This window comes from Amia ocellicauda, chromosome 22 (assembly GCF_036373705.1).
Source record: "Amia ocellicauda isolate fAmiCal2 chromosome 22, fAmiCal2.hap1, whole genome shotgun sequence".
NCBI classification, from domain to species: domain Eukaryota; kingdom Metazoa; phylum Chordata; class Actinopteri; order Amiiformes; family Amiidae; genus Amia; species Amia ocellicauda.
In genome coordinates, this window is record NC_089871.1 from 8101356 (window position 1) to 8172655 (window position 71300).

The 71300-nt window shown below is 41.4% G+C and overlaps 7 protein-coding genes and 1 pseudogene across 7 annotated transcripts; 6 read left to right on the plus strand and 2 right to left on the minus strand.

The window, feature by feature from the left end:
- Positions 1-3774: 3774 nt before the first annotated feature.
- LOC136717886 (claudin-4-like) lies at positions 3775-41895 on the plus strand. The gene is made up of 2 exons (XM_066695441.1): positions 3775-3899; positions 40672-41895. The coding sequence occupies exon 2, from the start codon at positions 40690-40692 to the stop codon at positions 41323-41325; it is 636 nt and encodes a 211-aa protein (XP_066551538.1). The 5' UTR covers positions 3775-3899; positions 40672-40689; the 3' UTR covers positions 41326-41895.
- Positions 7445-13663, plus strand: LOC136717670 (claudin-4). Its single transcript, XM_066695108.1, has 2 exons — positions 7445-8024; positions 12760-13663. The coding sequence occupies exons 1-2, from the start codon at positions 7534-7536 to the stop codon at positions 13388-13390; spliced, it is 1122 nt and encodes a 373-aa protein (XP_066551205.1). The 5' UTR covers positions 7445-7533; the 3' UTR covers positions 13391-13663.
- Positions 15798-16703, plus strand: LOC136717669 (claudin-like protein ZF-A89). Its single transcript, XM_066695107.1, has one exon. The coding sequence runs from the start codon at positions 15836-15838 to the stop codon at positions 16466-16468; it is 633 nt and encodes a 210-aa protein (XP_066551204.1). The 5' UTR covers positions 15798-15835; the 3' UTR covers positions 16469-16703.
- LOC136717889 (claudin-4) lies at positions 18795-23785 on the plus strand. Its single transcript, XM_066695444.1, has 2 exons — positions 18795-19409; positions 21570-23785. The coding sequence occupies exons 1-2, from the start codon at positions 18934-18936 to the stop codon at positions 22225-22227; spliced, it is 1134 nt and encodes a 377-aa protein (XP_066551541.1). The 5' UTR covers positions 18795-18933; the 3' UTR covers positions 22228-23785.
- Positions 24149-34460, plus strand: LOC136717888 (claudin-4). The gene is made up of 2 exons (XM_066695443.1): positions 24149-24743; positions 32973-34460. The coding sequence occupies exons 1-2, from the start codon at positions 24253-24255 to the stop codon at positions 33616-33618; spliced, it is 1137 nt and encodes a 378-aa protein (XP_066551540.1). The 5' UTR covers positions 24149-24252; the 3' UTR covers positions 33619-34460.
- A 54-nt stretch (positions 41896-41949) lies between the features above and the next one.
- Positions 41950-43568, plus strand: LOC136717887 (claudin-like protein ZF-A89). The gene has a single exon (XM_066695442.1). It carries the CDS (start codon positions 42164-42166, stop codon positions 42773-42775), a length of 612 nt encoding a protein of 203 aa, XP_066551539.1. The 5' UTR covers positions 41950-42163; the 3' UTR covers positions 42776-43568.
- Positions 43569-43650: 82 nt separating this feature from the next.
- LOC136718523 (methyltransferase-like protein 27) lies at positions 43651-45529 on the minus strand (annotated as a pseudogene).
- LOC136717885 (methyltransferase-like protein 27) lies at positions 45417-47908 on the minus strand. The gene is made up of 6 exons (XM_066695440.1): positions 47703-47908; positions 47200-47337; positions 46827-46955; positions 46493-46628; positions 46112-46204; positions 45417-45858 (listed from the first exon to the last, which is right to left on the minus strand). Exons 2-6 carry the CDS (start codon positions 47317-47319, stop codon positions 45650-45652), a joined length of 687 nt encoding a protein of 228 aa, XP_066551537.1. The 5' UTR covers positions 47320-47337; positions 47703-47908; the 3' UTR covers positions 45417-45649.
- Positions 47909-71300: the final 23392 nt, after the last annotated feature.

The window sequence follows — 71300 nt, forward strand, 5'->3', positions numbered from 1 at the left end:
TTGTTAAGCCCTCAGCTCCTGCAGGGACTTGCAGAGAAGGACTGGTTACCTTGGGAATTCAGCCCATAATCGCTCCTTATTACAGGTGCAGTGGTGCTCTGTGTCAGGTGTTACTGAGATGTCATCTGTTTTAAGGTTTCTATTTGGTTTTATTCTGGGGAGTCATAAAAAGCACGGAGACTAAGACAGCTCAGATGTCCTGTTCGTGCAGAAGGAATTCTCGAGGAAAACGGAGGGCATGTTTTGTAACTAAATTGGAAAAGGCTACTCTGATTGGGTAGTTATGTAGTGCTGTTACTGTTGCAACATTTGTCCTTTCTTTCACTCACTATTCAATGTCCAGGACAGCACAAGAGTTACTTCTCTGTTTCTATAAAACCAAACAGAACAACAGCAACTTGTATTCCCTTCAGGCGCTGATAAATGAACATAATATCACCTGTTTGAGCGGTCACGTACTAAAGCACAGGGTTGTGCTCTCGTGTGATGAATTTTCCATCCCAAACCCTAAACATTGCCCCCGGCTCCTCGCCTGCCATTGTAAATTGTGTGGTTGTGAGGAGGCTAACTCCTCCTCTCTCTACTGCCATTTGTTTAAACTCTGAAGCCCTCTTTCAGGGCTTCTACTTCTAAAAAACAGGTATTTCTACACAAAGTGTAAAAGTACTGTCTAATGAAGATAAGTTATTTATTCAAGTCTCCAGGGGAGAAATTAATCTTTGAGAAACATCAAACTACAGACACTGGGTTTCATTTTTCCACAGTAAAGTCACATATTTAAATTATATGCACTCTGCAGGATACCTGTAAGAGTATACAGGGAGAAAAACAATTACAAAATAAAACCCTCCCCCACCACTCCTTGCTCAGGGCCGAGAGCTTCAAAGCTGTAATCAGGGGAGGGTTGCCGCATGTTTCCTGGACAGATTCATGTGCCAGAACATCTCTGTGTGGACATTTCTGTGCAGACCAGACAGATCTGGATATTTTGTGTGCTTGTGGCACCTTGTTCAAATGCGTCACACTGTGTCACAATCCGCTCAAATTGAATCTCATTATTTTAAGAAACGTTTTTTGTTGTTGAATATTAATTCACATAAATACATATATAAAATAATGATAGATGTCCAGATTTTGTCTATTTGGTATTGATGGTTACCATCACGAAAACACATTTGGTGTTGGGGGATGTAACCCATGCTTAGATGGTGAGCGTACAGAGAATTGCAACCTAAAATAAATCGATTAAAGTACATTTTCAATCCTCAAGTGATAAAGTTATTTTCCTTATTACATTGCACTCAGGGAAGCCATTTGTACTAGTACTTTTAATCAGAGAAACCATTAAACCTTATTTGGGTTCCAGTGCAGCAGTTTTCTCACTTGTTTAACATGCAGCTATACTGGCTAATTATTTTCATGAGTGGATGTCAGATCTGTCACAAGCTTCAGATTAGCACTGAAACCAGCAGCAGAACAGGTTTGTACTCAGGGGTTTCAGAGCCCCGAGCCAAAGAGAATAAAGTAATTCCGGCCAAGACCCAAGCTTCTAATCTGGTTTAATTTACAGTCACATTTTAAAGAGATCTAATCAGCATTACCCCCTGGTCAGCAAAAAGAACCTCCTTCCTCTTCACTCTTGATATTTCTGATATTATAAAGTAAACAGAAGATGTTTATGAAGCATTGCAATTCCATAGATGCCCCCTGTTGAATTAATGATCAGAATTTGCAAAGAAAATTTAACATACTCATAAAAACACACTATTTAGAACCGTTTCTTTATTATCCAGTCTGGAAAGTAACCCTTCAAATTGAAAAGTTTAAACCAGGGGTGCTAAGGAGTCACGTGTGTTTGTTTTTGTACTCCAACTAAGCTTTCAATTATTGTTCTTAATTAGTCCATATTTTCTTAGTTTTTTCATAATATATTTTCTTCATCCAATACGTAAAGACTCCCCAATGCCTGGAAAATGGGGGCTCTGTGGAACCAGAGTTGGAGACCATTGGCATAGATGGGTCCTTTGATTGTGTGGATTTCACAGTGGCATCAATGTTATTGGGGCACTAGGAATCGCAATTAGAGAGGACCAAATAAAGAGAATTAAAACAGTTATTGTGTTACTCCTTAATAAAGTATACATACATGAGTTTACCGTGATGTTTAAATGCCTATTGGAAAGGCTGTAGCCATCAGACGTGTGAGTTTTTGTCTGACGCACCTGCCAGGCTGTGAGAGTCAGGTGTGGCCGATTCATGGGAACGCTGCGTATCTGGAATGTGCCTGAACATACTGGTTAAAGGCTTTTACCACAAAACACAAGCTGGGGCTAACTTTGTCAGCCTGCTGTGACATGTCCATAACCTTTGGTGCAAGATGTTCCCAAACTGACACAAGCAAAGAAATACGCTCAGCCCTGTGCCACAGTGGGGAGAACCTGTGGCACCTTCAGACAGAGTACACAGTGGCTCCTACACAACTACCCCATCTCTGCTACTCGTCTGTCACATTGTCTGCAGACATCATTTCAGTTTCTGTCTGTTAGAGAATCAACTGGAAAATGGATACGCAAGTCGAGGCAAACGAGTGCAGGAGTGGCAGGTGCGCGCTGCACTTGAAATATGACAAGGTGTGTTTCCTGGAACATGCCGCTACAGGTGCACAACTGTCACTCTTGTTCCCAGTCTGCTTCTGAGGATAGGTGTGTTGCGCTGTTGCTCAACGTTCTTCAGTCTGAGTCGCCCAAATCCCCCAAGAGCCCAGTGTCCTCCCATACCATGGCCGGGGAATAATTAGTTGCGTTCGGCACCCCAGTCCCGTTCCTTCACCGGCCGCCCCAGACCTCCCTGCGACTCCCGGAGAACCTATGTGAGGGACAGTGCCGTGACGGGATATTAGAGAATAACGTGTGTCCGACTGGAACACTAAATGTCTTTCGTTCGGTTGTCTTGCTGAGCCTTTTTTAGCTGGTGAAATGTATGGAAAGCAAGAGAAGAAGAATGCCATCATGTCTAGGACTCAACAGCACATGCAACGTTTGTAACTGACAACAGTTGTGTGGGCATGAACACCCAGTCTGAGTGCACAAATAGCATATGTCTTGCACACAATAGAAAATAAACATTGCCCTGCAGATGAAAGCACTGATTTTTACTGAACTCTGTGATCTCCACTGTAGTGTTGTTTATCTCTGTGTTTATATACAGTATGAGTTTATATTCCATCCCTATCCTACCTGTAACCAATATCATCTATTCAGTAAGGGGTCAGGGAAGTATTTACTCCTTGAAAGAGGTGCATCATGTGTTAATCACACGCATGTTTCTGGGGGTATTGGCTGACAACAACGTGGACTCGTCTGCTGGCATTTTTCCCCTTCTCTAATCTCCTGACGTAGCACCACAAATGTTAGAGTTAATCTCTGTGGACTCTAAAATGCCTGTGGACATTCCCCCAATTGATTGTGTTACAAGAAAAGGGAAGAAATCCTTCAAAGTATCCCTCCTTGTTTGGAAACTAAATTCCTCTCTCCATATCTGTGTCTGAAATATAATAGTCACTGGGAAGGAGTTTATTATTAGCTGGCCCAGAAAAATAGACTCTCCATTGTCCCTCCTGCAGGTTTGCTTTTCAAAATGAGTGCTGCCTTTCATTTGGGGAACAATCACCTTTTTTTTCCCATTACGCTCCCCCCCCACCCCATGCCCCCCCCACCAGTCTCTCTCTCAAGAATACATGTACTCGGTCATTTTCTACGTTTATTTACCCTCCACTATCCTTTTCTCATATCCCTCTTCTTCAGACATCTTCGTGGAGAATTCTTTGAACGTCTGGAGAATTGAAATTTAAAAACCGCACTTGGGATCATCTCCGCGGACCTCCTGACATCTAGAGCAAGGTAGGCATGCACAGGAGTTTGTTTATTTACTTCAAAAGTCTTTTATTCAGTTTTTAAAAGTATATATAATGACTTTTTAATTAAAGTTGTAGTTATTTCCTCAAACCTGTTGATTGTACTTCCTGCAGATGTGAAGTGTCCTTGTTAGGAAACCTGTGGAGGAATTATCAAAAGGTGTCTTATCTCAAAGTGTATGCAGTAAGAGACATCCTCTAAGATTTACTCAACAGGAATGTATCTTGTTATAATGCATGTGAAGTTCAGCATTCATCTCTTTGCCTGTGTTGTCCATATATGATCTCTCCTTGGGGGTTGCAGAGTCAGTGATCTTGAGAAAACAAAATCTATAATTTGTGTGTCAACCGAACGGAGAGGGAATGAGTCTCGATTTATATAACTGGAAAATAAATGGTAATGAATGCAAATTCAACAAGCATAGCCGGTTTAAGTCATGTTGTGGAGACTACCCGGTGCCAAGGGTCACAAACTGTTTATAGCCTCATGCGTACTGTCCTGAAATCCTGACTAATCAATGAATTGTTGGTTGTATTGTCCATTAAAGTCAAAGAACAATAAAGGCCTGTTGAGATTAAGACAGAAAGGGCTTCGGTTTATAATGGGTCATAGGGAGTCTGGTTTCCAAACAACTTTCTATATAGGTACATTATTTTGTTCTTAGAATACAGAAGGAAACATTTCCACCATAAAATAAAGTGGGTGGCTTTACCAGGGCACTGTTATTCATAACACATGTGAAACTGTTAGAAAGTACAGCATGCTATGCAGGGTTTTTGTTGTAATATCCCACAAAAAGCACAAAAACTTAGACAACCCCTTTTGTCAGATGTAATGAAGGACTTTACAATCCACTTCTTCCTGGTAAACAGAAGGTTTTGTGTAATCTCGAATTCCTTTCCCATGGCGCAGGCACACAGCCATATAGTAAATGGATCTCGTGAGGTGAAATGATTGAAAACGAGCTCTGAAACATTTTTCTTTGCTGCCTTCTTTCGAAGGCAAGACCTGTTGTACACGTTTATATCTCACGGGGTCCAGACTCTTCTCTCGTGCTCTCGCTGCTGTGTGCTGCCTTCCACCTGTGACTAGGCAGTGCATGGGATTTGCATGTTGTTGGTTTCCTATCTTCTTTCCCAATAGCATAACCTAGGTGTGACGTTTGATATTCGTGTACAAAACACAGTCAAAATACTGAGGCCCAAGCGCTCTGTGTCTGTTGCTGAAAAGCTGATCCTTACTTTTTTCACGCATTGGTTTTTGTAAAGCTTTATTTACCGGTGTTCCCAAAACTGTCTCACACAGACTCTCGCACGTCCTGAACCCACATGGACCAGGTCTGGCACCACATGACCTTGGGTTTTTGAGTCATTGCACTGGCTTCCAGTTAGTTCCCAAATTGATTTGAAATCCCTTCTTCTTACTTACAAGTTCTTAAACAGTCTGGACAGTCTGCAGTATCTAACTGAACGTGTGTCTCCTTATGCACCCTCACGTGCTTGTCATTCCTCTGACTCCAGTGCCCAGTTAGGACCAGGTAAGACCAATTGGAAACGGGACACTTCACTGCTGTCCCTAAACTATTGCTCTCTCTTCCTAAACACAATAGGAACTCTTATACACTGAGCAATTTTACATCTGGTCTCAAAACACACAGCTTTTAAATAAGCTTGCTTTGTCTTGTTTTGTGAATCTTATGTGATCTTTTATCTGTCTGTAGAGTGCTGGGAGAACTTGTTTTAAAGGCGCTATATAGGATAAAGTTGTATTATTATTATTATTATTATTATGATTATTAACATTATTATGTACAGTTATCAGGTGAATCAATAAGGTGACACAGGGTCTTGTGATTCCTGGTTTTGGTGAAAGTCACTGAAGAATATTTTTGTTTATTTTCAAGTCGAGGGTGTGCTCAACTCCGCCCCCCTGCCCCGCTCATGAGTCATCAAAGCCAGCTCTGTCCCAGAGTTGTGTGTATCTCTAGCATAAACCATCCCCTGGGCTGGTTTGCTTGAGTAGCCACCAAAATCCTCCTCCCCCTCCGCCCACAGAGGTGCCCCAGCCTTGTGCGTAATAAGGCGTCACCTGACCTCCTACTGCTGCTCTTAGGTGGACAATGACCACTGTGTGAAATCACTGGGGGGGAAAGGAAATGTTTATTTTTCCCATAAGGCACAATGGGGGCTTACTTTTTACCTGGGGGCGAATGGGCCACCTGAGAAAACTCCTACAGCGTGTGGAGATAGCTGTACTGTCTGTTATGCTGTGGATTACCCATTTGACTCGGGTGTCTTGTGTCACACACCAGAGCCTAGTCTTCCTCGCTTTTCACATTTCTGTGTCGACTGGCTCAATGAGAGGCGCAAACAAATCCTCTCAGTCTTGTTCAGGTTGTGTCTCTCAGAATGGGAGCTGTTGTGTCCTGTTTACTGTGACTCCTGCCTGCCTGCCTGCCTGTCTGTCTGTGTGCCTGCGGGGCTTTTGCGTGACCACACCCACCCCCACCTGAATCTCTGAACCATGCCACGTTCTCTTCAGACTCTCAGGTATTCTGTATATTCAAACCCACAGACAAAATCTGTTTCTATTTTAGGAAGGGGTTGGTAATTTTCTTGCGATCGTGCTGTTTGCCTTTAGTTTCTTGACTGTGTTCTTGAGTCTCCCTCCCCCACTTCAGGCTACTAGAAAAGCTCCAGTCAGACTGATTGAAAAGACATGTGTTTTAAAACTAGATCTTACTAGCGAGAATGACCTGAGAACACAGTAGGGGGATTCCTGACCATTTGAAAAACACAAGCAACCAAGAAACAAACACACGAAGAAAAACACCTCCTAATTTTACCAATAATTAAGACCAATAATAAACTACCTAGGCACATTCATAAGGAAGAACTGTTACTTCTAAACTGGTGTGTGAAAATAAAAAGTCTCCATTCAGCTCCAGACAGCTCCAGCCCAATCTATACTTATAACCGACAAGATACCATAGAAAACAAATTAAAACTAACTTCCATAACAATATACATTTTTAATAAACTCATAATTAAAGCTGCTATGGTCTGATTGTCAGTCTGTGTTTAATTAACAGAATCAATATGAGTATACACAGAAACCCATAATGCAGTTTTTTTGGGAGATACCTTTATGTTTTCGTGAGAAACAGTAAACATTTATATGTGTAGTGTGGACAGGATTTTTAAAGTTTTTATTCTCATGGATATTTTGAACACAGAAACCGACTGGGATGGTGATGTCATAGATGATTGGGAAACTCATCTGTTGCTCTCCTCTTTCAGTCCCACACCATGGGAACTGGGGTGAGAGTTTTGGGGGAAGTTGCCATATTTGGACATTGTAAGGAGATGCATTATCCAATAGCTGTGATGACTCAGTGGCTTCTGGTGGCAGGCAGGTCTCCTGTCAGAGCCGGCGCGAAACAAAACACAAGAACCAGATAGGCAAGTACGAGGCAAGTTGTGACGACAAAAGCACACAGAGAGCCCCACCCTCTTGAGCAGTATATATCTCTGTGAGCTCCCCATTTTGACAGAACACTTTGGAGCAAGACTCAAGGCAGACTTACACCTTCAAAGCAGGAGATCAAAGAAGACTTCAAATGGCGGCTTCTGGCTTACAGATGTTGGGCATTGCCCTGTGCATCATCGGATGGATTGGGGCCATCCTCACATGCGCCCTGCCCATGTGGAAGGTCACGGCATTTGTGGGGGAGAACATTGTGACGGCGCAGATCACCTGGGAGGGCATCTGGATGTCCTGCGTGGTCCAGAGCACGGGGCAGATGCAGTGCAAGGTATACGACTCCATGCTGGCGCTCAGCTCGGACCTACAGGCGGCCCGCGCCCTCATAGTGATTGGCATCGTGATTGGCATCCTGGGCATCCTGCTGGGCATCGCCGGCGGCAAGTGCACCAACTGCGTGGAGGACGAGTCATCGAAAGCCAAGGTGGGCATCACAGCGGGCGTGGTCTTCATCATCTCCGGAGTCCTCTGTCTGATCCCTGTCTGCTGGACGGCCAACACCATCATCCGGAACTTCTACAACCCCCTGCTGCTGAGCTCCCAGAAGAGGGAGATCGGGGCGGCGCTGTACATCGGGTGGGGGGCCGCCGCGCTCATGATCATCGGAGGGGCCCTGCTCTGCACCGGCTGCCCGCCCAAGAACCAGCCCTACGCCGCCAAGTACTCTGCCGCCCGCTCAGCCACTTCTGCAACCAAGGACTATGTATAAGAAGAACCAAAGAGTGAGAAATAAGGACTTTTTGTAATCTGGACTTGTTGCCACGTGCTGTGTGTCTCAGAGGGACGCGGTTGTCTGTTAAATTGCATATCTCTGAGGTGTTGTGTTCACTCCACGACTGTGTTTTTCTGATAGTGGACTCAAGGCTAACAGCATTTCATGAGGTAAATGCTTGAAGATAAGGGAACAGATATCTGAAATGTCATGAGGTAAAATGAAGATTAGGGAATGATATCTGAAAAGTATATCTGAGAAATAAGACTGTTAGCATTTGTTCAAATACATGTTTGTCCTACCAGTGAATTCTGAAGCAGAAATGTGTACAATATAGAAAAAAGAAAACTGTAATGAAAAAAAATAAAACTGTTGTAAATACGCAGTAAAGAAGTGTTTCGTGTTTGCTGAAAAAACATTATCTACAACCAGTTATTTTGTGAACTTGATATCGTTATTCAGTATTCACACTTCATAATCATGTGATATTCTATCAAGCATACATTGTTTAGTTTTTTTAAGAATGATTAAGGCCTTGCATATGTTAAAATGTTGGATAACAAAAATAATTGTAAATAAATATCTTTTTGTACTTTATGATTGTGTTACTGTGGTTTTACTTTATCAAAACATGATACACACACACACACTGTCTCTCTCTCTCTCACACACACACACACCCACAAACACACACTCACACACACTGTGTAATATTTCTTCTCTAATACTTGACAGGAGGAATGTGTTTCCACAGACACTATAGAAACCCAAAATCTGACTAGATGTGTATGTAGTACCACCATCAGCCTACAGGGGCAGCACTACATAGAAAATGCTTCCGTAAATGAAGAGACTTTTGGCGTTTTGTTTTCCCACAAAAGCAGTATATATATATATATATAAGGTTTGTTAAAAAAAATAAGAAGCAAGCAATAGTTCATGTAAGATAGATGGGAACTTTGAAACACAGATCTTTTCTAATATATAAATATTTACAATCATGTGCTACAGGTGTGTGTAATTTGCAGACTTTAACCCTTTAACTCCCATGCTGAACAGGGGCGTCGTTAGGCAGTGAAACGGGATAACCCCCCGCCCTCCGTGGACTGGATTTAAACTCACAATATAAGGCATGTTTTGACAAACCAAATGTTGTGTTTTGTTACGGGAATCTAACATGTCATTTCCAACCCAGTCATGCCAAAAAGAGAGTTTTTTTAACTCAATTGCTCATAATTGTTAAGAAAATACATCTGATATACATTCCCTACAGCACAGGAAAACATAGTGATCTTTTTCAACATGATAGCGGTTATATATCAGTATCCTCGCAGAGCCACATGAACAGTGCTGTGGATCAGTCAGATTTCAGCTTTGCTCTATGCGCTTATGTTCCTAAATGGAATATGTTTTTTTTAGGACCATGGGGAAACCTATTGGGAGCCACCATTGTGGCTCTGGCTCCGGTATTATCTCATCTTTCTGGTGGAACCAAAATGGCTGCTGCTACCAGGTTTCCTCCAGGTCCCAGGGTCTTGATCCCACATTGCATTTCCCCCTCTGCTGTTGTGCACTGTATACTGGAATATAGTTATAGGACCACCCAAATGACACATATTGCTTTATTTTGTTCTGTACTATGACATAGTTGATAGGCCACCAATAATTGCTGCTTGTGAATATATTATTATTATTATTATTATTATTATTATTATTATTATTATTATTATTATTATTATTATTATTATTATTTTCAGTTGTGATTCAAGATGACCTGTTCCTCAATGTAAGAAATCCACATGACCACAGTGAATCAATAAGATGTTTATTAGAGAATGGTAATAAAATAATATACAGAAACTGGTGACTCAGCGCTGAGCCCCGAATTAAATTAGTCATTTATAGGATGAGACCTCGAAACAGAACACAGAAAAGTCTATAAATGGGGGATACTTTGGAAGAATCAATTATATGCATTAAATACTGATTCATATGCAAGGCTTACAGATTATATTGCCTCAGCACTTCTATGAGCTTGGAAAACAGAAGGACTGCCTATATTTCCAAATCCCACACAGGAATCCTAAATTCCTGAATATACTTTCTTTAAAATAACCTCATACAGTGAGGGAAAAAAGTATTTGATCCCCTGCTGATTTTGTACGTTTGCCCACTGACAAAGAAATGATCAGTCTATAATTTTAATGGTAGGTGTATTTTAACAGTGAGAGACAGAATAACAGCAAAAAAATCCAGAAAAACGCATTTAAAAAAAGTTATAAATTGATTTGCATGTTAATGAGGGAAATAAGTATTTGATCCCCTATCAATCAGCAAGATTTCTGGCTCCCAGGTGTCTTTTATACAGGTAATGAGCTGAGATTAGGAGCACTCTCTTAAAGGGAGTGCTCCTAATCTCAGCTCGTTACCTGTATAAAAGACACCTGTCCACAGAAGGAATCAAACAATCAGATTCCAAACTCTCCACAATGGCCAAGACCAAAGAGCTGTCCAAGGATGTCAGGGACAAGATTGTAGACCTACACAAGGCTGGAATGGGCTACAAGACCATCGCCAAGCAGCTTGGTGAGAAGGTGACAACAGTTGGTGCGATTATTCGCAAATGGAAGAAACACAAAATAACTGTCCGTCTCCCTCGGTCTGGGGCTCCATACAAGATCTCACCTCGTGGAGTTTCAATGATCATGAGAACGGTGAGGAATCAGCCCAGAACTACACGGGAGGATCTTGTTAATGATCTCAAGGCAGCTGGGACCATAACAATTGGTAACACACTATGCTGTGAAGGACTGAAATCCTGCAGCACCCGCAAGGTCCCCCTGCTCAAAAAAGCACATGTACAGGCCCATCTGAAGTTTGCCAACATCTGAATGATTCAGAGGAGAACTGGGTGAAAGTGATGTGGTCAAAATCGAGCTCTTTGGCATCAACTCAACTCGCCGTGTTTGGAGGAGGAGGAATGACCCCAAGAACACCATCCCCACCGTCAAACATGGAGGTGGAAACATTCTGCTTTGGGGGTGTTTTTCTGCTAAGGGGACAGGACAACTGCACCGCATCAAAGGGACGATGGACGGGGCCATGTATCGTCAAATCTTGGGTGAGAACCTCCTTCCCTCAACCAGGGCATTGAAAATGGGTCGTGGATGGGTATTCCAGCATGACAATGACCCAAAACACACAGCCAAGGCAACAAAGGAGTGGCTCAAGAAGAAGCACATTAAGGTCCTGGAGTGGCCTAGCCAGTCTCCAGACCATAATCCCATAGAAAATCTGTGGAGGGAGCTGAAGGTTCGAGTTGCCAAACGTCAGCCTCGAAACCTTAATGACTTGGAGAGGATCTGCAAAGAGGAGTGGGACAAAATCCCTCCTGAGATGTGTGCAAACCTGGTGGCCAACTACAAGAAACGTCTGACCTCTGTGATTGCCAACAAGGGTTTTGCCACCAAGTACTAAGTCGAAGGGGTCAAATACTTATTTCCCTCATTAACATGCAAATCAATTTATAACTTTTTTGAAATGCATTTTTCTGGATTTTTTTGTTGTTATTCTGTCTCTCACTGTTAAAATACACCTACCATAAAAATTACAGACTGATCATTTCTTTGTCAGTGGGCAAACGTACAAAATCAGCAGGGGATCAAATACTTTTTTCCCCCACTGTATATATATATATATATATATATATATATATATATATCATGCTGTACACCTGTTTGGAGGCATCTGCATTCGTTATGTTCCTCCACTAATTTATTCAGGTTTCTCGTTTAAATTGTCACCCACCTGTGTGTGTGTGTGTATATATGTGTGTTGGCGTTTGCTTAGAGATCATGTGACAATGCTTTGTTAAAATTAACTATGTAATTTGTACTCTGAGTACTTTTTAAATGAGCTACTTTTTACTTTTAGTTGAGTAGTTTTTTAAACCAGTACTTTTACTTCTACTTGAGTAAAATTTCATCAAAGTAACAGTACTTCTACTTGAATAGGATTTTTACTCTTTCCACCTCTGGTTATATGTGAAATGGCAGTGTAGCTCAGCGGACAGCAGTTGTAAATACAGTCAGCATGGGGGGGTTCTTCTTACACAGATATGTTTAAGTACAACTGGAAGAAATAAATGAGAAATCCAGCTACCGAACCAGTATTTAAAAATGTAAATATTTGATATATGTATATTGGATGATTTTTAATTAGTAGTTTGAAAGATCATTAATTTAGTTGTACTCAAATCCTAATATGTTGCAACTGTATTATGAGAGATGAACACAAACAAAACCTGCTGACTTTGGGAGGAAATTATCTCTGTGCGTCAGCAGCGTTTGAGGTAATTTATCCCCAACTCAGTATACAGAAAACAATATTTAACAAAATAAGAAAAGGGACACTGAGGTCTCATATAACAGCTATTCTTTCCTTGTGAGAAATGACACCACACCCTTTCAGAGGGACTATAAAGACAAGCTCACATCCCTTCACTGCACATTTTCAGTGGAATGCGGTTCGGGACAAACACGGATACAGACTCTTTTGTCCGTTCAACTGAAGCCAAAGAAGGTCGATCAGGGTGATGGCATCCACTGGCCTCCAGATCCTGGGCATGATGCTCTCGTTGTTTGGCTGGACCGCCGCGATCATGACGTGCGCCCTGCCCATGTGGAGGGTGACGGCTTTCATCGGTACCAACATCGTGGTGGCACAGGTTATCTGGGAGGGACTGTGGATGAGCTGCGTGGTCCAGAGCACCGGGCAGATGCAGTGCAAGATCTACGACTCCCTGCTGTCTCTGCCCCAGGACCTGCAGGCGGCCCGCGCCCTCACCGTGATGTCCGTCCTGGCCGGCCTCGCTGGCATCATGCTCTCCATCATCGGAGGCAAGTGCACCAACTGCGTGGAGGATGAAGCAGCAAAGGCCAAGCTGGGCATTGTGGCTGGCGTCTTCATAATCATCGCCGGAGTCCTGTGTCTGGTCCCCGTGTCCTGGAGCGCCAATACCATTGTCATGGACTTCTACAACCCCCTGGTCACTGAAGCCCAGAGAAGGGAGTTTGGGCCGGCTATGTACATCGGCTGGGGCGCGTCCATTCTCCTCGTCCTCGGTGGAGCCCTGCTGTGCTGTAACTGCCCACCCAAGGAGAATCGATCTCATTCGGCCAACTATTCCCATAGCCGAGCATTGTCCAAGGATTATGTGTAAGAGGGATGGAGAGTTTAGCATCTGAGACTTCATCAAGTCGGCTTCTCAATCCAGGTATCTGAGGCTGATGTTTGGGAGTGCTCCCTCTCTCGCATACATTTGAATTGAATTGTCAGTTCTTACAGCTATATAACAACATGTCACACAAAGAGCAATTTGATTGTAACACTGAATTTATATGTATCAACCATATATAATTTCTGGAGATTTTGAAATGTTATACTTTCCTGGATATTGTTAACAATAATAAATAATAATAAAAATACTATCATATTTTCTTGTACACAAATAAGAATGTAATTTGTAAATCTTGATTATGTTTTGTTTCTATTTTACATTTTACTATGACTTTTTTTAAATCAACATTTAGTTTTTTTAAGAAACACCAGATTCATTATTATTATTATCTTTTAATAATTTGAACATAAAATAAGTGATTGATGATAACAATAAAAAAATAATAAATGTTACAAATACACTGTTGCTCTGTTTCAACTTCTCAGTTTTCCCTAATTGGACACTTTGGCTATACTCATGTAACAATGTGTGAATGTTACAAAGTGGCATTATTATCTTTCAGTGCTGGCACGGAAACAACTCATCTTTGTTGCCTTGAAATTAAATGCAGCATTCCTGTTTGTTTTCCTTCCCTGTGACATTTCGGGAAATGGGCTACTAATCATCCTCCTACCTTGTTATTGTCAGAACTTACCTTGCAGAACTATTAACATTTAATCTGCGTATAGGGGCTTCTTTATTTAGAAAATCTGAATTAATGGGACTATTGAGAAATCCATCAGGTTCTTTTCTTAATGGAGAAGAAACAGGTCACACCTAGAATGAGAGTCAATGATTGAAGAATCCCCTTTTTAATTACTTTCAGAAGATCAGACTGTAGAGTAGATAGAATCAAACAGAGGCTTTTAATCAAGCCGCTTGGAGAAAAGTAATACACACAGACATGCAGGTCTCTGTCCTTACTTCCCTAAAATCATAGAGCTTACATGATGTTATATACATACTGCGATATCCTGGACAGGGTGAGTTTGAACCAATAAGGGGGTGACAACTCCCTATCTTATGATATCCTCACTATCTTCCTGATTAAGCTTAAACACAATGTTTTCTATTTTATGCCCAAATATAGAGACATATGTAGCCATTTTGTTATTTATATTCCACACGTATCTAATGCATGTCTAGATAGGCAAAGGGGGCTTGTGTGCCCACTTCCCCATCTTCTTGTGGTTTTACTAGAACGTACGTTCTGTACTAAATTGTGTGTCTGCAGAGAGATGCATCTGGTACAAACCGGAAGAAGCTGGTGTCATTATATGCTCGTTGGTAACCACATGTACGGGTGAGAAATTTGGGGCCTCTTCAATGATTTATCAGTACGGCCCTTTGTGTCTGTCTGGTCACTCCGCTTTCTTCCAAAATGTGTGGCAAAGAAGAAATGCTTTGCTTAAAAAATGGGGTTACACTTCCTCGAAAGCCTTGGTGAAGAATACTCTAATCGCCTAAACTAATCTGTAGAAATTGCACACACATGAATAGAGATTTCTGTGTGGCCATCAGTGAAGGATGCTGTATCTCTCATAACATCCCAGCACAGTCTCTGAAAATGAACACCAGTATGTTCCAAATCGAAGTATTTTTTAATATATAGTGATCCAAATGGGAGTAGACGTTACTCTGGGACTCTAATCTATTCACCTGTAGTTCACCACCAGCCTCTGTTGCAAAGGTAGCTGTAGTCTGTTCTCTGTGGATGGCAGGAAGATTTGGTCTCTCAGGAATAAAGGAATGAAACGGAATACTTAATCTGATGGTCGATACCAAAACTCAAGCCCAGTTTCTCCTCCTGAATAGCCCCTTTTGTGTGTGCAGGCTGGGGGCAGGGTGAGTCGTCTTTACTTTCAGTATCTGTTGGATAATGCCCTGCTGGGATTGTTTTCCAATACATATGAGAACAAGTCTGTTTTGACTTGTACGTTGGAGCAAGATAATAATAATAATAATAATAATAATAATAATAATAATAATAATAATAATAATAATATGAGCTATTGTGAGGTGTTAAATGTTTGAAGAGACCTCTGGTCTCAAGCAAAATAATTGTCTCGTTTTAAGGGAATGTGAACAAAGCATAATTAATTTAAAGGCAGTCTGTCTTTTTCAATGTGTAACATAGTGATGGTTTGCAAACGCAGTGGGTCTCGATGAAGATTTATTTGTTGAGAGGCTTCCCAATGTCGCCCCGCTGTATTTGCACTGCGCAGTGGCCGAACGGAATAGATGAGCCATTGTATGCGTTAATTGCGTTAGTTGTTGAATGCCTCAGTGTAAAAAAAATCCCACTCTTGGGGAGGGGGGCACAGGCGTATATATTACGTTACATTGCTAGTTTTGGAAGACATTCCCAAAACCCTCTTTGCGCAGGAGATGGCTTCCGCAGGCCTGCAGATATTGGGCATTGCGCTGGCAGTGATCGGGTGGGTGGGAGGCATCATCATCTGCGCCCTCCCCATGTGGAAAGTGACGGCTTTCATCGGGAGCAACATCGTCACGGCTCAGATCATCTGGGAAGGTCTGTGGATGAGCTGCGTGGTCCAGAGCACCGGGCAGATGCAGTGCAAGATCTACGACTCCATGCTGGCTCTTCCCCAGGACCTGCAGGCGGCCCGCGCCCTGGTGGTCATCTCCGTCCTGGTGGCCCTCTGCGGCATCCTGCTGTCGGTCGCCGGGGGGAAGTGCACCAACTGCGTGGAGGATGAAGACGCTAAAGCCAAGGTGGCCATCGCCTCGGGGGTGGTGTTCATCGTGGCTGGGCTCCTGTGCCTGATCCCCGTGTGCTGGTCGGCCAACACCATCATCAGGGACTTCTACAACCCCATGCTGACTGACGCCCAGAGACGGGAGCTGGGCGCCTCTCTGTACATCGGCTGGGGCGCCGGGGGTCTGCTGCTCCTGGGAGGGGGTCTGCTGTGCTGCCAGTGCCCCCCCAGAGAGGATCGTCCATACACTGGCAATTTTAACGCTACTAGGGCTATTCCCACGATAAAGAATTATGTGTGACGTTTTGACTTTAAAATACTGTTCTGAGAGCTTCCTTACATTCGCTGTCAAAGCCTATATACACACTTTTTGGTGAGTAAATGTAACAGAGATCAGGTTGGAAGTGTAACTGTTGCCTGTGAAGTTTGTCACGATGTCTTCCCCTTTCTGTTGAAGGAGAGGTATGTCTATGTACCCTAGGTGAACTCTTAAGGCTTTCCCTTATACCTGTGTTCAATAAAACATTCTGCAAATATCTTAAAGCATCATCTATTGATTTCAATGAAATGTTTAAACGTTAACCTTATTCGATAGATTATACACAAAATATGTATTAGCAAACAATGGTTGGTGCGTAAAAAAGGAGGACACGTTAGGATGCTCATTCTGGTCGGTGTTACAGGGGTTCCCATTGGAGTTGTGCAGATACGGGCGTAATGTGAGAATTGTTTAAACATTTCTGATAATTCTATGTCTAAGATCATCTAAAGATAAAATGTGTCGGAACGGTGTAAAGGACGGAGATGGGGCCATCAAAACAACTGCACTTTGTGAAAATAAACTTTGCTTGGTACTTTTGCGTGTTTAGTGTCTGCGGGGATTCACTGACCGGAGAGCACCATGTAATCCAGTAAAAACGCGTCGTTGGTTGGCGCTCTGGTGTTGTATGGGGTCACTGGCGATGCTGTGTACTCTAAGCCCAGCGAAGAGCAGATTTGTTTGAATACTCCCAGTGATTTTTTTGTAATGGCAAACAAATATTTCGCACAAAATAATAAAATACCACATTACCTAGCGTATAAATAAATTAAGTACGAAGTAGCATATGCGTGCTCGAAAAGGGGTCGGAAAAAGTACTGTAACAATTGTACATCGCCCTGGATAGGGGCATCTGCTAAGAAATATAATAATAATACTACTACTAATAATAATAATACTACTACTACTACTAATACTACTACTACTACTACTACTAATAATAATAATAATAATAATAATAATAATAATAATAATAATAATAATAATATGTACAGTCACCCTGCCCCCAATCGAACCTTCATAGAACACTTCACCCAATTATTCCGTCTTTTCCCTTCACTTGATATAAACTGTGAAAAAACGACCCTTGGACATTTCTTAATCGTAAATATGCCAGTGCATTCCCAGGACTCACCCCACACACTACACTTTACAAATGGAAGGTTCGTCAGCGGTTCTGTTTAGAGCCTTTGGGTTTTTCGTGAGTTTAATGTCTTTAAAGGGTTGGTTTAAGAACCGCGAGGTCTGTCGTAAACACAAGGGATCATTTAAGAAACCTTTTCATCATGATCGCGGTTGATTTAAGATTTTAAGGTTCTTTAAGGATCCTTGTTTGCAAGCACCCTGGGTAAAGGGTAGGTTCTAATAATAACCTTTCAGGGTTCCTGCACAGTGTCAACCCCGGGAACCCTGAAAGCTTCTTCTGAGAATCTTTACTTCTTTTAGTGAAATACTCACAGCCATGTAGTAGTATGTACACATTTGTTTTTCTTAATTCATAATCATCATCGCTTGATATATATATATATATATAAAACAAATGGTCTGGAATAATCCATGTTCAGCTTAATACATAATCGTTGCAGTTTTCAGTTCAATTAACTCCTTAAATTTAAGAGCCTGTCCATTCATAAATAATGTATTGGTATGTTGTTGTAAGTTGTAGTGCATCCCCCAGTAACACACACACACACACACACACACACATATATATATATATATATATATATATATATATATATATATATATATATATCACAGCTTTTGAACAATAATTTAAAGATAAATACATAAGTGAAAAATACAAAATGTACAATGATTGCGGATATATTTAGATTTACTCATATTTGTAAGATAAATATATGTTTAAATATAATTTAAATGGGATCACACACAAATGAATGTACATTAACAGCTGGTCTCACAGACCTTGACCTGCACTAGTCTAGACACATTCCACATTATTTACAAAAGTGGGCAAATTAAGTGATCTTTAAATCAATCACCTTTCTTTCTCAGAATGCAACCCTTTAAATTGGTCCATCAAGTAACCGCAATGAGGTTTTAGACAATTATTTATAATCTTATTTTATTCTGCCAATTTTTATGAACTTATAGATGACCAAATCAACCCAAATCACACACACATGGTCAGTCAATGTTATTGATTTATTTTTAAAATCTGGTGTGTTGCAGCTGGATTCGATTGGCTGCTTGTAAAGGTTAAATTAATGTTAATTGATCAAGGGCAGGTCAGGATGATCAACTCCCAATCGCATTGAGGAGAACAAAGGGGTCACCTAAGTGCTCAACTTTCTCATTGTAATGACTGACCACCCCTCCCTCTCAGGGCTATATCTGGCCCCGCCGAGCGCACTAGGTCAGTGAACTCGTCCAAGATTTCAAAACGTCTACTTTGGGTAAAGGTGCCGTTTAGACACTTCACGATGGTTTCCGCAGGTTTGCAGATTTTGGGCATTGCGCTGGCAGTGATCGGGTGGATTGGAGACATCATCATCTGCGCCCTCCCCATGTGGAAAGTGACGGCTTTCATCGGGAGCAACATCGTCACGGCTCAGATCATCTGGGAAGGTCTGTGGATGAGCTGCGTGGTCCAGAGCACCGGGCAGATGCAGTGCAAGATCTACGACTCCATGCTGGCTCTTCCCCAGGACCTGCAGGCGGCCCGCGCCCTGGTGGTCATCTCCGTCCTGGTGGCCCTCTGCGGCATCCTGCTGTCGGTCGCCGGGGGGAAGTGCACCAACTGCGTGGAGGATGAAGACGCTAAAGCCAAGGTGGCCATCGCCTCGGGGGTGGTGTTCATCGTGGCTGGGCTCCTGTGCCTGATCCCCGTGTGCTGGTCGGCCAACACCATCATCAGGGACTTCTACAACCCCATGCTGACTGACGCCCAGAGACGGGAGCTGGGCGCCTCTCTGTACATCGGCTGGGGCGCCGGGGGTCTGCTGCTCCTGGGAGGGGGTCTGCTGTGCTGCCAGTGCCCCCGCAAGGACAACCGGCCCTACACCGCCAAATACTCTGCTGCCAGATCTAACGCCAGTGCAGGTGCTTATGTGTAAGGATGGACGACTTCTTGCTTTGGGTTTGAGGCTGGCATCTCTTCCTTAGACAAGAGCTGGTAGGCTTCGTTGGCCGAATCTTTCTGGACAGACCACGTAGTTTTCTAGCTTCTTGCCCAACTTCTCCACCCGCTTTTTCAGGTTTATTTTGGGAGCCCCTGGACTGATCAAGGACTGAAGTTCCCATGGTTCTAGTGCACAGGTGGCTTTAAAATGTATTCTCAATGACTAGCCTTAATGTACATAAACTTGTAACTTTTTAACTTGTCTGAACGTTTTATACTCAATAAACTTAAAACTTGTCTACGTGTCTCCTGGAAAGTTTGCTATGTGACGTCAGAAGTCTACCTCTAGGTTGTCTGTTTGAAACCCACATTCTTGATGAATTCGTATTTTCGCTCCACTTACTTGTCTTCAGTGTAGTGGAAGGTGTTAATCTATGAACCGCAGCGCTGTTTGCCGACCCCAATCGTGTGATCATGTAGGGACCATGCCGTCCAAGAAGCAGCTGGAGGTACGTGTAATAAGAGCACTGTACTCCAGGGGGCGATAGTTTTAATTGGACAAGCAACCTGTGCGGAGTTAAAACTTAACTAATACTTCTCTATTCTCTCTTCCTGTCGCCATAATGAACCCTGTGACCACGTCTACAATTTAAGTAACTTCTCTAAACTATTTTTGTGAATCCACCAATGGATTTTTTCCCCTTTTAACTTCAAACTTAAGTTTGGAAAATTTGTAGTCGAGATGGGGAGGAGAAACTACAGTGGGTATCCAATAGTCTTGTTCTCCAGGCCTCTAAAGGAATAGCTGACCCAAAAAGTCATAAACTCCCTGAACTGGTTTTGTTTGTGGTCAGTGTGCTGAAATGGGTTGTGTCTCTTGACAATGGCTCAGGTTCTGTTATTTGTCCTTGTTGGCTGGAGTGCATTTATTCTATATTACAGGGATGCCTGCTTACCGATCTGCAATGTTTAATATATAATGATACAGAATTTTTCGTTCTGGTAATTGGTCAAATTTAGATTGAATTGCTGTGCTTTGGAGTGATTCTGTGGAAAGGAACCCGGTGTTTTAAAACCTTGCTTTTGTAGTGCACTGAAATACTTTTGAAGTGTTTCTTGCTAAAGTATATAAATCCATTAATAATGGTCTAAGGAAGTCCTTGTACAATTACTATTTTACTACTAATACTGGGAGTAGCTTGCAGAATAAACCAAAACTGAGCACTTAATGATTTTAAGAGTTTAGGACTGTATAATCCAAATGGAGAATAAGAGTTAACATCAAGTCTGATCTTATCACATCTCTGCATATTTATTAGTAGAGAGATTGGGTTTGTGTTGTACTTTCAGGTGATTTATTCCTGTTTATGCCTCTGGTTTTCTTTTGTGACTTTTACATCATGCTCTGGCATGAAAGCTGTAAAGGGTAAATTAAATTAAACCTGTTTCTAAGATGTCTGAACAGCTTTGTATTGATGATTTGATTTCTGTATCTTGGCACCCGACTGGACAGATTCTGTTACTTACTGACTGACTTAAAGATTTACTGTCTATTACATGGAAAAACAAAATGGTGTTTATTCTGCAGGCAGCACTAACAGATGCCAAATAAAGACAAACCGTTCAGATCTCTGGGTGGAAAGAAAGCACTTGTTTCCTTTCTTCAGGGCGCATTTGATTTTTGGTTTTACTGTTGAGCTGGTGTAAGTGGCTGAGCAGGTACAGCAGCTGAATGAGAGTGAATGTGTTTCATTGTCAGCATTGTTCTCCTGGGTGTTTGTGATGAATGGTGAACTGGAGACTGCATTCCCCAACAGCACAAAGAATCCAGTTGGTCCGGAAAGGTTACAGTCAGAGCTGTGCTGTGAAGAGGGCAAACCCCTCCCTTTTAGGAAGAATATAACTCTCAGTGATTGTTTAGTGTTTGTATTGTGACATTGCTGAAGACTCTGAGCGGCAGGACACGGCAGCAGCATATCACAGCGGGTTCGGCACAAGAGGCATCGCTATGGGTCAGCTCGCCAGGCAGGTGGTGGGCCTCGTCCTGTCCATCGTTGGCTTCCTGGGGGTGATCATCGTCTGTGCCATCCCCATGTGGAGGGTGACCTCCTACATAGGTGCCAACATCGTGACGGCGCAGATCATCTGGGATGGCCTGTGGATGAACTGCGTGATGCAGAGCACGGGGCAGATGCAGTGCAAGATCTACGACTCCCTGCTGGTTCTTCCCCAGGACATCCAGGCGGCCCGGGCCCTAATTGTCATCGCCATCGTGGTGGGCGCTGTCGGCGTCGGGCTGGCCATCATGGGAGGCAAGTGCACCAGCTGCATGCAGGACGAGTCGACCATGGCCAAAGTGGTGATCCTGGGCGGCGTGTTTTGCATCGTGGCCGGAGTGCTGTGTCTGATCCCCGTGTGCTGGACGGCTAGCAACATCGTCCTGGATTTCAACAACCCCCTGCTCATCACTACACAGAAAAGAGATATTGGCGCTGCTTTGTACATTGGCTGGGCAAGCTCTGGGCTGCTGCTGCTCGGAGGTGCGATTCTTTGTACTTCCTGTCCTCCCAAAGAAGACGTATACCGTTACGCAGCCAAGTATTCGCAGTATTCCTACCCAGGAACCGTAGTGCCCATGGGACAGTACTACCGCTAGGATGACTAAAGGACAGACCTTATTGAAGCAAGAACTGCCTGCTTCTTTTATTCCTGCATTATAATGCCCTGCAGACATTTATTTCACTTTAAAAATACTGGTATTACCACTGTTCATTTAGAATCATTGAGCTTGAACTGGAATGATCAAAGCATGAATTGAATGTGTGTTGATTTAATAATCTGTGTACTTCAGCTAAACCTAAAGCAAACGGCAACAGAACAAATACATGACATGGTTTATGGTCTATGAATTTTACTTTTTAAATTATGTGTGACAAGACTGTTGTCTTTTAAGAAATACTTGTTAGGAATCATAAAATGCGAGCTGTATGAGAGTCAGTTAAAAAAATCTGTGATTTTACTTTGTTACTGCCTTTGTATTGTTAATCTTCATTCATACTGTTTATTTATTTTTGAATAACCTCTCTGCTTTCACCCTTAATATCTCTCTCTCTCAGAGTCTGATTATGTAAATACACTATATACTGCAAAATGAACTATGTCTCAAAACTATCGTACAATTATAAAAAACAGTTTTGATAAACAAGTGTGTTGGAGATTGATTTATCACTCACTCAGGTTTGTAAGGATTTCCATTTAAGTAATTTTCCTCCTGCTAAAGTGTCTTTCCATGTGATTTGAAGCTGAGGTTTTGGACACATGATGCTGCACTGACACCCAGGTCCTTGTGGAAGAACAATCTTCAATCACGTTGGAACGTTAGTTGCAATGCCTTTAATACACGCAGCGTGGAGAGGAACAGTGAATTAAGAAGATCCCAAAGTCGCTCTGCCTTCATCTTAACAGTCAGAGCTTTTATACACAGAAATCAAAGAGCTGGTTATAATCAGAAAGTCATTACTATATTATCTTAAAAGTTAGCTAAGCAGAATATATATCATTATAGGACAGAGTTCACAGATCAACACGGATTAGGGAGCAGGCACTTCAGTCATACTGTTTGACATTGCCTCCAAGATTGTCATCGTAAATAACATATAACATATACTGTATATATTGAAATAGAATTTCGTGTTATCTTGATTTACTTTTTTGTAGTTTTTTCAGGTTCTTTTTAATTTAAGAAAGATATGATCATTCAGTCTTGAATTGTACAGTATCATATGTGTGGAACTGACCGATGTAACCCTGCCGTGGTGAAGTGATGTAAATATTACAGATATTAATTACAGGCAAAGTCCATATGGGTCAATGATAGCAGCAACCTGTCTGAACAGAATAATGCTGGGATCAAGTGTTTCCCATTCCTGCTGTATTTTGCTGGTGGTGGGAAGTTTAGATTTCACACCTACTTGTGATTATTTTCATTAGGATGAACTGTGTGCTGATATGAAACAACAAAAGTAATACTACATGTTAGTCATTTTGTGTGTGTCCTGGCAGGGCGAGGATGATATGAAATAGTTGTGGTACCTTTTTCATTGCTTTGGTAACTTGCGGATCCTGCTGAAAAATGTTTGTGCCGTATCAGAGTCATTTATTCCAAAATATTTAATCGGAAGAATCTTACATCAATAAACTTTCTGTTTAACAAATCTGTTCTTGCTTCCCATTCATATGAATTGTAAGTCTTAGTTCTCTTCATTGCTTTTAAATCCTCTCACTGACGCAAATTTTCAGCGATTTGTGTATTTTAACATCTCGAAGACTGCACTTTATTTTCCCCTCTGTCGTCCCTTTGACTTTGCCAGTACAGAAACCATATTTCTCCACACCTGTGATAAGGATCGGACACCTTGTTTTGAAATGTTGACAATGTGTTTCGGCTGAATACCTCACCCTCTCACTGCAAGGAGATGGAGGAGGAATCTAGTTGAGCTGGAATTGTACCTTCAGTTCTGGTTTCTGTCCAATGCTGATCCTTAACCCCTCCCTTTGAGTACCCATATAACAGCTTGTGTGTTTCTCTTGAGCATATACTGCTGAATTCACTTCATCAGACAAACACACGAGCCGCTGCCGGAGCATTGTGTTGAGACCAGCACCACATACCAGAATCACAATGGCGTCCACTGGGAGGCAAGTCTGCGGCCTGGTGTCGGCTCTGGTCGGGTTCTTGGGGGTGATCATCGTGTGCGCTCTGCCCATGTGGAAGGTGACGGCCTTCATTGGCTCCAACATCGTGACGGCGCAGATCATCTGGGAAGGCATCTGGATGAACTGTGTGACTCAGAGCACCGGGCAGATGCAGTGCAAGATCTACGACTCCATGCTGATTCTGGGCCAGGACCTGCAGGCTGCCCGTGCCCTCACCGTCATCTCCATCGTGGTTGCTATCTTCGGTATCCTGCTGGCCATTGTCGGAGGCAAGTGCACCAACTTAATGGAAAATGAGACGTCCAAAGCCAAGGTGGCCATTGCCAGTGGCGTTGTCTTCATCATCTCTGGGATCCTGTGTCTTGTCCCTATCTGCTGGACCACCAACACCATCATCAGGGACTTCTACAACCCTCTGCTCATTGACGCCCAGAGACGGGAGCTGGGCGCCTCTCTGTACATCGGCTGGGGCGCCTCTGCTCTGTTGATCCTCGGTGGAGGCCTGCTCTGCAGCAGCTGTCCCCCCAAAGAGGAAAACTACCCTGTCAAGTACTCCCAAGCGAGATCGACAGCGACCAGCAAAGCGTACGTCTAAGACATTGTGTGTCTGGGACATTTTATAGTGCTTGAGGAACAGTGTATGCACACTTCAGCCTTTCTTTTGTACCATGTGTGTAGATATGAAGGTAACAACTATTTACTCCATGTAAGACCTATCAATAAGAGTAACACTTGTAGTATTTTGTTTTTAAATCCAGTTAAATAAATACTGTAACTCATCTCCTGCTCTAGAGTTGTTTCTTGAAAATGCCACTCACAAAAAGGAGTAAGATATGAATATACCATAGATAGCTTTAAAATCATCTGTAAGTGTTCACAGGGCTAGAATGTTCTCAGACTTTGTGTAGAACAACAAGACATTTTGCTCAACACTTACACAAATGTAGCTAAATAATTAGAAATTCTGACTTAAACTAACAAAAACCATACAGATAACTGAGGGGTGTGAACATGTGTTTTGTCTTCCATGTACCAAAGCGTTTATCACTCTTCTCAAGTAAAAAAAGACTTGATGTCTTCACCCATTTATATTTCTGTTTTACACAGTTTTCTCGTTCTTAAACAATGTTCATATACTGTATATATTGAAATAGAATTTTGTGTTATCTTGATTTACTTTTTTGTAGTTTTTTCAGGTTCTTTTTAATTTAAGAAAGATATGATCATTCAGTCTTGAATTGTACAGTATCATATGTGTGGAACTGAGCGATGTAACCCTGCCGTGGTGAAGTGATATAAATATTACAGATATTAATTACAGGCAAAGTCCAAATGGGTCATTGATAGCAGCTACCTGTCTGAACAGAATAATGCTGGGATCAAGTGTTTCCCATTCCTGCTGTATTTTGCTGGTGGTGGGAAGTTTAGATTTCACACCTACTTGTGATTATTTTCATTAGGATGAACTGTGTGCTGATATGAAACAACAAAAGTAATACTACATGTTAGTCATTTTGTGTGTGTCCTGGCAGGGCGAGGATGATATGAAATAGTTGTGGTACCTTTTTCATTGCTTTGGTAACTTGCGGATCCTGCTGAAAAATGTTTGTGCCGTATCAGAGTCATTTATTCCAAAATATTTAATCGGAAGAATCTTACATCAATAAACTTTCTGTTTAACAAATCTGTTCTTGCTTCCCATTCATATGAATTTTAAGTCTTAGTTCTCTTCATTGCTTTTAAATCCTCTCACTGACGCAAATTTTCAGCGATTTGTGTATTTTAACGTCTCGAAGACTGCACTTTATTTTGTCTTCTCTTTGACTTTGCCAGTACAGAAACCGTATTTCTCCACACCTATTATAAGCATCGGACACCTTGTTTTAAAATGGTGACTTACAATGTGTTTCGGCACAACTACCTAACAAACCAGTTGTATTGCATTTTTCATGATCCGTTGCTGACCTGATTCAAGTGGTATGCAAAAACGAACTGTTGATCTGTACACAAGCCCAACTGCCCTTGTTTTAATTTTGAAAGGACATCAGTAATTTACATCCTTTAACTGAAAAGGCTTTGTCCCCGACCCGTGAGAGACTTCACCATAGCTTTTTTGTTTGTTTTTTGTCAGTATTATCAAGAGGTTAATCAGGTTAATTACAATGTCGGATCTGCTGTCTGCTGGATGCTGGAGTGATTGAACCCTTTCCACATAGGCTACATTTTGTTAGTTTTTTTCGGTTTTGCTTTAGGTTTCAGCAATCAAAATCAGTAGCTATTTACTGATTTAAACAATCAACCTGAAATTCGCAATGTGTTTAAAGACTTTATCATGCACCCTGTGTGTCCAATACACCTGGATTTGAAGGTGTAAAATATATGGAATCTATATAAGAACATAAGAAGAACCAAGGGTGAAATTCACTTGGGGGACGGGGGGAGGTCCCTTCCAATGTTAAAAGTAAGCGATTTTGTACCCCCCATGTTTTCACCAACTACACACAAACACACACACATCCACGGTCGAGGATGCACCAGAGGAGTTGTCAAAACTGAACAGACCGCAAACCTAAACACTCCGCAAACCTTTTACAATGGATAACGGATTCAGATGTGAGTGAGGCAGACAGTAACACAATGACGGAGTGGCTGAAGAAGAATAAGCAACCTATCAGTCAAGTTGAAGAGTATATGAGAGGAACAACCATCTACCGAGCACAGTGCATAAGACAGAATGGATCTAAGTCTTTAATGGAGATCACCCAAGAGTATTATACAGTGGGGGAAAAAAGTATTTGATCCCCTGCTGATTTTGTACGTTTGCCCACTGACAAAGAAATGATCAGTCTATAATTTGAATGGTAGGTGTATTTTAACAGTGAGAGACAGAATAACAACAAATAAATCCAGAAAAACGCATTTCAAAAAAGTTATACATTGATTTGCATGTTAAAGAGGGAAATAAGTATTTGACCCCTTCGACTTAGTACTTGGTGGCAAAACCCTTGTTGGCAATCACAGAGGTCAGACGTTTCTTGTAGTTGGCCACCAGGTTTGCACACATCTCAGGAGGGATTTTGTCCCACTCCTCTTTGCAGATCCTCTCCAAGTCATTAAGGTTTCGAGGCTGACGTTTGGCAACTCGAACCTTCAGCTCCCTCCACAGATTTTCTATGGGATTAAGGTCTGGAGACTGGCTAGGCCACTCCAGGACCTTAATGTGCTTCTTCTTGAGCCACTCCTTTGTTGCCTTAGCTGTATGTTTTGGGTCATTGTCATGCTGGAATACCCATCCACGACCCATTTTCAATGCCCTGGCTGAGGGAAGGAGGTTCTCAAACAAGATTTGACGGTACATGGCCCCGTCCATCGTCCCTTTGATGCGGTGCAGTTGTCCTGTCGCCTTAGCAGAAAAACACCCCCAAAGCATCATGTTTCCACCTCCATTTTTGATGGTGGGGATGGTGTTCTTGGGGTCATTCCTCCTCCTCCAAACACGGTGAGTTGAGTTGATGCCAAAGAGGTCTCATCTGACCACAACACTTTCACCCAGTTCTCCTCTGAATCATTCAGATGTTGGCAAACTTCAGACGGGCCTGTACATGTGCTTTCTTGAGCAGGGGGACCTTGTGGGCGCTGCAGGATTTCAGTCCTTCACGGTGTAGTGTGTTACCAATTGTTTTCTTGGTGACTATGGTCCCAGCTGCCTTGAGATCATTAACAAGATCCTCCCGTGTAGTTCTGGGCTGATTCCTCACCGTTCTCATGATCATTGAAACTCCACGAGGTGAGATCTTGCATGGAGCCCCAGACCGAGGGAGACGGACAGTTATTTTGTGTTTCTTCCATTTGCGAATAATCGCACCAACTGTTGTCACCTTCTCACCAAGCTGCTTGGCGATGGTCTTGTAGCCCATTCCAGCCTTGTGTAGGTCTACAATCTTGTCCCTGACATCCTTGGACAGCTCTTTGGTCTTGGCCATGGTGGAGAGTTTGGAATCTGATTGATTGATTGCTTCTGTGGACAGGTGTCTTTTATACAGGTAACGAGCTGAGATTAGGAGCACTCCCTTTAAGAGAGTGCTCCTAATCTCAGCTCGTTACCTGTAAAAAAACACCTGGGAGCCAGAAATCTTGCTGATTGATAGAGGATCAAATACTTATTTCCCTCATTAACATGCAAATCAATTTATAACTTTTTTGAAATGCGTTTTTCTGGATTTCTTTGCTGTTATTCTGTCTCTCACTGTTAAAATACACCTACCATTAAAATTATAGACTGATCATTTCTTTGTCAGTGGGCAAATGTACAAAATCAGCTGGGGATCAAATACTTTTTTCCCCTCACTGTATAATTTTAATGGAAATAAAGCATTTTCAAGATATTTGTAACTTGTGCATTATCATTTATTTACATAGCAATAATAATAATAATGTCAACAATAATAGTAGTACCAATAATACTAAGATGGTTAAAGCAACATTTTGGCGCCCAAAAAATTAAGAATTAAAACCCAACAAATTAGTTATTTTATAACCCAGTTTATTGGGTAAAACTTGCTACCCAATGCATTGGGTTAAATGACCCAACAATGGGTCGGTGCTATATCAACCCACCATTGGGCTGTGTTGGGTCATTTTTAACCCAACTAATTTTAGTGAGTAGAATCTGATCTCAGAGGTACGTTAGTTAATGAACATGTCATGTTTTTTTGTCTTGTCGTCTGCTGGCATAAGATTACATGTTTTGTTTGAGCAGATATAGTAGCTATTCTAATTTTCTACAGCAAATAGCCTAGCAAGAACAACCACTCAGAACATTAGCAGCTAGTAACTGTTTCTTGCTAAAGTTGCATCAGTCGAGCAAAGTCTGTAAACAGCAGTTTGCATTCATCTTACCTAGATTCCTGGAGCGGGTGTCCGTGAACTGAGGACTATTTATTTATTAATTTGTTTACTGGTGTAGCCTAAAACAATTTTTGTGATCTAATTCTCAGTCTATTGTATTTAGCAGCCGGAAATTGACATGGAAAAAAGAAAGGGTCATATTCGCAAAATTTCTTTGCTAAAAGAACAGTATGTTACAGAAGCAGGCATCATTCCTCTCATCATTGCATCTAATGTACTGCAAGATTGCATATATGTTAATTTTGACGAAGTAAAGGCTGCTATGTCTGACAGTTTTGTGTTTGTTTGTTTTTACTAATTTAGCAGAGTGATCATCTGAGTCTGTGGCAGGGCCAAGCAGTATAGATGTTAGGGAGGAGACAGCATGTTCATGTCAGGGACAGGGCAGAAGTTCAGGTGAATGGCAGTAAGGATCATAAAACTCACAGTAAACTGTTCAGCTTATTTCCTAATGTGTTCCCTGTCTATTTTGAATTGACCAAATTCATTATATAATGTAGTGTATATTAGACATCATGAAGAAATATGCTTCTGCTATCTGTGAGTTATTTTTTCACTCCCAGTGGTAACACATGTGTGGTATATAATACTATACAATATAATCATTAGTTAATTTGAATATAAAGGTTCAGGTTTCAAATCATTTCTGAACCTGCATGTAGATTGTAGGGAATTCATTTTTAAATGCATGTGAATATTCACACAGGTATATTGTTACCCCCCAATGTGTGACTCACTATTTCACCCTTAAGAAGAACATAAGAGAGTTTACAAATGAGAGGAGGCCATTCACCCCATCCTGCTCGTTTGGTGTCCATGAATAACTAAGTGATCCAAGGATCCTCTCCAGTCTATTTTTAAATGTTCCCAAACTTTCAGCTTCTACCACATCGCTGGGGAGTTTGTTCAGATTGTGACGCCTCTCTGTGTGAAGAAGTGTCTCCAGTTTTCCGTTTTGAATGCCTTGAAGCCCAATTTCCATTTGTGTCCCCGGGTGCGTGTGTCCCTGCTGATCTGGAAAAGCTCCTCTGGTTTGATGTGGTCGATGGCTTTCATTATTTTGAAGACTTGGATCAAGTCCCCACGTAGTCTCCTCTGTTCCAGGGTGAAAAGGTTCAGGTCCCTCAGTCTCTCAGTAGGACATTCCCTTCAGACCTGGAATAAGTCTGGTTGCTCTCCTCTGAACTGCCTCTAGAGCAGCGATATCTTTCTTGAAGTGTGGAGCCCAGAACTGTCCACAGTATCCAGATGAGCTCTAACTAGTGCATTGTACAGTCTGAACATCACTGCCCTTGTTCTCAATTCTACACTTTTGACAATATACCCTAACCTTGTGTTTGCCTTTTTTATTGCTTCCCCACATTGTTTGGATGGAGAAAGTGAGGAGTCCACATAAACTCCTAGGTCTTTCTCATGTGTTACTTCATCTAGTTCTATTCCTCCCATAGTGTAATAATAGTGGACATTTTTGTTACCTGCATATAATACCTTGCACTTGTCCACATTGAATTTCATCTGCCAGGTGCCACCTATTTTAGTATCATCTGCAAATTGGACAAGTTTGCTTACTATCCCAGAGTGCAGATCTTTAATATAGATTAGAAACAGCAAAGGCCCTAGTACTGATCCCTGTGGAACTCCACTAACAACCTCACTCCAGTTAGAAGCGACTCCTCTAATTGACACCCTCTGTTTCCTATACATCAACCTGTTCATAATCCATCTACTTACATTACCCTGAATGCGATCTACAGCTGCAGTGAAAAAAACTGTAATAAATTAGTAAGACATGATCTGTCTCTTCTAAACCCATGTTGACTATCTCCAAGAATATGGTTTTCATTAAGATGCTCCTCTTTTCTGTCTAATAATTTTTTTCCAACATTTTACAAGTGATGCAGGAGAGACTGATTGTTCTGTAATTTCCTGGCTCAGTTTTGTCCCCTTTCTTTTGGATTGGTATAACATTAGCAGTTTTCCAGTCAGTTGGCACAATTAGAATATTGGAGTTAGTGGCCTATAAATAATTTCCCTAATTTCTGTTGGAAATATACCATCTGGCCCAGGTGATTTGTTTGTATTTAATTCTGCTAGTCCTTTTAGTACCTCCTCCTCATTTATCCTGATCTCTCTTAGGGTTTGACTGGACTGATTGTTAACCTGTAGGATGTTATCTGTTTTTTCTTTTGTAAAAACCTCATTGAGAACATTTGCCACATCTTGTTCGTTTTTAGCCTTTACCCGTATCACTTCCTCCTTATTGACCTCTTGCTGTTGTAGTATTGAAAAAAACTTGCATTAGTTTTAGCCCCAAGGGCTATGTTTCTTTCTATTTCCCTCTTTGCTTTCCTGATTCCTCACTTAACATCTCTTTGCAGTTCTATATATTATTTGTATTTTGCTTAATCTCTATCTCTTTTGTATCTCTATTTCTTTCTCTTTTTGTTTGCATACTTCTATTAAACCATTTGGGTTTTGGTACAGATTTCTCCTGAGCCTTCAGTAGTGTATTTTCGAAATATAACCATCCATTTTCTCTGACTCTGTATCCAGTGTGCTCCAGTCTAACTCTTCTAAAAAACGCTTCATACCTTCAAGGTTTGCTTTTCTAAAATTGTAGACCATTATTTTAGACTTGGTCCTTGTTTTTTGAAAGTATGCCTCAACGCTAACCATATTGTGTTCACAGTTCGCCATTAGCTCTCTAACTAGTGTCCCTCTGACTCTATCTTGTTCATTTGAGTCTGTAATCCATATATTTATTTTACATGTTGATTAATCAGTTGGTATGTGTGTCTAATACACCTATATTTTAATATTTAAATGGGTCTGACTGGACACAGACTTTTGCTGTGTTTCAAAAGACTTTGTGAGTTCACTAACATGCACATCTTGTTTAATTTCATAGGCATTTCTTCATAGCTTGTTTCAGAGACGTTAGGAAGTTAGGTTCCTCTATTTGTCACAAGAAAGTGTTTTTTCCACTTTTAATGTACTTCCTAAATTCTTCACATAAAGCTCTCATTCCAAATTTTTCCCGTGATCAGTTCATGTGGGTATTTTAATCCTAATATTGGGAATTTGATCATGCTTAACTAGCATAGAAGCATAGCATAGAAGAGAAATTAACTTTGGGGGATCATTGATTTGAAAGTTGAAAGTGAATAAAGATGGTCTTTTGTCAACCAAAGATGGCACACTACACTAGCTTCACAACCTTGAAAAAGCAAACAAAAGCACCTAAGGTAACAAAAGCAAATTGACATTGGATACCGGATCTTTGTATTGGCATCCTGAGAAGAGTTGTTGTTTATTTTGGTAGTAATTTTGTTTTAAAGAGAAGACAATCTGACTTGTTCCCATCTAAACAACAATGGAACTTTTTGACAAAGTAAAGTTAGACAAACAATACTACAAATTCAATACAAATAAACATTAATGGTAGCTTTTCAGAGCTGGGCGGGAGGTCTATCGCAGGTGCATTATTGTCCTTATAGGTTTCACTTTTCCATCTGTTGGACCACAAAGCATGGAAAGCCGATCTCACTTCCCCAGCTTATTGTGCAACAGACTGTAGGAATCTTGCTGATCTGGTTAGTTCTGACTCACAGGGAGTTTCTATTTGTCAGGAGAAGAAACGCCTCACTCTTTCACCCTAGCTTATAAACAACTGCTCTCTTGAGTTACCACATTTGTATCAGTAGAGATCCCAAGGGGAGACACATTTACGAGCTCCTCGCAGAAGAGAAAAAAGACACCCAATCCAAACAAACCGAGACTCAAGATGGCTTCCCAAGGAATGCAGATGATGGGCATCGTGTTGTGCATCGTGGGATGGATCGGGGTCATCATCGTGTGCGCTCTGCCCATGTGGAAGGTCACAGCTTTCATCGGCAGCAACATTGTGACGGCACAGATCATCTGGGAAGGCATCTGGATGAACTGCGTGGTCCAGAGCACTGGGCAGATGCAGTGCAAGGTGTACGACTCTATGCTGGCGCTCAGCTCGGACCTGCAGGCGGCCCGTGCCCTGGTGGTCATCGCCATCGTGGTGGGCATATTTGGCGTCCTGCTGGCCATGATTGGAGGAAAGTGCACCAACTTCGTGGGTGACAGTTCAGCAAAAGCCAAGATCTGCATCACGGCTGGCGCTGTCTTCATCACCACCGGCATCCTCTGCCTCATCCCCGTGTCCTGGTCGGCCAACACCATCATCAGGGACTTCTACAACCCCCTGCTCACGGACTACCAGAGAAGGGAGCTGGGCGCCTCTCTGTACATCGGCTGGGGGGCTTCTCTTCTGCTGATCCTGGGAGGGGGGCTGCTGTGCTCCTCCTGCCCACCCAGAGAAGAAAAGAGGCCCGTATACTCTGTCAACTACTCTGCTCCAAGGACAGCGACCCCCACCAAGTCATACATCTGATCCTGCACATGGACCGCTCTGAGACCCGCCTCAAGGTTTGAGGTTTGTGGAGACATGCATGCAAGCCTTGCTGAAGATTTCTTGTTTTTGTTTGCACACTGTGTGCTCCACCTTGTACAAATGAAGACTGAATGCCAAGTTTTTCAATGTAGATATGCACTTGCGCATTTGTTTCAATGCTATATATGTACACACACACTTATATAATATGTATATATATAGAGAGAGAGACATAAAGATTATTATGCATTTGCTTTTAATAGTACATGAGTTTAAAGATTATGATCTTTGATTACGAAAAAAAATGTTTTATAATGTTTGATTTCAATTGACTGAAAGAAGTCGTTGCAAAATTCACTAGAAACAAGTTCAGTAGCGTTTTGCAAATTCAGTGAATGAAGTAGGTATCTGCTGTGATTTAATGTAGCACTGATAATACAATGTATTCGATTGCATTTGTGTCTCTCCTGTAGCAGATATCACTCTCAGACTTTGGGCTAGACCACATCAAAACGCCGACCCACCCATCGAAACACAAAGTACAAATCTGTATCCTATCGTGGTTTAATTTATTTTAAGAAACCACTTTCTACTATTTATGAATCAAAATGTAATTAGGGAACAACTTTGTTATTTGGGATCAGCAGGTGGGTGAGTTTTGATGTGGTCTACTAGCCGCTTATCATAAGGGTTTGTTGTTTAAATGTTTTTGTTTCCGTCTTAGAAAACACACAATGGAGAACAGTCCCTGTATTTGTCTTGGTCTTGTGGCACTATGTTCATGAAATTGATCTGACTATTTTACAGTGTAGATGTTTGTAATAAAAGTATATAAACAGTAACTCATTTGTGTCCACGTCTTTTGTTATTATTAGACCCGATGATGGGTTCCTTTGTGGTGTAAAACTGTGTTAATAGGTGCATTCTCCTCAGTATTACTCACGCATTAAGAATGTAGGTTGTCAGAAGGAAAAATGCAAAGAGAGAACTGGTTTGCCAGGGTTTATTTTAAAATCTGAGTGTTATGAGGTGTTTCCTTTTTTTCTTTTGCATAGGTTTTTAAGTTATTATTTTCCTATTTGACAAGTTTAAAATCATAAAGAAAAGGCACCGATCTGATGTGCATTGCTTTTTCTGGGCGTATTATTTATTGTTTTTGGTCCATGGCTTTCTGGTTCCACCTCAACTTTCTTGTTCCAGCTATAAGAACAATAACAGTAGAAACAGGAGGCACAAGTAAACAGCTGTGAACTGTAAACAACAGAGACCACAGAAACGACAGTCAGTGTTAGTTTCATGTGATGTCTGTGGGTTAAAATGAGTGTGATGCCAAAAAAACTAACAAAAACTACAAAATACTAACCAAAAAAAGGTAAATGAGAATAATACCGATGATGATGATGATGATAATAATAATAATAAAAATTAAAATAACAACAGGTAATTTGAGATCTGCATATTGAGTTTCAGCCCCTTTGCAATCCGGATGAAGCCAGTTTGAAATGAAACTGCTATTGCATGCCACCATTAGCCACCAAGGGGTAGGTAGATTGTCAAACCAGTCTGGGCTCTTCTCTGCAGTATCGGGGGGGAGGGGGAGTGTGTGTGACATTTGCCTGTGCAGGACTTTACACAATGGAGTACAGTATCAGGAGGGCCACTGTGATTCAGTTCGGGGGGAGAAACACAGCACTGCTCCTGCCAACACTGCACAAACACCAGACTGTTTCTGTCAGAGGTATCAACTGTTCCTGCCGTTGTTTCGGGTCCTATCGGTATCATTTAAATCAGTGGTTCCCAACCCTGGTCCTGAAGGAGTCCCTACCCTGCTGGTTTTTGTTTCAGCTCTCAATTACTTAATTGAACCCTTAATTGAAGTAATAATTTGCTTACATTAGATTTTTTAAATTAAGAGTTGGTTCTTTAATAAGTTCCTTATTCAATTTCATACTTAACTTAAAACCCCTACTGTTTAAAATAATTAAAAGGCTCTGATTTAGGAAATTATTTCTTCAATTAAGGGTTTAATTAAGTTTGGCACACAAATCTGCAGGGTAGAGGGGCTTGTAAGAGCAGAGCTGAGAACCACTGATCCAAACCTTGTTAATGTCTGGAGGGTGATGGTCCACAAGGATTACAGTACCGCACTCTTACCTTGTGAATATTAGTCATTTTAACTAAATTAATAAGCAAGTTCCATGCATGCTACAGAATGTTGGACACATAATCTTGTGTTATAAAATAATATTACATTTAAGTAAAATAGGATCAGCTGTGGACTGTTTCTCTTTACAGTATCTTGCAATATCCCCTGAAACAGTACTCCTCAGTTTATCAATCAATCAATCAATCAATCTATTTGTATTTGTATAGCACCCTTCGCAGGGTAGCCACAGAGCGCTTTAATAGAAAAAATAGACCTTTAACAGTTGAAATTAACTAAAATAAAGTAACCAACATTAAATAAACCATTAGGACAGAGGAGAGAAAACAACAACTCCTATGGATGGCATGTTGGAGAAAATAAATCTCTGGGGGTCCACGACTTGCCTAGGCCTAATGGTCGCCTCCCCTCCAGGCAGTATAGTTGTTACAGCAGCAAGGAGATCAGAAAGCTCTTAATCGGTGCTGCTCAGACCTTGGGTAACTGAGTAACTCAATCTCAATGACCGACCTGGAGTGTATTCGATAAGGAGATCTTTTAAGTAGGGAGGTGCCAGTCCCTTTAGTGCTTTAAATGCTAGTAAGAGAACTGTCTATCCTGTAGCACATTAATGTTCTTTGTGCTGCCTGACAGAATGGCATTCCAGTAATCCAATCCACATGTTGTGTGTCTAAAATGTGTCTAAGCTGGAGGACGGAAGATCTCGACACATTCTGAGTGTGTGATTCAAAGGATAGATTTAGGTCACAGATGACAAGCAGGTTTGGTGCCATATCCTTAGGGGTGAAACTGAAGTTATCATTACTCAGTTTTGTCAGTGTATGATGAACTTCTGTTTTATCAAAATGAAGCATAAGAAAATGACTTGTCATCCAAGTTTTAATCTCTCACAGACAGCAGATTACTGTTTCTATGTCTATTGTATTGTTAGGACTTACTGACAAATATAATTGTGTGTAGCTGTGAAAGTTAATATTATGGTGTCGAATGATATCTCCTAAAGGGAGCATGTGGTTCTCATTAATCCGTACTTATTGGAGTCTGTTTCAAGTATTAAAAGAATAACAGTGGCGTGCAAGTCGCAGGACTTAAAAAAAACATGTAGTTTCCTATGTTCCTCTGGTAAATCCCTGTGTAACTCATTGCCTATACAAGCATCCATCATATATTTATTTTGTATATGTATATGTTTTTCTGTTTCTTTCATTTCTGCTGTTCTAATGAACAAGGGGAGGTTAGAAACACATTCATTTTCATGTTTGGGGATTAAGAGTGCTATATGTGCCAAAAATCTGTTAGTGAAGTGTCCCTGAGTGAATGAAGCTCAGAGTCTTGAATTCAGAAAGAGAGTTTATTATGGGCTGACACGGGAGAGCATCAGGGGATTTCCCTGATATTCTCAAAGTTTTACAGCAAGTAAGTTATATTTATACAATCTGGTTATGACTCCTCTGCAGCAGATTGACTCCAAAGGTATTAAACAACTGGGGTGTCGTCGTCCTGGATTGGAGGATGGTATCTAAGCAGACAGTATTCATTCATGATCGTGTACATCATTGAAAATACATGAGTTAGACATTGCAACATACATTGGGACATAATGTCCCCTTTGCCCTGCTTAGACAACTTGTTATTGTGTTTTTTTCTAGTGCAGCATAATGGAAGTGCAAAAATACCAACTGATCAGCACTTCTCCAGTCCCCTCTTATGAATATTTGAGCAGAGCGAGAATTAGCCATAAAATGTGATTTCAGTGTTTCGTTATCCATTTCCCCTCCCTTTTGAAAGATCAGGTCCCCAGTGGTGCGTGTTCAGCTGATCCCATCTGATTTGCACTGAGCCCTTACAGGGCATCCCAGGCGTGTGTGCGGCGGTCTGTAGCTTTTGATTTCTAACCCTGTGAGTCCGGTTGTTAGAGCATGTGATTTAGCAGTTTTCGGAATTAGAGAACATCATGGGTCAGAACGGGGCAGAGTGCGCCCGATGGATAGCTTTGTATCCTTATATGGACCATAAAGTGTGTGTTTACATTTCTAGTGGCCAGGCCCCGTCCAGCCCCAGTCACACTTGCTCTCATTATTAATATTAACAATTACACCTGCTTCTTCAGTCTTCACTTTACACGATCAGGTAAATGATGATGCCATAGCTACACATTACTGAATATTGAGCTCTCTTATGGAAAGTGCAGTAGCCAACAAATTAGTAAGGCATGATATGCCTCGTCTAAACCCATGCTGACTATCACCAAGGATATGGTTTTCATTAAGATGCTCCTCTATTTTCTGTCTAATAATTTTCTCCAACATTTTACAGGTGATGCAGGTGAGACTGATTGGTCTGTAATTCCCTGGCTCAGTTTTGTCCCCTTTCTTGTGGATTGGTTTGACATTTGCTGTCTTCTAGTCAGTTGGCACATCCCCTGTTCTAAGTGTCATTTGGAATATTTCAGTTAGCAGCCTATAAATAATTTCCCTAATTTCTTGGAAATATCCCAGGTGATTTGTTTGTTTTTAATTCTGCTAGTCCCTTTAGTACCTCCTCCTCATTTATCCTGATCTCTCTTAGGGATTGACAGAACTGATTGTTAACCTGTGGCATCTGTTTTTGTTTCATTTTTTTTGTTCGTTTTCCAAGATACTTCAATTTTTGCCCTTTATCTGTTTCACTTCCTCCTTTATTGACCTCTTACTGTTGTAGTATTGACAAAACATCTTTGCATTAGTTTTAGCTCCAAGGGCTATGTTTCTTTCTATTTCCCTCTTTGCTTTCCTGATTCCTCACTTAACATCTCTTTGCAGTTCAACATATTCTTTGTATTTTGTTTCGTAATAATTTGACATCTCCACCAAAATCACATTATAAATGAAACTATCAATACAAGAATTGATGCTACTGCAGACGCCATCTAAGCTGTTTCACAATGTATTGTAGATTCCTATAATCTGGGAAACCTTTCATTATAATATTTGAGCTTGTTTCTCCATTAAGTCAGCCATCACTTCTGCATTGTGGACCTCAACATCGGTCTGTTCAAGATGCCGTGGGGCTGCACCCTCGGCTTACCGTGTCTCAACAAGAACACCAGCATCTTTTCCATATGCACCTCTGCCACTAGGGGTCAAACATCGATTCATAATGTGCATATCTGCCATGTGGAATAAATCAGTCATCTGAAGACACAATGTGTGGTTCGCACAACATCAGAGATCCTCCATATAAAAGGCATCTCTATCATATGTGATTAATCATACAGGGGTTGACATTTGCACAGTTTGTAAGGTTTCCATTATAGGGACAATTAAACATTATATATTCATGGGTCTATTTTATCACAACCACAAATTATTTCAGTTTAGCACTCAGTTTTCGTCAGCAGCATCATTTCTCCTGTGTTTTACTGAATCAGCTTTACTTCCTAGTGTAAATACTCTGATTTTGTGTGGAGCCGTCAAACTTTCAAAACAGAGTGCTTATCTTTACTCTTTTTATGTTAAATATCCGAGACAATTTTAATATTATAATAGTTATTACAGCAGCTCCCTCAACAACATTGCCATTGTGTTCATTTGTATTTTAAATATTAATGGGCATTCATTGTCCCAATATTTTTCCTCTTTTGAATAAAACATTGTTATTTATGGATTACATCATTACATCCTAATTCTGCAAATTTAAACCTTGTGATGACTGTTGTGCAATCCTCTCAGTTTAAACATTATCATCTATAATTTCCCAGAAAATTGAATCAAATTGGCACTGTCCAAAGGGCATCTCTATCTCCAAATAGACCTATTTTGTGTTATAGTATTATGTATCATCATATACATCTTTAACTAGATCAAATATATGTTTTCCGTTCATTATAAAGGTTTGGCTTTCTTACCACATACGTTTTTCACAGTACCCACTTATAGGTACATTGAAACATTGCCTTTCTTTTCCCATTTAAGTTATACAACCGAACAGTCAGCATTACTCCCACTTTCTCTGCCTTCTTCAGTTCCTGCATGGTATTGTAATGTGAACTGGACTCCCACAGGGTCACAGTGAGAATGTGGCTTTTTATCTGTATTGCAGCGCCACCTAGGGGTGTCATACTCTGTCATGTCCTTTTTTTCTGGCTCAAGTTGAATTTATTGGACTGCTTATCACTCCCACATATAAAACAAATACCTGACCGTTGTGGACAGAACTATAGAAGCATATTAGCTCCACAGAGAAGAAATATATTAGTTTTTTAATATGAGATAATATTGCGTTAGTTCGCAATAATTTTTGCATTAATACGAGATAAGTTTGCTTTGGGATTCAGATTAGGAAGGGGGATCAAGAATATGGACTTGGAAATAAACACAATGAGGAAAAATAAATGCAATGTTTAGTTAAATGGGTAAATATGCTTCAAACATAATTTTTATATTTACATTTGCAATCCTCGCTGTACATATAACTAAAATCTACCAAATGTTAAAAAATAATGCAATATTATCTCGTATTAACGCAATTATTATTGCAAAATAATGCAAAGTACTTAATTGAACACTAATTAACTAATAATTTGTCTAATCTGAGATCTTACATTATTTTAAACAGTTATAGAGTTCATGTTAAGTATTAAACTGTAGATGGAACTTGAAATCTCCACCTTTTTTATGAGCTACACAATTTAAAAAGTCAAATGAAGCAAATGAGTTCAATTGAGGGTCCAATTAAGTAATTGAGCACTCGGCTGGAATAAAAACCTCTAGGGCAGGGGCTCCCCAGGACCAGGGTTGAGAACCAGTGGTTTAGTGCCACTACCTTGTCACAACTACCTCACACTCTTGTAACATACGCACAGCGCACCACTAACCCTGCCTGTATTTTGTTTCCCCCTTCCTCGACAGGACCCTGTTGCCGCAGCCATGGCTTTCCAGATCCTGGGCATCACCCTGTCCCTGACAGGAGGGCTGGGCACCATCCTGATCTGCGCTCTGCCCATGTGGAGGGTGACGGCGTTCATCGGGAACAACATCGTGGTGGCACAGGTGTTCTGGGAGGGCCTGTGGATGAACTGCGTGTACGAGAGCACGGGGCAGATGCAGTGCAAGGTCTACGACGCCCTGCTGGACCTGTCGCCCGACCTGCAGGCGGCCCGCGGGCTGGTGGTTGTCGGCATGGTGCTGGCCGGCCTGGGCTTGCTGATCTTCCTGACGGGAGCCCAGTGCACCAACTGCCTGGACGACCCTGGCGTCAAGGCGCGGTTCGTGCTGGCCTCGGGCATCACCTTCGTCCTCTCGGGCGTCACCACGTTGGTCCCCGTGTCTTGGACGGCCAACACCATCATCCATGACTTCTACAACCCCCTGGTCCCCGAGCCACTGAAGAGGGAGCTGGGTGCCGCGCTCTACGTTGGGTGGGTGACTGCTGGCTTCCTGCTGCTCGGGGGGGGCGTCCTCTGTAGCACTTGCCCGCCCCAAGAGAAGATAGACTGGCCCCCCAGGTACGCACCGGCCAGGACCGTCAGCAACAGCAGCTACGCCATCAAGAACTACGTGTGAGCAAGAATGAAAACATCCAGGAGGGGCTCAGTGGTTCAGAGATCGCAGTTCTGGAGAAGGTAGAAATGTGTCTTCTTGAGACATCAGTTCTTAGATTTCCTATAAAGTTTAGACATCAGTTAACTTGGTGTTGAGTTGGTTTGGCTTCAATGCTTTATTTGGCTCTGAGGTTGGGATATAGAGAAGGGGTTCCAGTTGGTGATAAAACTTTAAATTCCATTAATGTTAGGGTGGGGGGGTTTAGCTTTGCTGGCTTTAAGACGATTACAACTTTTTCTTGCATTTTCTGTTCACCTCTGAAACAAAGACAATTACATTTGTGGAAGACATTATATATATTGTTTTCTTCGTCACATTAATGTTCTTGTATATAAGGTGTTGTGTTAATTTCCAGCAGGTAACTCACTCTGGCTATAGTAATGATGCAAAGCTAAGCACTGTCCATAATAGTGGCACTTGTAATGTGTATCTTAACCAATAAAGAATATATATGTAGAGAGAATACAAATTCCTTGGACCGAAAACACAATTGTAAAGTGTAATTTAAAGAATAAAGTACACAAAACCATGCATTGGCTCAAAGAAATCCTTTACAGGATTGGATGCTCATACCTCTTTAAATATCTACCCACAGTCCTCTGGTAGTGTGAGGTCTTCACCACAAGAGAGAAGACAGTTGCATGACACCAAACTTAGAGCAAGAGAGCTAGTTTTTCTGGCTGAAGTCTTCAGTTTTCCTCGTGAACTGACCGCACCCTGTACTGGAATCTGAGTGTTCAACCCAACCTTCGGGTTGCCTGGTTCCACTTCCTGTGTGTTGAGAAACAAAAGCTCCATCATGCCGACGAAGGTGGCTGAGATTGTGGCGTTCGTGCTGAGCTCGGTGGGCTGGCTGGGTGCAGTCCTGACCCGGTCCCTGCCCGTGTGGAACGTGACCGGCTCGCTGGGAAACCACACCTCCGAACTACCTGTGTACTGGGACGGTGTTTGGATCGGCTGGGAGCAGCACAACAGCGGCAGGTTGCAGTGCTCTTTCTATGAGTCCCTGCTGGGCCTGTCGGGACATTTTCGGACATGGAGGGCCTTGATCATGGCCTCCATCGGGGTGGGTTTCTTCTCCATTGCCATCTGCGCCATCGGGCTGCTCAAGTTCCCCGACCGCGTCCAGGTAGCCGTAGCCTCGGGCGCTGTGTCCGTTCTCTCCGGGTTCCTGCTTCTGATCCCTGTGTCCTGGACAGCACACAGCTCCACCACAGATTTACAGAGCCTAGTGTCTCTGCACAGGGGCCTGGGAGTGGCCCTGTACATGGGCTGGGGGGCCTCGGCCCTGCTGGCGGGCGGTGGGGCTCTCCTCTGCAGCCGGGGCTGCTCCGTCAAAGAGCAGACGGCTCCCACTCCTGAACAAAATCACGCCTTCCAGAGGATTCACAGTGCTGCTGCTGTGGTGTAAAACCAACATCCACACAAACTCTTCCAGTGAGCCGTTGTGCTCCCTGGGCCTGTGTTAAGGGGCATCTGGTTTCAGTGATAAGATTACACTGAATTTCAGTCCAGGAGAAGGCACCATCAGACCGTATGTATCAAATAGTTTCAATATATTCATACTGTGCATTAGGATGAACTCAACTATATCTACGTATGAGTATTCTCTTCTCTTGGGGTATTTTCTTTAAAATGCCGATGCACGTTTTAATCGAATGCAGCTCCTGTGAAATCCCTGCCGTGCCGAACCCAGATTCTGGAGGCTAACCTCATTTCTCAGTACAACCCAAATTGCATGCTGGAATGACCTCATAGCCACTGAACCACAAAACCCCTGAGACGCAAGAGTCAAATGGCACGATACAAACGCCATATTGTGCGCTTATATAGGCTGCTGTTATTATGTGCAACATTGCTCAGTTGAGCACCACAATTTCAGAAGAAATAACAAATCTGTACTATTTGTATGAATTAATGTAAATGATAAAATACTGTGATTGTTATATGGTGATATATGGTGAGTGCAATATTTTTTTACACACAAAAACAAACATTTAATTATTGTGTGTCTATATATATCTTCCAACTTGATTTTGTAAGCATATGTTTATTACTGTTTACTACATTTTTTTAATTTCACGGGACTACATTTTAAGTCAGAATTAAATAAATGGTCAAATATGTCTGTCACACTGATTTTGTGAACATTGTCTTCAATCACTGTCAGTGAAGTATCAATTTTTGAGTAAAATGGACATTTATTCCCATAATCCTCTTCTCTGTGTCAGTTGATTAATACATTTTCATTTGACAAGGAAGCAGCAGTAAAAAAGCGGCACTTCATTGATGTAATGAATTTATAATGTTATTTTGTTCATGTGAGGGGCATCATTATAGAGACAAATTACAGATTTCTTTTAAATAACAAACAGAATATACACTCAAATAAGCTCAAAGCCTTTTCTTGTGAGGTTGAGCGACCCATGATCTCTCAGTCACTTTGTGTTACTGTGAAGTCTTTCTGTAGAGGTACACGTGTCCGGGGATGTAGCCGGACTCCTGCACGGACCCGGCCCTTATGAGCTCTTTCACTTCGGTGACGGAGACGGGTCCCCACAGCCCTTCGCTCTCCATCTCGGCCAGGAGACTCTCCAGGCGGTCTTTGTACTCCTCGTCGGATGTGTTACCGCGCGTTGTCATGCACACAAACCCTCCTGGAGTGAAAGTGTGTTATCATCACGAGGGGGAGGATTTTTAATGGACATATTTCTCCATAATGCAAACACAACCATTAACAACAAAGACATCCAATGGCCAACATTAATATTTAAATGTGAAATTGAGAATTCAATCTTTGGCCCCGATTAATAACTCACCCAAAGGTATGTATAGACAGCTCACCTGGCTTTGTAACCCGCCACAGCTCTCTGATGATGGTGACAGGGACGTGTCCAACACTTAAAGCCCCGACAAAACGACCACATCGTACGTCTCTGAAGCAGAACAACGTTACAGCATTTCTGATAAAACTGCAGTTCAACTTTTCACCTCCACTGCAGTTTAATATGATATAAAGACAGCAATATTATTTGTGGTGAGCACTTAGATGCGATCTATCTATTTGCATCTATTTATGTATGTATCTACTCACTGAGTTATCAGTATTTAAATATGTATAAGACTGTTGTGATACCAGCTGAGAAGGGGAGAGGTGCCGATCCCAGCATGCACTGCAGGAGCTCCTGGTACAGTCCTCTGTTCCTGGCCAGCCGTAGCATCGCTGCGCTGCCATCCACTCCCACAAACCTGCGAAACCCCAGTGTCTGCGGCTACCGGGACATGTAAGTGATAAAACTGTTCAATCTTAACTCAAGTTCAATCAACTGGATTCGAAAATATATTGATAAGTAAGTATACTTTAAAGAACAATATTCATACAGCAACTGTGAATAAGTACAAAACACTGAAATGCCTTCTAAATCCATATATGTATAATAATGTTAATATAATAAACAGTATTGTCTTATTCGTGTGTCTTTTGCCACGTTATGGCACTGAAGTCAAAGATCTGACTTATTGTAGCTCGACTGTCACCCCTCTGTCACAGTAAAGATTTGATTGATCTGTGTGGCTACAGGGCTATTTACCCTCGAGGCCACCAGGCCGGTTCCACAAGCCACATCCAGAACAACTGCGTTCTCTCGGTCTCCCTGAAAACCTGCTGCCAGGGCATCTGCTGCCAGGCCTGGGGCTCTGTAGTCCAGTATGGCAACATCCTGAAGACAAAGGTTAACACTGGGTTAAGACAAATCTTTTTTTTATTATTAAGAACTATGTACTCAATCTCAAAACATGAAGCAGACAAAGTTCCTAAACTAGAAAAATAAAAATTAATTGCTGTTTGGTCAAATACACATTGATGTGCTTCTCCAATTTGTCACCAAACAATATACAGTGAGGGAAAAAAGTATTTGATCCCCTGCTGATTTTGTACGTTTGCCCACTGACAAAGAAATGATCAGTCTATAATTTTAATGGTAGGTGTATTTTAACAGTGAGAGACAGAATAACAACAAAAAAATCCAGAAAAACGGACCCAGGACACAAACTTCCAAATCCTTTTATTATTTTTGAATGTTCTTTGTGTCGGTATGCTTTCGCTCACTGTGGGAAATGTTTATGAAAACGGGTTGAAAAAAACAAGAGCAAACAAATCATCCATCTGTTAAACAAGTGAAACAAATCATATATCCATTATCCAAAGTATATCAATGTTTGCACAATCCTTTGCACAGTCTAGACTATCACACTTTCATTAAATTAATTCCTCTGTATCTTTCTGTTACAGCGCAGTCTTCCGGTACAGGTACACGGCTCCAGGTATGTAGCCCGCCTCTTCGTCGGACACGGCTCTCTCCCACGCCTGCACTTCGGTGACGGACACGGCCGTCCACAGCCCCTCTGTCTCCATCTTCTTCAGGAGACACTCCAGCTGATCTTTGAAGCCCTTGTTGGATGTGTTTCCCCGTGTTGTCATGCACACATATCCACCTATAACGACAAAACATAATTGTCTCCTCGCCTCACGCCTGCAAATGCAACTAACTAAATATTTTTTTCAGAATTTAAAGTAAAAATAGCAGTAGCAGTACTAAAACTATTCAGGTTTGGCATTTGATGTGCACAGAAAGTATATTTATCTTCACTACTTCTGTATTTTAATTAATATAGTTGATCACGAGAGCTTAACTGTTTGCCTGGCTTTTAACTTTTACATATTGACTTTATTTCTTTATAAACTCACCTGGCTTTGTCGCTTTCCACAGGTCTTTGATGACAGTGAGGGGTACTTGTCCCACACTAAGTGCCCCAACTATAAGAACAGCATTGTAGGTTTCTGAAGCAGAAGACATGAAGACACAACATGAAGTGTATAGTTTAACGTTCAAAATCTCAACAAGACTTAGTATTCCCAAACCAAACTCCATCCTAGTGAACAACAAGTGTATTGGGGGTGGTTATACTAGCTGCTTTGGAGATGCTGAATAATACTCATATGTAGGTTGATTCTAGTGATTGAGTCACCCTTTGAGGAAACATAGTACAGTTAATCACATCATAAAAGTATGCAAGTCAGTTTTAATAATCTGTGGAATGAAAGGTAGAAACAAATGGTTGTAGATACCAACTGGGACAGGGAGTTCCTCAGATCCCAGCATGCACTGCAGGAGCTCCTGGTACAGTCCTCGGTCCCGGGCCTGCCGTAGCATCGCCTCACTGCCATCCACTCCCACAAACCTGCGAAACCCCAGTGTCTGCAGCTGCCGGGACATTTAAATGTGCTTAATCCAAAAAGGCAATTTAACTCCCCACTAAGAATATGCAATTTCTTTCATACAGCTATTACAATAAATGGTGGTCATGAAAATAATATTCTATCTGTGTAGCATATAAATTAATTGTCACCCCTCTGTCACAGTAAAGATTTGATTGATCTGTGTGGCTACAGGGCTATTTACCCTCGAGGCCACCAGGCCGGTTCCACAAGCCACATCCAGAACGACTGCGTTCTCTCGGTCTCCCTGAAAACCTGCTGCCAGGGCATCTGCTGCCAGGCCTGGGGCTCTGTAGTCCAGTATGGCAACATCCTGAAGACACAGGTGAAAGACACATTAATAATGGATTAGGACTTTTAAAGTGTTTTGCTGCATTGTTACACGTGGACCTCAAAACAAAATCCAACATTGTATTGATGTACAAGACATATTAATGATATTTCTCATTTAAAAATCACTATGAGAGTAATTGTACATAATCAACAGGGGAACCAACAATTTTATCAACGTTGCCATTCAAACCAGTGCGAAATGAAAGTGCTGGACCACGCCATACCTGCTCATAGTTATCTGCCCACTTGTCATAGAAACCCATTTTATCCTCGGGGGTCGCATCTTTATGACAAGAAAGTATAACATCCTTCACGTCTGAAAATGATCGGACTGCTTTGGCCATTTTCGTCTTTTTAAAATCCTAAAAATTGAAGAAAACAAAAGTTGCTCTCTGGCTGCGGGTTATGGTTTTATATTGCATGAAAATAGGTGCATATGTGAACAATATAGGATTAAAGACGAAAACCACAGTATTATTATTTTTATTTTCCAACATTTACAAGCAGATAAAGGGTTAAACTTGACTGAATCGCAATCTGGATCTTTGCACATATGGACGCAGGCAAGTCAGTGACAGGACGTTTTATTTTTGCATTTTGAACGACAGAAGACACAATGCACCGAGCGGAAAACAGGCTTAATGAGATAGTTCTTTAGATTGCAAAAACTAAAACAAAAACTAAAAATCGGACAGAGTTTCATAAATATATCAATATAAAAATGTACCAGAAAGGTCAAACACCATTCCCGCAGAAGAAACCGAACATACACCAGAAAATACGAGGAGATCAAATCTTAATAGCATAACTAGCCTACTAATACAACTTTAATATGATCCTGTTGTGCATTTTATTATCTGCATCTCGATCGGTAATTAGAGAGAAAATAAAGAAACGCGGCGAGGTTGTGACCGTCGCTTCCGTGTTCCTGTGGCAGGGGGCGGTACCCAAATATACGACACTGTCATTGGACGGCACGGACGACGGACAGCCCTCTGATTAGTTCATATTATAGAACGGAATTTGTATACAGCCAATCAGCGAGTGTCATGTCGAGCTCATTTAAATAGAAAATAAACTCAATAACACTGTGGCAATTGGCAATGGAGGTAGGGCTGGTTGAATCTTTTATTACAGAAACACAGTAGCAAACAGTAACAATGAAAAGTCTTAAGATGTTGCACGACCAATTATCAGGTTCTTACCGTTTAACTAACCTCTGTACATTATTAAAAAATATATTTGTCACACGTTTTGCTTTTACACACAGTGTAGTACATTATTTAAAAGATTCACAGAACAGTTCGGAGCTTTTACTGCAAACTGTAAACACTTAGTCATGTTCACAAAGAGCTTCCGTGTATACCATGTATTCCGTGTCCAAATCATGTATATATCAGTTCATATTACTAATAACTTTACAATGAAAACAGAACTTAACTTGTGTTTTGCTATACTTGAATTTAAAAAAGGAATTGTATTATTTTATAGTTGTTGTCATGCACCAGACATTGATGATGACCGCAGTGAACCGCAGGACAGTTACTTCCAGAGTTGAGTGTTGTCTCTCTACAGACAGGCTCTTGATTGGCGAGGTGCAGCAACATGGAGGAGAGTTTGCAGAAATCTGGTCCACAAACTTCCACCCACGACAGTGAAGGGTCTTCTCAAGGTCCAACAAAAGTGCATCTCATAAGCATGAGGACCCCCAGCAGGTAGATACCCGTGAGAGAGGTTTTTAACCTGCACTGGCATGACCGAGGGCTTATTAACGTTTTTGTGGTATTTTATTTATTTATGCACATACTCGTGTTTTTAGATTTGATTATTGGTTGTACATTTTTGTATTGTGCTATGTATTTTGTCCTATGTAAACCAGAATATGTAAATCTGTTCCAACTACAATTAACCAAGGTAGTGGGGATCAGCTGATTCAGATTTTTTACCCAGCAAAGGGACAAGACTATATCCAAACTCAAAGTGTTTCAGCGCGCACGTTGTCAACCATTTGATGTGATTCATCAAGTTGTTGTCCATTAAAAATGAAATTATGAACGAGTCATATACAGTGCATGAATTGAGAGGGCATCACGTGGTTTGTGTTCAGGTGCAAATGGGATGATCATATTTTAGAATCAAATGCTTAACCAACTCTTTCCCCGGGACATAGTCCATTGTAGTTATATTTTACACAATCTAAATTAACAGTATTGATGCATGTACTGTTCCTATCTCTTGTAACATGATATTTTAGATCTATCCGAAACTGAAATCCTATGGCAGACAGACATTGTGTATCAAACATTGACATTGGGGATGTTTTCCATCTGCATGAGGGGACTATCTGGAAGTCCTTGGTTCATTACAATTGGTGATAACAAGCACACACACAGAGTATTTTTCTGAGTAGTGGAGCTAAATGTTGAAATGTTAACTGAATGAATTTGGACTTTCTATCTGTCTCCCCTGTATCTCTGGCAGGGAGTCTTTCAGCTGTGCTTGGTGGCATTATACCAGTTATAGGAGGTATAATGTCACCAGGGGGTATAACTCTATAAGTTCAGACAAGGATTGACTAGTTGACAAGTGATTGGATAATCAAAGAGTGGATGAGCTTTGGAGATCTAATGAATCAAACCATCTATTTAATTACGGATCAGTTGCCTGGAGCTCCGGTTCTGAATTTGACTGAATTGTTTTTGATAATAACAAGGTTCGGAAGACACAAGAGTTAAGACTCCCAAACCTTCCTCTGTATATGGAGGTAATGCAAAAAATATAATATTTGGCATTCCAATATGTGATTTTGAATTCAGCAGTTCAGATGCTAGTTTTCTCCAGGCTGTTAGTGGTTAACACCCATATTCCAGTGGATGTGATGCCCAGATCGGCCACATGATTGCGCACTTCTTCCAGGAATATAAAATTCACTCCCTAGACTTTACTTGAAGTCAGATTTCTACCCCTTAGTGAAATACAGTAACAGGAATGTTTTTAGCGATGTATGAGTAAAGTGATTCATTCAGATGGTTTATCAGCAGATAAGGACAGGGAGGCTCAACATGCCAAGCATTTCTCCAACGAGTCCGGCTTCTCCTGTCATTTCACTAATAGCTGCAGATTTTTCCACAATCTCAAGCGTACACTGTGTGCCATGGAAGGTTTACCTCAGATTTCCTTGTTTATGCTACTGTTTCGAGTAATTAGTTTGAGGTGGAAAGGAGGCTGATCCCAGTGGCTTTAGCGTTATCAACACACCTGACGGGAACAGTTAAATGATGTGCCGTGCTTGGGGGCTCTCACTCAATGCTGATGTAATGAAATCACTTGGAATGCATCTCAACCCGAATTAATGCATTTCAGTTTGGGCAAATAAAAACCTGTAAGTGTTTAAAAACTGAAACGTGTATGTTTGAATTGGTGGTTTTGTTTTAGTGCATCACTGAGGAATGTGTAATTGTTATTTTTTTTCCACTTGTGGGGGTCTGAGGAGAGGGAGTTGAGCTGGCAGGGGCGCCCTGGCCTCGTCCCTTCGTGGTTCTCCTGTCTGAACCATCCTTTTGCTGAACCATCCCCTCATTTTGAGCCGTTGACATGTTTAGGCTGAGCATCCCGAGTGTTCCCTGTGGATTTTGTCGGCATCAGAGGTCCAAGTCATACCATTTAATCCCGACCATTTTACCAAACAGCACATCAGTTTTTTTCAGTCCCAGTGTGAGAGCCCTGTGAGAAAACCACATGCTCTTAACATGTTTTGCAACAGCTTTTTGTGTGAACAAGTTGGTTTTTATGTTTAGTTATTTTGTTGGACTTATATTTGAGGGATGGGCTGGGAAACTGTGGAGGTAAAGGAAGTCGTGGAAACAAAACAGCAATCTGACGTCCTCTAGTGGTGGACGCCAAGCAGTGCACTCCTGGGATAAGAGTTCAGAAGTGGAGGGGCTCGCAAACATCATATCAGCTTCTATGGCTTTCGTGGTTTTGTTACAGGACTTTGATACTGCTGGGTGTAGAACTGGATGAAGTTGGAAACCGCAATCCTTACTGGAGTTCACGTTCACCATACCTCTCGTTACGAACACAACTTTTTTCCCCCCCTCTTCTTCTTTGAACAATTCTCTCAGCCTTTTATGGTCACTAAGTGAGGAATTATGTGAAAAAAAAATCTTATTTCAGTCCAGGCATTCCGGCTGTTGTGATTTTTGGCACGGGCGGCCCGCAGCCTCAATCACGGCCCTGGCACAGAAGCGTGCAGCTGGGCACTGAGCTTTGCCGAGGCTTCACAAATAGCATGCGGACTGCTGCCTGGGAACAATTTACCTTTTCCCCCAGTGAAGTGCGCTTGTAGCAGAGGGGCTAAAATCCTCTCAGATCGTAATCCTCGAGAAAGAAATGAGTGGGGGGGGGGGTGCAGTTTTGCAGTTACAAATGGCCTGAAATCCACAAGAGGAAAGCTTGGATTCCTACAGACCGTTATCTCAGGGCAGGAAGTGCGGACGGGTCTTATGGTTAAGTTGTTCTGCCTGGAATGCAAGGCAAGTGTATTCTGCGAGTTGCCGTTTAAATCTAGGGTGTGACATTCAGTGTGATATTGTGTGGGTTCAATATCAAGTGTCTCTTCCCAATTTAAAAAAAAAGGTAATGCCAAATCAAATTGTTATAATTAACTAATTGATCTGCATATCATTTGTGAGAATGTGGTCAATTTATTGAAGTTTTTATCGCCTAATTATTCTGTGGATAAGGTAATGCACATTAATGCTTATCTGTCTGCGCTAGGCTTGTATTTATTGTGTCTCAAATTTTGTAGAAACATATTAATGGAAGGATGATTCTTACAAAACACAGCTTAGCTATTAAATGTCTTTGAAAGATATCATGGAATTGCTACACACAGGTGTTCTATACGTGGGAGAGATGGTTTTGCCGAACCAGCCCTGGGCATGAATTACAAATGCAAGAGTGCAAAAGATGAATGATGGTCCCGGTGGAGTTTGAGCGAACCCCTCTCTTAGGATTTGCACTGCATGGATATTGAACTGTAGAAATGCTCGAAACTGGACATGTCAACCAGCCGTGTAGCCCAAGTCATGTGTGTCTGTGGTCACCACTCTGTCAATGAGACTTTTCAACACACTGTAACAAAGCTTTCCAGAATAACACCTCTCTGTTTTGTCCACATCTCTGCCTATCTCTCAGTCTGCCTGTCCTTTTCTGTCCATCCATCCTGCTTTAACTTTCTTCTTCTTCTGTGAGCAGGAAAGCCCCTATTACTGAACGCGCCTTACTTTGCACAGCAGACATATTTGTTTAACCCTCAACAAGATGACAACACCGGCAAGGGCCAAGGCCTCCACAGCACACAGCGTGCCTTGAAAGTCTCCCTCAATCCGAGAGGTTCATTGACAGCTCTGGACGTTTCACATTTTAAACCTGATGTGTGAAGCAGTGTTCTTCTCGCCGCATTCCAAGATTTGATCTTACAGGGGTGGTTGTGGGGGTGATTTAATCCCTCATGTATGTTGTACAGGATTAGCACTGCCCTTTTAGGTTAATAGGACTATAGGATTAAGAAGAAGAGAGCGTGTTTGTCTGGGTGTCAACCAGACTGCCGTGTTTTCAGATCTGTCTGCGTATTGAATCCAGGTGTTTGTCTTCACTGTGGCTTTGTGATCATTTTATATTTATTTGATCATTGTCTTGAATAGGAATGAGGTTCTAAGTTTATACCGGGGTTGTGTCACAAGTGTTTACTGTGAGTATATTCTGGAAGAGGTGGGCAGGTAAAGCAACATGTTTTAAACATAAAAGGCAATTCTCTGCACTGTGTTCTAAGTAGTTCCTATTCCGATTGCACTCAGGTCTGTGTGAGAGTCTGGTATCCCTGCTTAGTATGATATTTGCTGTGATTTTAAACTAATAACAGTGTTTAAATAAAGGCTCTTCTCTAGGCTAATAGACATGAAGTGTAGACAGGGCAGGAAATAGACAGCCATGATGAGGTTGTGAATGTATATCAATAGCGATTATCATGATGAGCTTCTGTTTATCAGCTTGATCACGATGATGCCTTATGGCTGTTGGAAACTGTACTTTCACATACAGTTGTAGTATATTATTTGTAACTTGCAAGACATATGCAGCAGCTTTTGCGAATCCAAACATGGAGTATCTACAGGGATCTCGCTGTGAAAATGTAAACTTCATTAAATTATTAATTTATCACTTCCATTATTGTTACCCTGCAGTGATCATCAGTTAATTTTATTGTCCTACAGAGATAATGAACATTTTAGTGGACGGCACAGCAGTGAAGTGCTTGACCCGTGGCGGAACGTCATATTCATCATATTCTGCTGGAAGCCATTACTTCATCCCAGGACGTCCAAACATTGTTTTCATAATGGAAACAGACTAAATAAAGTGTGTGATAATACGGACCGGCCTCTCGCCGATTCGTCCGCCAGCACTTGTAAATTGTGAAACATATTTTGGAAAACGTGTCTGACAACAGCCAGTGAAACGCTGTTTTTATTAAAATAAAAAATTATAACCAGGAAGCAAGGCAGAACTCAGTCCCCTGACAGGTAACTGGCTGCTAAACGGTGCCAATTAAGACTAGTTGACTTGGAGACTTGGTTTATTTCAGCTTGGCCTGATTGAAGCAAGGGCTGTGCTGAGAGTTTCGTTGTGTGACTGAAGTGGAAGTGAATCCGCTCAGTTTCACACTGATATATGTGTCAATAGATAAAGTTTTCCTTTTTTCCCAGAAGTCCAGATGAAGCTGACTTGAAGGTGTCAGGTTTATATGGGATTTGTTTTCTGTCGGGTTCCCCCTGGTGTCTGTAGAAAATGTAAAACTGAAATAGCCTGGCAGAGCTGACCCCCTCGGTCAAGGAAATCTTTTGTGAGATTTGTAGATCTTTTCTTCTCTCCAAAATCCTCCGTCTCTTCTCAAATTCGCAACATCGATGATGCTCCACAGCTCGTTTTGTATTCGTTCCTCAGAAGCTGACTTCCACCCCAGTTGAAAGATATCCTTTCGTAAGAAGAATGGAAAGGATCATATTTATCTTTTGAGGGGGTTTAAATAAATTTGCAAAGATTTGCAAAGAGCCGCTGGGAACATACAGTATGCATGCAATACAAGTTGCTTGATTTAAATAAGGAACTTTTTCAAGGTTTTCTTAAGAATCAGAGTTGTATAAGTATTTAGAAATGTCCTTGGGCTTTGAAGATTGTTTCACACACTTCCCCTTGAATCATATTCGAAAATATATTAAAATGGTAATTCTTTCGGATGTAATTTGATCTTGTTTTATTATTTTATACAATTTCATCTTCGTTTTTGGCATCCCCACACTGCGTGTTTTGTCTTCGTATGTTTAAGGTGGGGACTCTTAAATAAGCGGCCAAAGAGATTTAAGAAGGATATCTTGACTTTTCGTACCACAACATGTTTGCGTGGAAGTAGAAAAAAGGTGAGACAGTTGGGGGCTTATTCTTGGGTACAATAGTTTTGCTCATAAATCATATCTTGAAAAACACAGCCCTCCTTTTATATGTTCTTTATAAAAACAGGAAAGAAATGTGCAACTTTTCATAATGGTAATGATTGTATACGTGGTTCTTGAGAGACTGGAAAGTTCCCGAACCCTTGGGTCTGGTGTGTGTCGGTGTATTTGATCGACCGCAGCCAGTAGGGGGAGCAAAAGCCATCAAAAACCTGTATTTTGAAAACACGTCTGTTAGAATCGGAGAGCGGGGAAATATCAGTGCATCACACGGCATACAGAGAGATGAGCGATGAACAATAAAACAGAAAGAAAAAAGATGATGGATATTTGACTTGAGAAGAATGCTCACCACTATTGGAATTCTGCATCGGTCTTTGGATGGATTTGTTTTAATCCCAAAGTATAAATCATTACTGAACACATCAAAGAGAGACTTCTGGCCGACAGAGGACTGGATGAGGCACAATATGGAAATGTTTCGTTACTCAAGCCTGTGATATATCTTCTTATAATTATTGTTTTGAGAGGAGGTGGAAATAATTAGATACATTGAACACATTGGGAGTGAGATTTCTTACGTCTGTGGTCTGCTTTTAAACTGTGTTGCCTAACCATCTAGAAATTCTGACAAAATATGAAACCGCCATTGGATACTTGGAATTGGCATATTATAGTTAGGGTAAGGTTTTGATTTGGTCTAGAGACCATTCTTCCCTGGGCAGGTATCACATCCAGCACAAGAGTATCTGAGAATGTCCCAGGTGTCCATTTCACCGTTTGCAGGAATGTATTCATCGCTATTCTTGTTATACTTTTATTTTTATTCTGAGTATCTGTTCGTTTTAAAGAATGTTTCCTTTTCACAGATGTCACACCGAGATATTCTCATGATGTCTGTCGATTCGCAGTAGATCTCTGGTCACACAGGTTTGATATCTAACAGTGTTTAGATCTGTCTTGTCGCTCTGGCCTGATTGGTTCTCAGTGGTTGTCGACCGTTCAGGTATTTGAACAGGTGTAACCTTAAATCAATACGGACGAGGTTCCTAAAGCAGGCGGACAAGGCCTGGTCCCTGTAGAGCTCTCAAATGCAGAGATCGGTGTATACAAGTTTAAGACAATCGTTTTCAAGTGTCCAAATCATTACTCGACTTGTTCAAGCATGAGCAATGAACTCATCTTGGAGGTAGACGGGTAACGCAACGAGACGGCGCGGCCGTTGCCTCTGCCATTTTCTCCAGGGAAAGCTATAGCATGTAACCTAATCCAATCAGATATCATTCCTCGAAAATGAAATATTAAAATTCCAGGAGTCTGGCTTCTCTTGATGCCAAGCAGCTCAGAGAAGCCGAAAGGTTAGGAATGCAAGGCTTTGGTGAAAAAAATAAAAGTATAATCTTTTTTCCCCCTCCCAACCAAACCAATCCCTCCCTTTCTGTGTTGTACTAAGACACACACACACACAAATACACACTCCTAAGCACACACATACTCTGAACACATACCACAGTATAGTCCTGGGATGTTTCTGGCCATTTATGGGCAATTTCTTTCCTATCAGGGCAGTCAAATGTGATCGTGGACAGTGTTGGGGCTCACAGTCTTAGCAGGTAGATGCAGAGCTCTGCTTTCGCATAACTTATGTATCTCTGCCCCCCCTGGAAAAACAAACGCCTTGCAAATTAATTTGTTGGAAAATGATGACATATTAAACTGCATTGAAGAACAGGCATGTGAGGCCATGTCTGACCGCGTTTCCCCTGTCCATCTCCACCTGAACTGGGTTAAACGAGCACCTTCATTTCCCAGCTTAAGACACACCTACTTAACATAACATTCTCCTGCCCGCCTCTGCCATTATAAACCTTAAAACAAAATGTTACTTTTGGTGAGAAACCCGAGCGTATCCTGTTACACAGCGCTGCTCGAAGCACCACAGATACAGAGCGAGGGAGAACGGACGAGGCTGTCAGTCAGGAAGCAAACAAATTAGTGTGAAATCAAGTGAGTCACTCAGAAGATTTGTTTTTACAGGCGAGATGTAATGGATGTCCCCGAAGGTTGATTCGCTGATTTCTACAGATGTTTGCAGAAATGTGATTAATCTCTTCTTAATTATCTCATGCTGATATATTTATTTGACATGGTAAAAGGGGATTGGAGTAACTGAGCAGTCAGTGTACATGGGATGTATGTACTGGAACAAAAACACTTAACCCACAAGCCCAGATTTACTTTCCTACATCTGATGTCATCCAGAATAGACATTTTGCCAATCATACCAGTACTTAGAAAGATCCCTTCTGTCAGGCAACAACATTATCGCTGTTGTTTAAGAAGAGAATTAAGAGAATCCTAATATAAGTGAAAGTTTAGAGTATACCAAGAAATGCAGAAAGATAAACAAGGTAAAAGCCTGCATGCAACTTGTATTGAACACGCCTAAATTCAGCCCAGTTAAGACTCTGGCAATATAGGCTGGTCCCACGTTGCAGATTGACTCTAATTTCTTCAGATGTCAGGCGTCTGATTAGTTAAACTCACATGATTAGGAGAGTTGTAATTGTGGCACCATTTTGAAAACAAAAACTAACAGATTAAGCAAACAAGACAGGTAACCGTTTCATCAGAGCTGTAGGTTAATTCCTCACCTCCGTGTCCCTTTCCTAAGGAAAATAAATGGTTGAGTCGAAGACGTGATGTAAGAAGTGACTATGAATAATTCCACTTCGCGGCCCGTGGGAAATAATACACGTTTTTTTTTTTCTAAACCTTCTTGTTCTTCAGCCTTTCAACTCGTAAGAATGTTTCAGACGCTGCCTCTGACAGCGGCAGCTGTAAAAACATCTTTCGTTCATCTTTCTTCCAAACAGGGAAGTAAAACCCAGCTTTCCATCTATTAGGTTGTGCAATACAAGGGTCGTTTTGTGTCTCTCTTGCGTTTAGGGTGGAAACAAAACATCTCTTGGCTATCGTTGATTTTTACTATTTTTACTATGTGTTTACTATTATTATTATTTATTTGTGTTATTCTCGCATAAATTATTTAGAGACTAACTAATAACCAAATATCTCTATGATGTCCAAAGTGCTTCAATCAAGTAGCCACCGTTTCAGTGTGTAGAAATGGATGAATCCTCAATGGAGAGACACGGTATATTTGTCCAACTGCGACGTTCGCTAACAGTTTGGACAGAAGTGCGTTAATACTGATGTTGAGTTGATTTTAGCACTGCAGTGTTTTACCAATGGATTTGATGTGTATTATATCAGATGGGGTCTTTTTCTTGGGTGACTCCGTATTCCCTAGTGCTGAGTATTCCCTAGAGTGTTGAGGAATATGTATCTGGGAAAATCTAATAATTAATTATTTCTCAGATTAGATATAAGAACCAGATTTTTATTTCTGTATTATTCTTTACTTCATTCTTTTTTTCATTTTTGTATCATTTTTTTTATTGGTGTTGCTAATTATTATTTATTTTACATCTCCCAAGTTTTGGATGTTTCATTTGCTAATTCGCTTGGTTTAAGACCTTAGGTAACCCTCGTAATAGTATTCTGACTCCAGAACAGGTTCTAGATGTTCTTGCAATCATTTAAGTATTTCTTTAATCAGGTCAGTGGGGCCCGATTATAACGGCAGCACAGAGCTGCAGAAAGGGAAATACAGAAGATCAACAAAGACACGAACTGGGCTTAGAAAGAGCTACTTGTTAGAAAGATGAGGGGTTAGAAAGAGACCTAACACAGGTAACTCTGCACAGCCTGTACCGCACCCGTCAGCTGAGGAAAACTGGCTTGGTTGGCTGAGAAAGGGCCCAGAGGAATTGCTGAATTAAGAAGGTCATTCTGCCTTTCCTTTCATCCCTTGATCTGACTATTCGGACAGTGCCTGTGTAACATTACCAAACGCAAATATGCTGGTTGTGTTCCAGCACTCATATGTCTTTCATTTCGCTTGTCTCTCAGTCACACTAAGTGGTTTAAAGCAACAAGCAGAACCAAACGTGTGCTTGCCATGGTGCTTTTCAGTGGTTTCCTGTAAGCAATGCGGTGCGATTATGCTCATGCATTCTCTGCTATGCACACGAAGGTGATAATGGTTTAAAACTATCAGATACGCCTTCAATGGTGTTGTGTTCCGGGACAATCCAGTCTTTATGATGTCAGTTGAATTTTGCTATTGGTAAAGTGAGTTGGATACATTTTCTTCCAACCAGATTGGGTTTCACCATGTTATGTGCAGTTGAAAATGAAAGCGGTGACGGCAGCCGAGGACTGTCAGAACAGCCCACAGGGCATTTTATCAAACTTATTTATTTTGCAAATGACTAATTAAAAAATGACCCTTAATGACTAAATTACAGGAATGCCCATGTCTTGTTTTGGCACATCATGCTGGTGTGGTTTGGACAGCAGCCACTGTGCCAGGAGCAGCTTAGGGTCGGTGAGTCATATTTACATAATTGCACATGGATACCTGAGATACTGAAATGACAGTGTTTGTGAGAAGCAATTGAGTTTATCTGACTGTAGAAGACGTGAGGGACATTCGGACAGATTCTGGGCTGTCAAATGCCATGTTGGGAGGAAAATTTTCACCATTAAAATGGTAACACAGTGTTGAGAACTAGTAGATGTGTGATAAACCTTTCCCAAGAATCACGATTGGGCATTTATAGACCTCAACCTAGACTTCACATTCAATAAGTGTGTTTCCAATTAATGTCAATCTCTGGCTTCCTTTCTCCATCCTTTCAATCCAGATGATTCTGCTGTAGCCCAGCTCTGGCATTTCACACAGGTACGTATCTGAATGACTGTCAACAGCCCAATTCTGTACAAAGTGGTGCTTTTGACTGTGTTTATTTATTTATTTCTCTCCCAAAATAACCCCGAAAGCTGCAGCTCCTCTGTGTCACGTTCCAGAGGTGAGCCGCAGTCGTTCATCACCGTCAGCTTGGCAGCCCTGATGAAGTATTAGATTGACGGAGGAGTTGAACTCCGTTCTGACTTTTAACAAATGTTCTGCTTCATTAGAGCTTGCGGGGCACATGTTTGTGTAAGCATTACTCTTAAATGGAACTCTCCTGGCAAATCTATCCAATTGGCTAATTACCAGATTGAAATATGGTCTCCGCTCGTCTGTGCCGCGTCCAACATTTTCAATCGGCGCAGCTCGAGACCGCGGCCTGTGCGTGCAGATGGGGAGGATTGTTGTTGAGAGAACTCAGCATCGGCTTATAGAGGCTCTGAGGTTTCCATCCGTCCTCTGGCATTCTGTCGTGCGTCTTGAAAGCCTTAATGTCAGATGAGGAAGTTTGCTTTGATGGATGTTCCCAGAGGTTTTGTTGTCGGTAATCTGTCAATTTGCTGTGTTTTCAGTGTGAGTCACTGGCTATGAAAATGTACCTAGGCTTATGGAAACGGTGGCCTGTAGATCCAAGCGCAGAGGTAAAGCCCTCTCTCTGCGATGTGTCGGACAATGTCGGAAAAGCTGATGTCATTTATGTTGCTATGATTGAATGATTGAAGGCCTGTCCTCTGTGTCGAATGCTTTGCAGACAAGGGGGCGTCCTTTTCCCTTGATCTGAGATGCCTTCAATAAAATGGTGCTTGGAGTGTTGTGTGGAACAATGTGCGATAAAAATACATTTACAGATATAATTCACGTAGACATGGATTTTCTGCAGAGAAGAACGATTGCCCCTAACGAGGAAATAATTCAAACTGTCTATTCTTTTGCCTCGAAGTCATTCTTTATTGCTATGTAAGCTTTTAAATGAATACCATTATACAATCCATGTGGAATAACCTTTCACAGCTCTAAACCTTTTTGATATTTAGAACTCGAAGGATCCCAAGGAGCAGACTTCATGTGTCCCAGTCGGGGGAAAACAAATGGTCAATGTGCAACTGTTGCATTTTCAATAGCTGCAGCGAAAGTCTGTTTTCCCTGGAAAATACTGGAAGACAAAATGGAATTAAATTAATGTGCAACATTTGACCCTCAGACCAATGTTTTTTTCACAATCTTTGAGGAAACGGCCTTGTTGGGTTTCTGCGCTGCGTTGTTTAAGACAGTCTCGCAGGAGGGAGAATGTAAGGAGATATCTGAGAAAAGTGCAGGGGGCAGACGGGGACAGCTGGAGGTCAGTTCAGGGCTCCTTTATTGGATTTCCAGACAGGAAATACTGATGGGTTCAGGCGGACAATGCTCACAGAACATCTGTTGTGTACACAAATATCTAGCTTACACAAAGTCTTGGATTTAGCGCTTGGTCCCCAGTGGCGATCAAATTTAAATGTAACCTTTTCCCTCAAATAACAGAAAGGCGCATAAAACAATAACACAATTCAAGTTTTGTATTCTTCTGTTTCTGTCCTCTGGGATGGTCTAGATCGGTCTTAAGCTGATTGGTGAGACTCTCAATGGAGATGAAATGCAACGGTTTAGTGTACTTTGGAAACTTCCAGAAAGCGGTCTGTTGTTACAATGGATCACAGGGGAATTATACACACACACACACACACACACACACACACACACACAATACACACACACACACGCACACGCACACACACACGGTTATAAACTTCTGGCTCCTGTCATGTTTCTGTTAATGCTAATTGGTCTTCATATCCAAATCGGTGTATTCCATTAAGAAAGAAAACAAACGTACATGTGCCCATACAGAACAATCAGTCATGTTTCTCAGATGGCTAAACCCTAGCGGAGGCGTTGCTAACCTTTCAGTGTCTGCCACTTCTCACCTGCACAAGCCTCATTTATAATTCTTACTTCAAATGTTGCTCACTGCTCCCATTTACAGAGAAACCCAGATGCCAGCGGACTGCCTCACTCTTTCCATATGCTTTCAATTGCTCTTATTTATTGAATGTACCTGGATATGCCTGAGTGAGAACATGGAAGCCAGCCGGCACTTTGCTTCGGTGTCGGGAACCTGTAGGATTTCCTGTTTTGGTTTAATTATTCATTTTGACCAAACCAAAAATAGTTTGGAAGTAGAGCGCGTTACCTAACTTCACATTCATCCAATTTAAAGACACATTTACACTCCACAGATCGTACTGGATATTCAGAACACCATGGGTCCCAGAGCAGGTTTTTCAGGCCAGGCATGCTACCGTTGACCCGCTTTCTCAGAGACTGCTGTTGTGACTGTGGTCGCTCTGTTATAACGAAGAGATAACTGTATTGAAAATCTGGTAAGGCACTAGTGGTGTTTAGACTCTCTCTACCAATTTTCAGTATAATTTGCATCCCCACACACACACAAAATGCAGACAGGTTCGCTGTTATTAGTGTTTACTTTCTAGCACCTGCGAATGCTTGTAACCCATTACAATGTGTTGAGTCTTGTTGAGCCTCGCTTCTCAGCGAACTGTAACCATTGTCTTTGGGGTTAAGATGCGTGACTGATGTATATATTTTATATTGTACCCTGTACCATGGTGACAACCATGTGATTCCCATGTGGTTTCCAATCACGGGAAGTTTTTTGCAATTGGAAGCTTTTATTACGCTCTCATCAACGTTGCAAAAATCATAGTCATAGTTTCAGGAACTAAAAAGCATAGGAATCACAGAGTTCTTTCCTCGTTTATAGCTCATCTTTCATGTAATTATTAATTCATTCAAAAAATGTCGCACTCCCAGCTCCCATACCTCAGTATCACAAGAGCCAGTTTTCAGCTTTTTTTGGAGCAATTAGAATTTGTGCTAAGAAGGCAAACCACCCCGTTCTACACAACATGACCCCCTTACAGAAAATCTTGAAAATGTTTACAGACAGACATCTGATTCCCATTGATAAACACTTCCAAGACCAAAGAGAGAGAGAGGGAGCAGTCCGGGGGTCTGCAGTATTCAGAGAGAGGAGACATCTTCGCTCTGTGCTGTGGAGTCACACTACCCCCAGACCCCACTACACTTTCTTTCACCGTTTCCTTTTGGTCTGTGTCTCGAACCCCACGTTAATAACTGGACATGTATATTTAGAAACCTAACGGATCACAAGCGTAACTGAATTATAACCAGAACAGTTCATGACCCTCATCACGGCTCTAGTCACTATGTAATCGTCAGTTTTTTCTTTCTTTCATACTTTTACGGAAAGTTGACCTTTTAGCTCATGTCTAGCACCAGCCAGACAGGTATGCACCGATCCCAGCCATGCTTTCCTTAGAAAGAAAGCAGCAGAGAGACGTGTTCCTGCTGAAACGAGAAGAATCTGTGCTCTAATCGCATGGTAGACGCATTGCGTAGCCGAGTTGGCATGGCCCGTCGCATGCACTTGACAGGAAACATGCAACAATTTGCTAAATAGTGTTCCTGTTCCTCTCACTCGTCTTTGCCTTAATCCCGTGCCATCTCTGGACTGATGTTTCCTCGCACATCTGGGTGGTGCGTGCCGCCGCATCCATTCCACAAACAATACTTATTTTCCTGCTGGGTAAAGCCGAAGAGTGTTTCTGGCGCTCATGGCTTCCAGTAAAATACTTGCAATGAACAGCAAACTCCTCATCATTTATGAGCTCATTTTATTTTCTTTCTTTGGTAAGTATCCCTCCCATCACGGCTCATTTCCGAACCTGAACGTATCCTGGCTGTCTGAATTAGTCTGCAGTTCACAAGCAGGTTGACATTGAGGGCCACAACTTTATTAAAAGTTCTGAAGTTTCTAGCAGCCTGCTGACGAATGCACTGAAATAACCCAGAGCTGTGTGAAAAGAAAAGAGACGAGATGATGGTACAGTACACACACTGTGACGGCAATCCTGTTGGACTTGCAGTGATGGTGAGGCAGTATTTCGTGGAGGAAGATGGTCGCTTGTGCGTAACGTCCTGCAGTGTCAACAGTGGTCTCTGCCTCGTTAGTAGAAACCCACACATCTTAATCAAAGGATCTCCATCAAAGATCCTCCTGCTGTTGAGCAATGTTTGTGCCATCAGGCAGAGGGATAAGGTTGATAAACAAGTGAACTAATTGTGATGACGGTGATTTCATTCTTGATTAATTACAATGATAACAAGAAGGGAAACGTTTCACTGGCATAATAATGATCCCTGATAGCAGTTGTTCCTTTCAATTGAATTAATTTCTGTTGCCACAAAGTGTACTGAGCATGAGCAGCAAACCTCCGAGTGCATTTCAGATAAAGTGTGTTGGACAGTTTTGGAAGAGAGTTCCTGACATGCTTCTTATCACGATTACAGGCCCTTACAGCCTGGCAGCATGGTTTTAATATCGACTCAACTTGAACGAAGTGGAAAGCTATATTAGAACATTTGATTGGGTTGGAAGAGGAAAAAGTTAGTCAATCTCTTTTTTTTTTTTTTTGATGTAATGGCCATTTACGAAGCTTATTAGTTGGATGGAAAAGAGGTAGTAATTCAGATCATTTATTGTCCAGACAGTTGAAATGCTTATTGCATTATTTTCAACCAATGTTGGACCAGTGGGAGCAAAAGCATTTTCATAATGTGGTCTCCTGATGCAGTCTATATACGAACGATATTTAATTTAATGTTGGCTGGTGTGTGGCAGTTTAAATTGTGTGTTGGCTGATGATCTAAGAATTGCTCCTGTTGGAAAAGGCATTTGAAAATGTCTTTAGTTGTATTTGTGTATATTATTTATTTATTTATGTATTTATTGGCAGATGCCCTTATCCTTATAGGATACAAGAGCAAACAAAAGTGCCAAAATACAGTATATATGGATGTGTTTATTTATTTTTGGCAAGAAAATATATAATTATTGACCAAAAATGAATGTGTAAGTCAAATATACAATATACAGATTCTAACATAGATTTTTAACAAAATTAAATTAATCACGTCTACCAGAACTGTGTAGGAAATCCTATTGCTTCTGTTTCATATAGTCATGGCTTTCCTTTTTGTTAATTTATAGTAAGAAGACTGAGATGGTTCATTTTAAGGGTCATTTTACTGTGATAAGTGTTTTTCCTAGAGAGAAAATCCACTCCGCTGACTGTGGACTCAATATATCTTACCTGGCAATGGAAGAGGATATTTCAGTAACGAGATCAGACTCTAACGGGCTCTGTTGCTTCCTTGCCAGCGAGTCAGAGCGCCATACCAGCACAGGGGTCCTTGTTTCCCTGGGGCCCGGGGGTCTCATCTCACACGGGAGGGTCATACATCTGCTGGGAGAAGAAGGCCAGGATTTGTGGCAGATACATTTTCCATAACGACAGATATGTGTCTGACTGGATAGCATAATTGTCTCAAAAACACACAAGCATGGCACAGATCACAAAGGAATGAATCTGAATTCTGTTGCTTTGACATACACGTCTCTGTGCTAGCGCAAACCTACATCAAAAACTGTTACACCCCTGACTAAATTATATATTTCTCACAGTTTAAACATTATTATTATCACCAAGAAAGTAATAATTCTGCCAGGAAAACTAAAGGTTACTCTGGTGGGATTATATTAAATATTTTTAAATGTTTTCCATTGTCCAGTCCATCGATGTCCTACTGTGAAATGTCTTCTCACAGCCAACTTTAATGGAATAAAGTCTCCAGTTTGCTGCCTTCATTAGCAGACAGAAAAAGTTTGATGTATTTAAAAGACACCAGAAAGGTGGTTGGGCCAATCTTTCTTGGTTGGAGCAGCCATCTCGGGTCTTGAGATTCCTGCCTCAAGGAGTTCAACCCTCAATCGCTAAGGTCTCACACACAGAAAACCAGTAATGAGTAATGAACAAAATCTCATGCATTGGAGTTTTTCACACATTTAGATATGTGCTACTGTTACAATAAGATGCGGTTGTGCTGCCTGTGGGTGTCGGGCCAATCGCTCTTCTCCCAAAGCCAGCTGGTGCTCAAAGTGGACCTCCCTAATCGGAGGTCATTAGTATCAGGGTCTCCTGCGCTGTTCGACGTGCTGGTAAATCAATTAGTGTTAATCAATTAGTCTCTTGAGCTGCCTCCTGTGACTTAACGTCCCTTCGAGGGGAAGCAGTCTGCAGCTGCACCACCTGGGAGGGGGGCTGCTGGCACATTTTTAAACAACTTTCTGTGTTAATCCTGGGGAAATCGGTGGGAAAATGAGTATTAGCTTAGTGTCCCACGGAGAATACCAAGGAGCAGACATTAACAGACTAATTACAGATTTAATGTCTTTAAGTGAGAGTCAGATGTTTTAGCCCTGAAGGAGCTGCTCATGTCTATGAAAGTCAATGGGATAATGAAAGCTCATGCAAATCTGTGCAGAATTGCTCATGAATAATATTAAAAGAAATCATACACAACACAGTATGTCTTGGAGTCTGCAGTCATTTTCAAATTAAGACTATAGGAAACCTGCAACTAATTCAATATTTATGCTCCTTTCATATATAAGAAAGGCAAACTAAAGGGGTATTTATAACAGAAGTGTAACAGAGTATGTGTATTGTTTTTCAGTACCATTGGAAATATGAGTTTGATTTGGATTTTATATTTTATTGAAATTGTAAGATATTTAATTTCATAGCCTGGATGTCCCACCAGGATGTACTGCAGAGCCCGTGGTTCTGAAGGTTTTATAGGTCAACCTCAAAGTCCCCCTGCTGCGGACCTTTGCTTTTAAAGCATTGAAATTGTTGCTCCATGAAAATGTCACGAGAGACGTGTGAAGTATTTTTGGATGGTCCAAAGGCATGAATCATAGTTTCACTCAGGTTGGCAGTTGTGTTGTTAACTACTCTTTAACAAAGTTAACGGAGTGATGTCTGTGCTGAAAGAAATCCCCCTTTTCAAATGATCAAACAAAAAAATGGGCATGGACTTATGTTTTAGTGTGATTACTCTAGCCAAGTCTCGGGATCAAAGTATAGCTTATTCTGTTCCTCTAGGGAAGTGTTTGCCCTGAACCCGGATATAAATCTATCAGACTTTTTATACAGCGTCTCTCATTAAGATGCTTTTGTGTCGTTCGCTCTTAGTGTGACTGGGAACAGTGTGTCAAGTGTCAATGCATCAAAACTGAGGTCACCTTAATAATCCCTTTGCAGTTTCAGTTGCCACAATGCAATGGATCCATTCGTGTTTGTTGCACTACCTGTAGGAAGGTGTTGACGCACCTTGGCCTGTGTGTCATTGAGCTGTAATAAAAGACTGCTCTATCTCCTCTAGACAGAGACACAGGCCTCTTGGCTCTATTGGTCTTGATTGTCTTTTCCATTGATCACCTTTTGGAAGAAAAAAAGAACATGCCTTCAATCCCCTATGTTGGATTAAAGAAAATAGCTTGTGTAAAAAACGCTGATGCACTTTTTCAAGATGTGGTAGGAGTCACCACGACCGGTTTAAAACGTTTCTCGATGACGGATGCGCTTGTTGTCGGAGGCTGACAGTTTTATGGGAAACGTCTGTCAGAGGTCATTATATAACGTGGAGCAGCCAGTGGTGCTTATCCACCTATCTCGCGCTCGCAACCAGCAGAGTCTACTGACGCTGATTGCACAACCAAGTTTGGAGCAGCTCGGACGTGCATTGCGATCGCATTGTGTGATGGGAGACATCGGAATGCTGAGCCGCACGTCGATGAGACCGAAATGATGAGCTCTTGGACGACAGCTCAGCTCCAGATTGGCTTACAATCTCTACCAAAGCAACAGAGGCCCGCAGAGAGTAGACAATGAGACAGAGACAGACGTGGAACAATACTGGTGGGACTGTGTGTTTTTTTTTTTTTTTTTTTTTTTTAAAGACTGCCATTACAAAGCGATACAGGAATCCGGGCCGTAATCTAATTTGGTAAAGACCGTCTGTTAGTGTCGGACAGCGGCATCCATTATCCACCAACTAAATATTAAAATGTGTTTTCAGACTGTGGCGGACTCACGTTAAGGCTTAGAAAGTGCTTTATAGTAACGTGGTTGATGACTGATACGATAGGAAAGATAAATTGATCCTTTTTCTTGTACATTGTTTCCAATAGCTGGGGTTCCAACAGATGTAGCGTCTTGTTTCTAGTCTGCATGCTATTAGTTCATTGAAACCATCCTGCTTCCAGATAGAGTAAAGGAAAGAAACACTGGCATGGTTACTAATTAAGGCTCTTTTTTGTTTGTAATGTAAATCAATCCTGTATATGAACCCTTGAAAATATCCCATTTAATACCCTGGTATGTTCAATCACACACACACAAATTGTTTATTTCACTTTCCGAGCCCCTTGGAACAATGAGGTATTCAAATTACCAATGCAAAGAATCCAAGGAGGCCAAGCCGATCAGCCCAGAACAGTTACAGGCTAATCTGATATCCCAGAGCCAGCGTTGCTTCATGAGCCATGAATGCAAAACCCACACACATAAGTTGTGGCAGCATTTCTTCCATAATAAATTAGTTTATTCTTCTTTCACAAGGAATAATTCTTAACAAAAGTAAGACGTAAAACACAATCCAGTAAGAAATTAATGGGGGATCGGTGTAAAATGATTTTGGGAACTGGAATCTTCCCTATACCATCACAGTTAATTTTTTGACAATCCCAGCAAGTCCATCTTTCTGGATCGCAAGCATAAGCCTTCTATATCTCTATCGTGACCTTTCCTGCCTCCTTCACTCCCTCTCTGCGATAGACAGATTTACAAACCTTATTACCTATTATTGTTATTCACTGAACTCTCTGTTTACAGGCTCTGAGGTATTATCCCTCCCAAGTAAATAATTTAGCATTGCCATCGAATTTTATTAAAAGTTTATTACACTTTTCTTACACCATCGCAGCTGCAGTTGCTAAAACTCTAACACCCTCTCTGCTCTTTCAAAGCACATGCCCCCCTACACTTCCCAGAATGCACTGCCTTGACAAATAAGGAATCTGACACCGATTGGTTGATTGGCACAATCCACTTTGCTTAATGCCAGCTTGCTAAAAAAGCAGGATGTGAAAATCAGTTTCCCAAATCATACCCAGGTGTCAACAGGCTTGCAAATGGTCCTGTTGATGTTTTGCACTTCAAATAGATTCCTAATAGGGATATTCTCTCCCTTCATTACCTTCACCAGGGGTGTCTCTTGTTCTCTCTGTGCTTGGCCGTGTCCAGCCACGCTCTCAGCCCTTCCTCCTCTCTGACACCGAACACCGAGTGCAGTGTTGATGTCATGGGTTGTTTTAGGCGCCGCTCCCAACCTCGACTGTTAAAACCTCTCGACCACGTCGGATGTGCATCGATAAATCTTGCGAAATGCCACTTTAATCGTCCTAACATTACGGGATGAGAACATGGGTTTTAAATGGGTAAAATATGTTTGTATATTGCGTTTGTGCCTCTAAGTATGTCTCTCCACTCTCTCAGAAATTCAGCATGTGTCCAAACAGGAAACGTGACTCATGTGTTTCCAGTAAGTATCGAACATTTGAATAATGGACAGAACTTATATCATAACTGGGGGGAAAAAACATTTGGGCAATGCAAATAAATGCTTTTAGTCATCAGCCGTACATTATCCAGCACTTAAAGGTGTCATTACATTGGAGCAATTGTAGATAAGTTACACTAAATGGTTTTAATGATCCGTTCCTTTTTATGACTTTGGGAGATTACACTAGTGCCCTTGCATTTTAACACCTCTTTCATATTTGATTTACTCCCTTTCTTATGAGACATCTATATAAATGTAAGTGAATACACTGTAGTAGTTTGGCCACTTTTTGGACGGGCTGGGTTTCCTTTCAAAAGGAAAACCGGAAAGCTTTATAACTCAGAAGTAAAACAATCTTTAATCTTTCATTATCTGTAACACAAAGATAAATTGACATATCATGGAGTTTCTGTGGCACACAGACATATCCCTCAATGGCATTTCATCTCTGTACAGATCAGCTAAACTCGTTTTCTTTTCTTGTCTTTTTCTTGTGTGGCCGTTTTTCCTTTGCTTTGCTGGAAAAGCAGCAGCGTTTGCTCATAGAAAACTGGGTTTATATTTGAGGAAGCGTATTCTCCGAGCGCCACTGAAAACAATAAAATGCATCTTGGCATGAGGAAGAGTCTCTGGAGAAAAGTAAGCTTGGACTAAACCTTAACCATGTCACCTTCTCACTCCAGTAAAACGAGACCCCCTTCTCGGTGTGTGTGGTTGAACTGTTGCCCCGAGTTTAGCAATCACAATTCTTCCATGAATTCGCCTGTTAGTTTCAATGTTATTCAGTTTGAGAGACCCGAATCCGCACATGTTTAAAATTAAGGAATGTAATTATGTATGTCTCTTTTAGTATACTTACACTATAGTCCCTATTGTTATCTGTACAGGTGGGAAAAGTGCTTTGAGATTCGGTTCTCACAGCACCTGTCAAGATAACAAAATTGATCCTTTACATTGGATACTGGGACTGGCAGTGACAGATAGCGAGTCTGTACAAAACACACATATATAAATGACCTTGGCCATTATAATTCTTCACATGGGTCATTTGAATACTTTTATTTATTTATTTTATTTATTTGAATTATATCCCCCCTTTGTTTTCATTGTCCTGGCGATAGAGGGTTCAACTATGCCAGACACATGATGTGAGTCTGAATAATATCCCAGCTGTTAACCATTTGAGAAATCTGTCCTGAATTACGCTCAAAAAAAGCATTTTTTCTCCTTTTTATATGAAAAATGCAAATCTCTAGCAACAATTCACTCAATACTCTCTTATAGGGAGTAATGGATTGCTCCTGTGAATGACTGAAATGGATTGGCATTTACTGGCGGGTTGAGAGAGATTTATTCATTGCACTCTTTTTACAGAGCCCCGGGCAGCTGCTATCGAAGATGCCGATGGGAAAAGCTGTTCTCTTTGTTTCAGATTAACTCTGGCAAACATGGATTTGTCTTGTTGTAAATAGCTTAAAGGTTCAGACAGACAGATCCCGGTTTGAACAACTACATTTCCCTCCTCAGGCTTTGTCGTTTCACCTTGGTTGTGTGCAGAATGTTGTAATGTAGTTTTATGCAACTGACCCCTGGAGCTCACTGTTACGCTAGTCTTAACCATTTAGACTAGTCTTAATTTGACAGGTAGGCACCTACACATGTGCAACGTTGCACACTGGATCAGATGATGCATTCTATTTTTACAAGCCGGAATAAAAAGCTGTGTTGTACAACAGCGATGCGTCAAACTTGGAATCCAAACGAGTTCTATCAAATTTTGCGTGTTCAACCATGAGGAACTACACGACAAAGCAAATAAAGACTACAAGGATATTGAGAACAAAACCAATATATGGCAAGTTATCGCGGAGGAGCTGGGCATGAATGGTGCCTATTGATTGTAGCTAGAATTCTCCTACAGAGTCTGGTTAAGCACAGATAAACAACACAAAAGTGACCTACATAATTTTAACAGATTTGCCTAGTCAAATAAACAGTTTAACACTGAACCATGCACTCTGCTTTGTGTCTTTATGGTGAGGTGCGGTTTGTGTGTGTTTTTATTTATTTATTTACATATCATTGATATTGAGGAGGTAAAGAAACAGTGGCGTAGCCTGTGAGACGCACTCCAGCACAAGAAGTGGTACGTGGTGCAGTTTTAATGGGTCCAATCTGCAATGTTTTTGACTGACAACTTTGCAGATGACGGACTACAAATGACTTGGTGTGCAATGGCTGATCAGTTCTAGAACCTCGAAGGATCCCTGAGGGTTATTCTCAAGTGACATGGCTGTGAAGCTGTTTGTTTTATTTACCCTCCAGACCCCCTTGGACACACTGGCTGAACAATCCTGATCCCAGTCTGAAATGCACCTGTTGGTAG

Excerpts from the sequence above, each read along its gene's own strand:
- LOC136717887 (XM_066695442.1), top strand. The coding sequence starts at position 42,164 with ATGCCGACGAAGGTGGCTGAGATTGTGGCGTTCGTGCTGAGCTCGGTG.
- LOC136717889 (XM_066695444.1), top strand. The coding sequence starts at position 18,934 with ATGGTTTCCGCAGGTTTGCAGATTTTGGGCATTGCGCTGGCAGTGATC. Across the intron at positions 19,410-21,569 it reads ACTGACGCCCAGAGACGGGA|AGGCATCGCTATGGGTCAGC; the intron begins GCTGGGCGCCTC and ends GTTCGGCACAAG.
- LOC136717886 (XM_066695441.1), top strand. The coding sequence starts at position 40,690 with ATGGCTTTCCAGATCCTGGGCATCACCCTGTCCCTGACAGGAGGGCTG.
- LOC136717670 (XM_066695108.1), top strand. The coding sequence starts at position 7,534 with ATGGCGGCTTCTGGCTTACAGATGTTGGGCATTGCCCTGTGCATCATC. Across the intron at positions 8,025-12,759 it reads AGGGAGATCGGGGCGGCGCT|GGTGATGGCATCCACTGGCC; the intron begins GTACATCGGGTG and ends AAGGTCGATCAG.
- LOC136717888 (XM_066695443.1), top strand. The coding sequence starts at position 24,253 with ATGGCGTCCACTGGGAGGCAAGTCTGCGGCCTGGTGTCGGCTCTGGTC. Across the intron at positions 24,744-32,972 it reads CGGGAGCTGGGCGCCTCTCT|ACTCAAGATGGCTTCCCAAG; the intron begins GTACATCGGCTG and ends AAACAAACCGAG.
- LOC136717885 (XM_066695440.1), bottom strand. The coding sequence starts at position 47,319 with ATGGCCAAAGCAGTCCGATCATTTTCAGACGTGAAGGATGTTATACTT. Across the intron at positions 46,956-47,199 it reads GGGCAGATAACTATGAGCAG|GATGTTGCCATACTGGACTA; the intron begins GTATGGCGTGGT and ends CTGTGTCTTCAG. Across the intron at positions 45,859-46,111 it reads GTGGAAAGCGACAAAGCCAG|GTGGATATGTGTGCATGACA; the intron begins GTGAGTTTATAA and ends TTGTCGTTATAG.
- LOC136717669 (XM_066695107.1), top strand. The coding sequence starts at position 15,836 with ATGGCTTCCGCAGGCCTGCAGATATTGGGCATTGCGCTGGCAGTGATC.